The following is a 69,924-nucleotide window of genomic DNA, read 5'->3' as shown; positions in this document are numbered from 1 at the left end:
AACGTACCGTAGAAAGACTTTAATATCTTTGGGGCCCCTACTGCAGATGACGTACCGTTCAAGATTTTGAATATCTCACTTTCTTGAAATGAGAATATTCATCTCCCAGATTGTCCAGTATCCAGATATTGATGACTGAACCAAATCAAGCCAAAATGAGTAAATGTAAATATATCAAAAAGTTAACGATCAACCCAAAGAGAAGCTGTTCAATAGTGTTAGGGCTATATCTGACCTTGTGTTCTGTTTCACTTCTTTTCATTCACTTAAAATTAATTTTCCTACCTCTTGAAATACGTAATGATTGTGGTCTTTCTTGGAGGAAGTGTTGATATAAACATAAATTTTTCTTTTGTTAACAAAAAAGGAGTATGTAATATTGGCTGCCCCACGATGTTTCACTTTCGTAATCCAAAATGCTTAAGCCAATAACACCTGCATTTTAAGGGATAGTTGAGTGCTTTTTTCAATTATGGTAAATTATTTATGTGAAAATATTCCTATAAATTACTTCAAATATGTCAATTTAAAAATGATTTATCTTTAGTACAATGTCGTAAATCAACAGACGTTTCACAATTACAACCCATACTTAACTCTGTGCAATTCTGGTCACTATCAAACAATATGTCACTCAATCCTTTAGAGTGTTTTACCCTGCAGGTTACTTTTATGAAAAAATCCTGCTTCTCCTGAAGTTCTTTCCATTAATTACTCTACTATATGCAATGTACAAACTAACATTTGTGTTGGTATTTTATACAGGAAACCCTCCTGCCCAGGTTCATTTTTACCATCCTTCAAGGGAATATTGCGAAAGTAATGTTATTGTCAAACAATATCGTTTTGCTGGGTGATATCAACTGTAATATGAGAAATGATAATACAATGTCTAAACATATTAAGGATATTTGTCGTATTTGCCAGCTTAATCAGTTAATCAATGAGCCTACATGAGTTACACCTCATAGTAGTACACTCATTGATCTAATACTTACCTCAAATTCTATTGCTAACTTGAAGTCTGGTGTGATGTCCATTGGTTTTTTAGTGACCACTGTTTAATATTTCTTGTCGTAAAAGGCAAAAACCCAATGCTTCATTCGAAAATATGTTAATTTTGATCTTTTCGAAACTTTAACGAAAGCAAATTTTAAGAGGACTTGAGAAATCAAAATTGGGCTGACTTTAATGAAGAAAATGTTGAAGTTGATAAAATGTGGTCTCATATCAAATCTGTGTTTACAATATTTAGTGATAAATATGCACCTTTTATTTCTGTCAGAAGAAAACGAAATGGGGTGCCTTGGATTACAGATGAATATATTACGTTGGCACGTGACCGTGATTACTATACTAAGAAAAGGTATAAAAAGACGAAGTGTGATTTTAGCTGTGAAAAGTTCAAGTATTATAGAAACAAAGCAAATAACCTAAACAACAATCTTGGAAAAGAGTATTACCAAAACGAGTTTTTGGGGTTTTGAGGATTTTGAAAAGACTCTTGCCTTCAAGGCAAAAAGAGGTTAACAACACAATCTTAATTGATGATGAAATACTAACTGACAAAGTAAAGGTGGCAAGTTTACTAAATGAAACTGAGTAATGTGAGTTCAAATCTACAAACTGGTTCATTTCCTAGCATAGTGGATGGCAATTTCAATTCTTTACAAACTTTATTTCAAACCGATTGTTCTTTAGAATTTCAAGAAATTAAATCAGAATTTGTTAGAAATGAACTACGCAATATTGATTGTAAAAAGGCTATAGGAAGGTCTACATCCCAAGTTACTAAAATTATCTGCAGATATCATTGCAAAACCACTCACTATATTATTTAATCAATCATTAAAAGCTTCATGATTTCCATTTAATTTCAAGGTTGCAAAAATCACTCTAATACACAAGGGAGGTACGTTTAGTGTTGATAATTTCAGACCCATTTCAATACTACCCTCTTTGTCAAAAATTCTAGAGAAAGCCGTACATAAACAATTGTATTCTTACCTTAACCAAAATAATTTATAATCAGAACGTCAGTCTTGATTTAGACTACTTCATTCCACAATTACATGTCTTACCGAATTTACTGATTACCTTCTTGATAATATGATTTCGGTTCAGATTACTGGAACTATATTTTACAATCTTAGGAAATCGTTTGACGTTGTTCCACATAAAATAAAACTTGATAAACTAATTTTCTATGGCATAAGTAACAAGCTGTATGAATGGTTTAAATCTTACTTAATTGGTAGACAAAATTGTTTTACAATAACCAATCTTTGTAGTGAGTATTTAACTGTTAAATATGGGGTGCCACAAGGGTCAATTCGTGGCCCCTTGATTTTTCGTCTGTATATTAATATCAATAATTAAAAATTTTATAATAATTCCAATATATCACTCTATGCTGACGATACTGTCATTTTTAATAATTCTAATAATTTTTCTGAAGTACAAGAAAATTTACAGAATGACTTTGATTGAATATGTAAGTGGTTTGATATAACTAAAATGAATATACAACCTCAGAAAAAACTTTGGTACTTTCCATTGGATCAAAAAGAAAGGTGGAGAACAATCGTCTCTCAATTAAATTAATTGGTAAAACTTACAGTGTGTCGAAACAATAAAATACCTATAGGAGTTTTACTTGACTCACAATTGACGTGGTCTGAACATATATAAGTACTAAAAATCGTTCTATTGGATGTGTTCGTCGTATAAAACGCCTAATACCCCCACAAAACTTTTGTAAACCTCTTGTACCCTCTAAATTGGCAATCGGTCGAACAAAGATTAAAATATCACTACTGTTTGTTAGTTTTAAAAATTATAAATGTCATGGCCCCAACTTATTTAAAATCACTTATCGATTATCGCACCTTCAACTACTGTACCCGCTATTCATTGAATTCTCTTCTTGACATCCCATAACCCAAAACCGAATTCAAAAAAATATAATTTTCGTATAAAGCAAGCACCCTGTTTAACAAACTTTCTTTCTCAATTCAATCAACCAAATCAATTGAAACATTTAAGCGCAGATACCGATTGGCTAAGCATTTATTATAGTATTCAAGTATGTAATTACAAACTCTTGAGGAGAGGAGATTAGCACTTTGTAGAAAATTCGCAAAATCCGTTTCAAATCACTCTATTTGTCAGACCTGGTTACCTCACAAAACACACTAATATACAGTATCTCTTTGCCGTATTCCTATTTATCAGCATTTTTAATTCAAAACAAAAAGGTTTAAAAATAGCCCACTTTCATTTTTAGTTGATATACTCAACAAAAGTTGAAATACTCAACAAAAGATGAAAAAACTTTTTTTAAAAACTTTTTATCGTTATCGCATGTATACTGAGTGCTTGTCCCCCCCCCCAAGTCGGCTGTTTTAAATGTATATACCTAGTTTATTCCTTTTACCATGCTTGATTGACTTTTATGACATAATAGGAAATTTGTAAACAATAACAGCTCATGTTTTTGTTATATTTATGAATTTGGGAGTTCCCCTACATAACAAGAATTGGATTGTACAGCCGTTTTGGGCTGATACAGAGTGACAGAACGAGGTGCAATTTAAGCATTGTCATTGATACTTTTGTCTCAAGGAATTGAACATATTTCGTATATTGATTTTAATGCAGATATTGTAGATTACAAAATTCCGCTATATATATTAATTTAAAACACCATTAGATAAACTGAAATCAGATTGATTAACCTTTGGTTGACCTACAACGATAAGGCACTAAAGCATTCACCACATTTCTTCCTACAGGTACTCATGTACCTCACCTGGGATTAGAGTGGCAATGTAGATTAAATGCCTTGCCAAAGGACAATAGTGATGTGGCAAGGATAAGGAGTTATCATCATCATCAATATTATCATTAACATCATCATCATCATTTTCATCATCTTTTTCTTCATCATCATCAGCATCAGCATAATTTTCATTATCATTATCATTATTATTATCATTATTATAATTATCATCATCAGTATCTTCATTATCATCAGCATCATTATCATTGTTTATCATTATTATTATTATTATCATCATTACCATTATCATCAGTACTACTATTATCATTATTGTTTTTCTCATTGGACAGTGGGTGGAGACTGGTTTTCTCAACTCAATGGTGCTTTGAGAACTTCATCCAGCATCGATCGATGAGACGGGCGCGAGATGTTCGTGATCAGCTCCAGGGACTCATGGAGAGAGTTGAGATGGAGATTGTGAGCTGCGGTATGGATAGCGTTGTTATTAGAAAGGTAGGATAAAAAGACATTCTTATATCAAAGGGAGTCACTCGTCAGTTTCCATGTACAGAAGGCCCTAATTCGCTGACACCAGACTTGGGGGATAAAAATCATGAACGTGTGTACAGGTATTAGGTCTGCACACAGTGAACCCGTAGGCCAATCGAGAAATACCCCTCGTACTTCGATCGGAGATCTCCGGGTGAGTGAAAATTGAGATAATGACTTTACCATGTGCGAGAATGGGTGGAAACAGCACTACGTTACATAAGGCCTGATGGTCATGAAACAGAAGGCTAATTATGGTGGTTGACAGCACCTCTTATTGGGTAAACACCTGAACGGTGTTGAATTCCCCACGAGAGCTAACTACTGAGTGTCTTTAATAGTTGTAATTTGTCCCCCCCTCCCTCCTCCAAGGCAAATTAGAAGATTGCAATGAAATGTACTAGTCTGATTTATAGTGGCAATGAAAAGATGGTGATGATGATGGTGATATAATAACATGTATGATGAAGACGATTTAAATTTCAATTCAATTTCATTTATTTCCACAGATTAATAAAAGACAACATAAATTACAATCAAATATAAAAGCATTAAAAAAAGATGAACCTGCAGAGGGGGTGATCAAAAACCACAAATGTTTATCGGGGATCATCCGCTGCTTAAAATTACAATATTAAAATACAATAATTTGTTTAAAGTAAACAATAAACATACATGCTAATCTATGTGTGGGCTGAGTAGTGGGGTGGAATAAACTCCTTGCAATTCTATGATTTAATGATGATGATGATGAGGAGGAGGAGGAGGAGGTTGGTGGTGAATGATGTTAATGGTGCTAGTGGTAATGATACTAATCATAATGATGATCATGATATTAATGACGATATTAATGATGATGATGATGATATTGATGATGACATTGATGAAGACAATGATTATTATGATGACAATGATGGTGCTGATGATGATAATTTCAATCTTTATAATGAGGAAACATTACTATTGAATGCAATAGTAATACCTATCTTCCCTATCTTTGAATGAATATTCCAGGCAGTAACTGCTGGTTTCTTCTACCATACTGCACGCTTCAGTAAGGGAGGTAACTACAAGACGGTCAAGCACCAACAGACAGTCATGGTTCGTCCAAATAGCGGTCTGTTTGAAGAACAACCTAGGTGGCTCATCTACCATGAACTTGTTTTTACAACCAAGGAGTTCATGAGACAGGTATAACAATTAAGATGTTTTTTCTTCTTTCGTCTATTTTCATTTCTGCTGTGCCTTCTGAAGGTTTCTGGGTGGAAACAAAATGAATGTGAATTTCTTACAACCCTGGGGCCTTTCGCAAGACTATAGGAAATGCAGTAGGGGTGCCAAGAACTTAAAGTAACATGTATGTGAACAAAAATGAGTAAGTCTGAAATATGCATTAAGTACAATAGCATGATAGACAGTTGCGCTAGAAGTCTTGGCCATTTGCAGAGGCACTTGATCTTGTATATTAAAGTTGCTCAAGCGTGAGTATATAGAGGGCAGTACACGGACGTATGACGGGAGCGTAATACCCAATGGCTCAGTGTTATGTAGTGAACGGGAGTGATCCCCAAGTTGCCTACTTCACAAACGACTTTGTACCCACGCTTGAGCAACTTTAAACATTTATTTTTCTTTAGTCAGCATCTGATATACATTTTCTGATCATATCCTCATATTCCACGATGTAGGTGATAGAGATAGAGAATGGTTGGTTGCTAGAGGCTGCTCCACACTACTACAAGGCCAAGGAACTAGAGGACGCATCAAGCAAGAAGATGCCTAAGGGCGTCGGCAAATCAGCCGGTAGCTGGTCGGAGTTACAGAAGACCGGTATCATCGGAGGACCAGTTATGGGGGACGAGTGCCGGTCATCATCTGGTATCGTTGAGATCGCACTCACTCAGAACAAACTAAAGGACAAACTTATTCCAGATTGTGTGCCTTTTATCTTGTCTCTCTTTGAGATGAGCATCGTCTGAGGATCAATCATGTATGTATGGGGGTACCTTCCATCACCCATCCGCTAGACCTCACTTAGATCAAGCTAAAGAATATCTCTTACTTCAAATATAGAGAGTATACATCTTTGTATGGTCTCTTTCTGTCAAGCATATTTTGAAAATCGATATTGCTTGATGAGTGCCGGCCATCACACAATAGGGATGCACTAGACCTCACTGAAAACAAGGAAATCTCTTATTGCAGATCTGGAGGGAATTTGTCTCTGTATTGTCTCTTTTTGTCAGTCATGATCTTCTGATCAATTATGAGTAACTAGTGCTGGCCATCCTGTGGTAGAAATGAGCTAAACATCGCTAAGAACAAGCAAAAGGACATCTTTGATTCCAGACAAGGAGAGAATATGGGGCTCCCTTAGGTCTTGCCATCAATCATTGTTTGATGATCAATTGTGAGTAATGAGTCCTGGCCCTCAACTTGTAAGACCGGACCTCCCTTTAGAACAAACAGTGGGACATCTGCTATTTCAAAACTAGAGAGAATACGCCTTTGTCTTGTCGTATGAGGATCATTATGAGCGATGTGTGCTGCCCCCAGTTGGTAGGAATGCACCAGATTTTACTGCAGAACAGGGGGGCGTTTCACAAAACTTGTCATCAGTGACAAATGACAGTTTTTGTTATAAGCTACTGAAATCCTTGTTTCTGATTGGTTATCAGCAGATTTGTCACTGATTTTTGTCATGTTTCATTGAAAAAATGCTTTGTGAAACGGGTCCCAGGTTTCACCTTCTGGTAAAATACCTTTGTGAAGGATTGTCAAAGCAGTTTCACATTGTGTAGAAAGTGATAGGCTTGTGATGGTTGCCTAGATGACAGGAAGCTCATTTAAGGTGCATTCCTGCATCTACTGCTGGTCATCACTTATCAAGGATGTGCTAGTCCTTTTTTATAACAAATAGCAGGAAAATTCTTCCAGTTCTGGACAGACAATTCTTTTTTTCTTTTTTTATTGTAGAGAATATGCCAGGAAAGGTTGCCTTGGTAATCCGAAGCTGATCTATGATGTGTATCTCCATTTGGTAGGGATGCCCTGAAACCCATTCCACCAGTGAATTATTCGCAGTTCTAGAATGACTTGTGTTTACGTGGCAAATAATAGTCGGTATAGAAGATACATGTGTCAGAGACGAGGTTTCCGAGGTAATCAGAAGCTGTCCGAAGATGCATGACACCTTCTGGTAAGGTTGCAAGAAAATTCAAACTCCAACAAACATCAGGACATCATTAATCCCAGTTTTTGAAGAATTACCTTGTATGTGAGCTTTAAAAATTGGCAAGAGGATAGATATGACAGAAAATGTGCATGAGACAGTTGGCTCGGTTACTAGAAGCTCATCTCAAACGTACCCCTTGAGTCCAGTACAGTCAACAAGACGCTGGCGAATAGTGATTGAATTTATAACAGATTCTGTGCATTCAATATTATTGAAAAAGCCAGTTGTTCTTGTAAGGTTTAATTACTTCAGACTTAAGTGGACCAGGCATTGCAATTTATATGTAAATTCATGTACTGTTATACAAATGAAATAAAACTATTTAAAACTATATTCTGTTCACTTTGTCATATTTGAATATATATATATATTTTTTCTTCAAAATACATGTACACTGCAAATTATGATGAGTTGAATGGCACAATACTTGCAGGCGCAGATCCAGGATTTCTTAGGGGGGGGGGGGGGCCCAAATTTGAAATTATGCGAGCCAAATATTGGTGACCTAATGGTGACCAGCAGTGGCGTAATAAGCAAAAACGTTTGGGAGGGGGGCAGACAAAAAAAATCTGCATCACCCCACTCTTACATGCAGGCCCCGCTGAACGTTTTTCAAATTGGGTGGGGGGAGGCTAAAGTATTTACGATCAGGTAGAGCGTAGAGTAAATTGGCGTAGGGTCTAGGGGCAAACCCCCGGCAGGGTCAAGTGGCATAGCCTTAATCATGACACTGGTAGGTCACTAATTGGCATGGGGTCAAGGGGGCTGAGCCCCCTAAAACTCAGAGATTTGAGGCATTTTATAATGGTCAGATAAGCATTCAAAGGCACGCCTTAGGCCCCCTGTTGGGGTCGAGGCGGCAGAACCCCCGGGAGCTCGGGGTTTTAGGCATTTAATTATGGTCAGATGAGCATATTTTGATACCTTATTTGTGACACGTACTGGCAGGTCACCAATTGGCGTGGGGTCTAGCGGGCAGAGCCCCTGGAAGCTAAGGGGTTTTAGGCAATAAATTACCGTCAGATGAGCATCCAGGCCCCCCCCCCCCCCTTAGGGCCCTAGGTGGAATCAACCCCTGGAGGCCCAGGGGTTTAAGGCATTTAATCACGGTCAGATGAGCATATTTTGATACCTCATTATTTTGTGACACTGGCAGGTCTTTCTTACTTTCCCTCTTTCTTTCTATTTGTCTTTAATACATTGGATGTGGGGACATGGCACATTGATTGTGTTTGTATTGCATTTGATAGCTGATGACTAGGAACATTGAATGTGGGGACATTGCACAGTGAATGTGTTTGTATTTGAATTTAATAGCTGATAACCGTGAATTGAATTGAATTTCTTTATTGTCATGCACAAAATAAAATGAAGGCATAAAAATCGTCTATAAAAATATAACAATATGATACAACTTGATACATTGGATGTGGGGATATGGCACATTGATTGTGTTTTTATTGCATTTCATATGTGATGACTTGGTACATTGAATGTGGGGACATGGCATATTGAATATCTTTGTATTGCATTCAATAGCAAATGACTTTGTAGATTGGATGTGGGACATGGCACATCAATGTGTTTTTATAGCATTTGATAGCTGATGACGTGATACATTGGATGTGGGGACATGATATCTTGAATGTGTATTGTATTTGATATAGCTTATGACTTGGTACTTTGGATTTGGAGACATGACATCTTGAATGTGTATTGTATTTGATAGCTGATGACTTGGTACATGTGATGTGGGGACATTGCATAGTGACTGTGTTTCTATTGCATTTGATAGCTGGTGACTCGGTAGATACTAGATTGGATTGGGGGACATGGCACATTGATTGTGTTTTTATTGCATTTGATAGCTGAAGACTTGGTACTTTGGATTTGGGGACATGGCATATTGGATGTGTTCGTATTGCATTCAATAGCTGATGACTTGATACATTGTTGTGGGGACATGACATCTTGAATGTGTATTTGATAGCTGATGACCTGGTACATTGGATGTGGGAAAATGGCATATTGGATGTGCTTGTATTGCATTTAATAGCGGATGACTTGAAACATTGGATGTGGGGATATGGCATCTTGAATGTATATTGCATTTGATAGCTGATGACTTGATACATTGGGGGTGGGGATATCGCACATTGAATGTGTTTATATTGATGACTTGGTAGTTTTGATGTGGGGACAATGCATATTGAATGTGTTTGTATTTAATTTGATAGCTGATGACTCGGTAGATTGGATGTGGGGACATGACACAGTGATCGTGTTTGTATTGCATTCGATAGGTAGTTACTTAATTGGTAGATTGAATGTAGGGACACGACTATGTATTTAATTGCTGAAGACTTGGTACTTTGGATGTGGGGGGAACTGTGGGTACATCAATAGTGATTTTGCAAATAGAATGTGGGGTCATGTCTTTTGATATGTGTGTATCCCTATATCCCCATATCAAATGTGATGCGTCTATTGTTTATCTATTGCATTCTCCCATTACAATCTTTTTTTAAATGACACTCTTATATATATATATAGCTTCTATAATATAGCTTCTACATGTTTTTCGATACAAATAGTATGAGTTTACAATTAATGCTAGTTGGTGATATCTCACTTCCCTGTATAAAATCCATATCCCCACTTTGGATGTTGTGTGTGTGTGTGTGTTCGTGTAGAGAGGTGGTTGTGCTCCCCCTCCCCCCAATCCACCACTGGACATGAGGGTGTGTATAATAGGATTTTGAGTCACTTTATCACTTGGCTGCCGGCCTGGCTTGTCTTGTCTATTTTTGTCAAGCTCTCTCTCCTTAATTCTTTCTCAGCCCCCCCCCCTCCGTCCCCCCATTAATACCTTCATTTCATTCAATGTTCAGAAGAGATTCTCAGCATCGCCACTTTGCTGTTGGTCAATAATTGCCGTCTTCTACCGACCTAAAGATAGGATAGTCCACGCCAGTAACGCAAGGGTGAACTTCTTTACTCCAGGCGGTGATCATCTCACATTATGCTCAATGTCTACAACCAGGTTGGGGAATGATATGCTTCTCTATTCTTATAATGTTTAGAACAACCATATGAATATGAAAAGTTGGTTCAAAGGTTAAAGGCCAAAGGTACATTGAAATCACTAGATTAGTCCATAAAAAGGAGTGAATAGAATTTGTTGGGTGATTGTAAACAAAATCTGAAAATGTGTGTGGTGAGAGTATTTTCCCAAGGAATGATGCACACCATATTCATTTTTTTAATATTTATAATGAATGAAAGAAATTACAACAAATTCGGGATCATTCTTGCACGGAAAATTATATCAAAAATACTTTCTCAATTTTTATTTATGTTCACCCCATTTTTTGTAATTACCATGTGTTGCAGTACTTTGGTTAACATAATTTTCAATGAATCATTTAATTAAACAGTAAACAGAATTTGAGTATTGTATGCATCATCGTAGGGAGATGAAATTGGATTTTTGACTCATAAGGTCAATGGCCAAAGACCTCGATTTACCACAAAACTGATGGTTATCATGATATAGCGTTTAATCTGATTTTGTTTTCTTAAATTAATGTCCCAGATTACATAGTGAAACACTTTCGCAAACACGACGGAAGGCAAAGACAACGGTAACGCGAGCGAAAAAATCAATCTGCGCATGCGCGAACCAGAATTTTCTACGTCTTGTTGATTTTCATGACCGCGTTCTCGGCCATAATAGCGTTCGTTCCCTAAACACGACGGAAGAGCTCTATCACCGTGCAATCATGATATAGATATCGTATGGTATGGAAGTAAGAAACCATACACAAATTGTGCTTCGATCCAATTTATTGATATTGATATAAACCAATCCGATAATAATTACATTTTACATGAGTAATGATGCAAATGTGACATCAAGTTTTTCAGGACTGTATTGATTGTAGATTTAAAATTATAATGAAGTGTACCAAGTAGTACTTTCTTATCTTAGTACACGCTTATATGTTATCCCCATTAAACGTAGGGCAAATGTGTCGATCATAATATATATACACATACACTGACAAAAATGAATTAAAAGGATTTTTAAAGATCGACCTGCTCATATTGGGCACCCTCTAGATGATTATTAACTTTGCCAAAGTACTCAAGTGGGTCAAGATTCACAAGATGCTGTAAGAGGTGACCTGACCATTTGCTACAGCGACGGTTGCTCCGAGCTTTATTTTGCCAAAGATCTAGGTTTAAGGTTACAATTGGGATTCACCGTAGCATGTATCGTACAGCCACCATAAGAAATATCAACCGAATGATATAACCAGTAAAAGCAATAAAAGCATTTGCTAATCATCTATAAGACATTAAGAATTAAATTCAATCATAACGCATTCATTCTACACATTCTCAAATACTAAAAAACAGCTCATCTATTGTTAAAATATACACAGTACGGGTAATATTATTTTTTAAAAGAATTAATTATTCCTTAATTGCAACCAAAACTTGGGATACAATTTCAGATACAAATAAAATCACAAACAGATAGATAACAATGGTAGAAATAATGTACAAAAAGTTTTTAAACAAATGGCATAATCTGATACATAAATATACAAACAACAATGTGCTACAGTCATTTCATTACATATCAAATAATTTTATGTTAGCTCATAAGTACAACATTTCATAATAATTGTATTTAACATCTGAAGTAATTAGGGTAGGGTTGTCTATAAATTGAGCAGTTTGTAATGAAATTGATAATAATAATGGATACAAAAGAAATAGCAGGTCACCAACATTACACAGATTCAGAATGGAGTTGTGAATGATGGTACCATGTATCGTCTGACTCTGTTGAGAGACAGAAGGGCGTTAACTCATATTCATTACACAGACCCAACACCCTCCCACCTCTCAACGGACGATATGTCATATCAAGCGTATTGAAATCAAATTAAAAAATAAAACAAACTGAGCCTAGAGTAAGGAGTGAGTCAAACTTAACTCTAAGTTTGATTTGAGAATTATGGAGAGCCATTTGTAGCCTTAAAATAAAATATATTCAAAAGCAAAAATTTCAACTTTTATAGACTTTTCATAAACTCCACATCAAGAACATGAAATCTCCCATGATAATAGAAATTATGAATTATTTGAATCAACATTTCATGCCTTTTAAAATTACTTTTACAAAATATTTTCAAAGTTGCTAACGACTTTCCATAATTGTTAAGTCCAACTTAGAGATATGTTCAACTTAAGATTTTTGTGAAACACCACCTGGTATACAAGTAATAGTACTTAAAGGAAGTGAAAACTTTAGGAAATATCTAATTGCAGCAATCTACATATACATTCTTTACTTTCCATAACATAGTCTAAAAATGCACTGTATTACATTTCCACTACATAGTACAGTTGTATGCATTATTATGACAAATTTAAACATACTTGGTAAGACATTGATGCTACAAAATTAAAAAAACAACTCTTATATCGTTAAAATATGTATATATTTACAATCTTCATCTACATTCTGTGTATCACTATTATGCCTCCTTTATTACATGTAGTAGTTGTAAAATTAAAAATACAGGTATTTAGTAACACATTCATTCTCCAAATTCAAAAAGGTTATCAAAAATCCCTTCAGTTGTTAAAACATTCATAATTCATGATTCATAGTTTATTTCACATCCCCAAAAAGGAGAGAAATGTAAATTTGACAAGATACAGAGAATAAATAATATATGTGCAGTTAATAACTAAATTATTCATACGCTTACCAAGTTTTGTAAGTTTTTCAAGTGTGTAAAAATATATTTGTCCCAAATTATTTTACTTTAGAATGTGACATATTAAATCTAAAAGTATTCAACAAAGGCCCTAGTTCAACCAGTCCACCTCTCATTCTTGAGTTATGAAGAAGAAGAAAAAAAACATCAAATTTTCAAGGGGTATGAATAATTTAGTTGTTAAATGTACATTGAAACCATTACAAAAAAACAATTAAGTACAGTTACAAATTGCAGCAGCTTTACTTTACATTTTTCACTATCCGTATGACATTCAAAATGTGTACATTTAACATGCATAGCTGTCGATCATTCCTCTTTTCCAAGACTTGTTCCTATTTATTTAACTTCATAAAAGTGTTAGTAACCGTTGATTCCTCTGTAGTTGTTTTTGATATATGGAAAACCTCTCTGTAAAAGCTAACTGAATACCAGTACACCGATGACCGATACCGGTAATGCAAGCCGTTTTAGGAAAATGGGGTGCAGCAAAGCAAAATAAACAAAAAAGTCACATTATAAGTGTAATTTTCCTTGCTATCTGGTCTGATCAAAGCTATAGTAGGGGTATCGGTAAACAAATTTGCCGAAATTGTTTTGGAGGATTTTACTGTTTATTGGATGATTATTTTCACAATTAGTTTGCCTTTTTGTGAATGAAAGCAGTCGGGTTAAACAGGAATAACACTATTGATCACCCTGTTTGCTCTCATGCTCTTTTCAAACTGGGCCCAGAAGAGCTCCTGGCCATCTTCATCCTCCGTCCACAGCATGTAGGGTTTGTTCTTACTCATGAACAACCGGACCAGGTACGGGAGATCATCATCCTGGATGTCCTCAAGGAAAATTAGGATGACCTTGTCCAGTCTGGTGTCATTGAGGTGCTCTAGGGCTATGCGTAGCTTGGTCAGAAACCAGGCTTCATCCACAGAGTTGTTGCTTATTAAGAGGACAGTCTTGAAGCTGTTCTCAACAACGTAGTGGAGAGCTGGGATGTAGAACATCTCGATGTTGAGGTTGTTATCGCCGAAGGCCACTTTCTGGAGATGTGGAAACCTCTCCTGCAGGACTGGCTTCATGATCTGGTCCACCCATTCCTGGTCATCCTCATCGTACATCAGGTTGAGCTGGTACTCGTAGTCCTCGGTATCAAAGTCTTGGTTGATTTCCTCGTAGCCAAAAATGGCTAGTTTTAGGAGGAAGAGCTTGTAGTTGAGCCACCAACGTTTTCGATATGCCACCAAGCACAGGATGGCCACCATAACAACGGAGAAGGACACACCTGTGATGATGAGGATATTAATGCCACAGTATTGATCAGGATGGAATGCAAGGATTGGCGATTGCACCATGTCTTTGATGGAAGAGAGTGAGCAAAGTGTGTCATCAGGATGGATGAGTTCGACATTGCCTGAACGTAGCCACTCCACAAACCAACTCAAGTCGCATGTACAGGAGAAAGGGTTTCCTGATGCGTGTATTCTCATCGTCTCGTTGGTAGGAAACACTGTTCCATGTACTATTGTGATGATTCTGTTGCGTTCCATGTACAGGTAGTGCAGAGATGGGGTTCTATTGAATAGGGTCTTGGGAATCGTATCAAGTTTGTTATTGGTTATGTAGAAGACTCCAAGCCTGGGCTGACTTTGAAGTAAATCTCCAGGAATTGTTGAGATCTCATTGTCACGAAGATCCAAACTTGTGAGAGAAGTCAGACTGTCAAAAACATTGGGAATTAGGACTTTAATAGAAGACTGTGAGAGGAGCAGTATTTCAAGTCTCTTCAGAGGGTTGAAAGTTCCTGGTGCCAAAATATCTAGGTGATTCCCTTTTAAGTCCAGCCTGACCAACGATGCAAGTCCCAAAAAGAGTGATTTGGAGGTCATGGTATCAAATAAATCTGTGCTCATCAAACCATTTTCACGCATAGCCAGTTTCACGAGAGATGTAGTATTTGTAAATTGGAGTTTCGAATGAATAACCACCTCTGCAACTGATAAATCTAATATGCAAAGAGCATCCATGTAACGGAAAGCTCCATCAATGAATTGTTGAGGTTCATTGGTGAGGTATAGCTCTTTGAGATTCTTCAGATTCACGAAGGCATGTGCAGAATAGTAATTTTGAATTTCATTGTGAGACATGTTGAGTATTTTAAGATTAGTGAAACCCCATAAAAAATACTTCTTGATACTTGTGAATTTGTTGAAAGAAAGATCCAGATATGCTAGGGAAGGAAATGTTATGGTGGTGCTTCTCTCAATATCCTTGATATTGTTATGAGCCAGGTCTAGGTGATTTAAAGAGGTTAGATTAGATAATATACCAATGGACCAGCTTGCAATCCTATTTCCAACAAGGATTAATCGCTGTAACATGTTATTGCAGGAAAACATGCCTAGGGGTAAGGATGTTAAAAGATTATCGGATAGATCTAATTCAACCAGCTGGTCTAATCCACAAAAAGTCCTGTTTGATAAAATATTTATGTGATTCTGCTTAAGTATCAAAATACTTGTCTGATTCAAACCCCAAAACACAAAATCTGGGAAGGAGCTCACCAAGTTATCTTTGAGATTGATGATATATATCTTGGGGCAACCACAAGGATGGTTATGAGTTTGGTTCAATGGAATTATATGTTGTATTTTGCATGCTGCCAAAATCTGTTCATTAATTTCATTGTTTGCTAGAATAGAAGAGATATGGAATTCCTGAAAAGTATTCTTTGAAAGAATCAACTTGTTGACTTTATTCAAAGCTGAGAAAGCATTTGATGGAAGATTTGTTAATGCATTGTTGACAAGATATAGTCGTATTGATGGACAGTTCTGAAGGGGTGCGAAGTCTAAGGGTTTTATGAAGGAGATGTTATTGTAGGACAGATCAAACAGAGTGATATTATCAGACCAAGGCAAAGCATCTGTTGGAATAGAATTAAGCTTGTTGCTACCGAGGTGGAGCACCGAGAGAAGTCTATTTGAACTAAGTAAACCTGCTGGAAGAGACATTAGGCGGTTTCTCTCTAGGATTAATTGTTTGAGATTACCCAAATGCCCAAAGGCACCGTCTTCTATCACCAAGAGTTGATTTCTTCGGAGTACAAGTGTGATGATGTCTGGGAGATAGGTGAAAGACTCATTGTACAGACTTGTTATCAGGTTGATGGAGAGATCAAGTAATGTTGTGTTGCGTGGAAGATCCTGAGGAACAGACCGAAGACCCAGACGAGTACAGATAGCTCTGGTACCGAGGCTGGTAGTCGTAAGCTGGCATCCACTGGGGGAGACAGAGCTCCAGTTTCCATCCTTTTCCGCTATGTCATTCCCAGGCAAAGCTCCAGTTAGCAAGGATAAAACACATGCAATCCACAAGCAGAGAGGAATCCTTGAGGTTGTACAAGTCATCCTTGACTTGAACATTGTGATCTTTTGGTTGTCACTACTGCAGAATAAATTCCTTTGGAGATTTTTAAAGTCTTACTATCCAAAATATCTCTTTCACTCCTTTCACAAAAGTGAAATATTTCTGTGAATTTTGAACCTTATGGCCAGTATGTTTCTATGAATGAGTGATTTGCACAAGATTACGTACCGTAGAAAGATTGTAATATCTTTGGGGCCCCTACTGCAGATGACGTACCCTTCAAGATTTTAAATATCTCGCCTTCTTGAAATGAGAATATTCATATCCCAGATTGTCCAGTCTCCAGATAGTGATGACTGAACCAAATCAAGCCAAAATGAGTATATGTAAATATATCAAAAAGTAAACGATCAACCCAAAGAGAAGCTGTTCAATAGTATTAGGGCTATATCTGACCTTGTGTTCTGTTTCACTTCTTTTCATTCACTTGAAATTAATTTTCCTACCTCCTGAAATACATAATGATTGTGGTCTTTGTTGGAGGAAGTGTTGATATAAACATCAATTTTTCTTTTGTTAACAAAAAAGGAATATGTAATATTGGCTGCCCCACGATGTTTCACTTTCGTAATCCAAAATGCTTAAGCCAATAACACCTGCAGTTTAAGGGATAGTTGAGTGCTTTTTTTCAATTATGGTAAATGATTTATGTGAAAATATTCCTATAAATTACTTCAAATATGTCGATTTAAAAATGATTTATCTTTAGTACAATGTCGTAAATCAACAGACGTTTCACAATTACAGCCCATACTTAACTCTGTGCAATTCTGGTCACAACCAAACAATATGTCACTCAATCCTTCGAAGTGTTTTACCCTGCAGGTTACTTTTATGAAAAAGTCCTGCTTCTCCTGAAGTTCTTTCCATTAATGACTCTACTATATGCAATGTACAAACTAACATTTGAGTTGAACTGAGTTGAACTGTAATATGAGAAATGAAAATACTTTGTCTAAAAATATTAAGGATATTTGTCGTATTTGCCACCTTAATCAGTTAATCAATGAGCCTACAAGAGTTACACCTCATAGTAGTACACTCATTGATCTAATACTTACCTCAAATTCTATTGCTAACTTGAAGTCTGGTGTGATGTCCATTGGTTTTTTAGTGACCACTGTTTAATATTTCTTGTCGTAAAAGGCAAAAACCCAATGCTTCATTCGAAAATATTTTAATTTTGATCTTTTCGAAACTTTAACGAAAGCAAATTTTAAGAGGACTTGAGAAATCAAAATTGGGCTGACTTTAATGAAGAAAATGTTGAAGTTGATAAAATGTGGTCTCATATCAAATCTGTGTTTACGATATCAAGTGATAAACATGCACCTTTTATTTGTGTCAGAAGAAAACGAAATGGGGTGCTTTGGATTACAGATGAATATATTACGTTGGCACGTGACCGTGATTACTATAAGAAAAGGTATAAAAAGACGAAGTGTGATTTGCTGTGAAAAGTTCAAGTATTATAGAAACAATGCAAATAACCTAAACAACAATCTTAGAAAAGACTATTACCAAAACGAGTTCTCCGAATGCAGAAATGATTTGAGCAAAAATTTGAAGGTTTTGAAAAGAGTCTTGCCTTCAAGGCAAAAGGAGGTAAACAACACAATCTTAATTGATGGTGAAATTATAACTGACGAAGTAAAGGTGGCAAGTTTATTAAATGAAACTGAGTAATGTGAGTTCAAATCTACAAACTGGTTCATGTCCTAGCATAGTGGATGGCAATTTCAATTCTTTACAAACTTTATTTCAAACCGATTGTTCTTTCAAATATTGATTGTAAAAAGGCTATAGGAAGGTCTACATCCCAAGTTACTCAAATTATCTGAAGATATCATTGCAAAAATGTAATCAATCATTAAAAACTTAATGATTTCCATTTAATTTCAAGGTTGCAAAAATCACTCCGATACACAAGGGAGGTACGTTTAGTGTTGATAATTTCAGACCCATTTCAATACTACCCTCTTTGTCAAAAATTCTAGAAAAAGCCGTACATAAACACATGTATTCTTACCTCAACCAAAATAATTTATTATCAGAACGTCAGTCTTGACTTAGACCACTTCGTTCCACAGTTACATGTCTTACCGAATTTACTGATTACCTTCTTGATAATATGATTTCGGTTCAGATTACTGGAACTATATTTTACGATCATAGGAAATCGTTTGACGTTATTCCACATAAAATAATACTTGATAAACTAATTTTCTATGGCATAAGTAACAGGCTGTATGAATGGTTTAAATCTTACTTAATTGGTAGACAACATTGTGTTACTATAAACAATCATTGTAGTGAGTATTTAAGTGTTAAATTTGGGGTACCACAAGGGTCAATTCTTGGCCCCTTGATTTTTTGTCTGTATATTAAAGGTACTACAAAGTTTTGGGAAATTTTGAAAATTGGCTCGATAGTGATTCTTTACAATTTTGATATATTTGGATGCCTCTGTGGATGTTTTTATAAGCACTAGAAAATTTAGCCCCTAAAACACTTCTGCTTTCTAGAAAAAATGAGCATAAAAATTTACCGGTACTCCCGGTAAATTTCGATAAATTTCAAATAGCTCCTACGGCTATACAATGGTAGGTGCGACCGTGAAAATCTCAGAATATGTAGATGTGATATATAATTTCCAAACGGGAATAGCGAATCGGTCGATTGTTTTATAGCTAAATTGATATCTTCACCTTGAGAGGGAGCTATACAACATAAAAAGTTTATTATTTACAATTTCATAACTTTAGACTCGATTTCAACCGCGACAATGATCACAGAATATTGTAGGATTGCATATCTTTATAACTTTATTACCTTTAATAATATCAATAATTTAAAATTTCATAATAATTCCAAGATATCACTCTATGCTGACGATATTGTCATTTTTAATAATTCTAATAATTTTTCTGAAGTTCAAGAAAATTTACAGAATAACTTTGATTGAATATGTAAGTGGTTTGATATAACTAAGATGTATATACACCCTCAGAAAACTTTGGTACTGTCCTTTGGATCAAAAAGAAAGGTGGAGAACAATCGTCTCTCAATTAAATTAAATGGTAAAAACTTACAGTGTGTCGAAACAATAAAATACCTAGGAGTTTTACTTTACTCACAATTGATGTGGTCTGAACATATATAAGTACTAAAAAATCGTTCTATTGGATGTGTTCGTCGTATAAAACGCCTAATACCCCCACAAAACTTTAGTAAACCTCTTGTACCCTCTAAATTGGCAATCGGTCGAACAAAGATTAAAATATCACTACTGTTTGTTAGTTTTTAAAATTATAAATGTCATGGCCACAACTTATTTAAAATCACTCTTCGATTATCGCACTTTCAACTACTGTACCCGCTATTCATTGAATTCTCTTTTTGACATCACATCCCATACCCCAAAACCGAATTCAAAAAAATATAATTCTCGTATAAAGCAAGCACCCTGTTTAACAAACTTTCTTTCTGAATTCAATCAACCATATCAATTGAAACATTTAAGCGCAGATGCCGATTGGCTAAGCATTTGTTATAGTATTCAAGTATGTAATTTACCAACTCTTGAGGAGAGGAGATTAGCACTTTGTAGAAAATTCGCAAAATCCGTTTCAAATCACTCTATTTGTCAGACCTGGTTACCTCACAAAACACACTAATATACAGTATCTCTTAGCCGTATTCCTATTTATCAGCAATTTTAATTCAAAACAAAAAGGTTAAAAAACAGCCCACTGTCATTTTTAATTGATATACTCAACAAAAGTTGAAATACTCAACAAAAGTTGGAAATTTACAAAAAAAAAACTTTTTATCGTTATCGCAGGTATACTGAGTGCTTGTCTTCTCCCCCAAGTCGACTATTTTTAATGTATATACCTATTTTTATTCCTTTTACCATGCTTGTATTGACTTTTATGACATAATAGGAAATTTGTAAACAATAACAGCTCATGTTTTTGTTATATTTATGAATTTGGGAATTCCCCTACATAACAAGAATTGGATTGTACAGCCGTTTTGGGCTGATACAGAGTGACAGAACGAGGTGCAATTTAAGCATTGTCATTGATACCTTTGTCTCAAGGAGTTGAATCATATTTCATAAATTGATTTTAATGCAGATACTGTAGATTACAAAATTCCGCTTAATTATATTAATTTAAAACACCATTGGATAAACTGAAATCAGATTTATTTCCCACCTTTGGTTGACCTACAACGATAAGGCACTCACTATGAACACGACTGACAAAGAAAGCGGACAAAATATACAGTTCCTCAGGTAGACAAAGGAACATCCCTTCACTGCTATTATGTAAAAATTGAATATGCATGTGACACCTGATCTACACATTTTTACATAAAAGCAGTGAAGGGATGTTCCTTTGTCTACCTGACGAACTGTATATTTTGTCCGCTTTCTTTGTCAGTCATGTTCATAGTGACTAAAGCATACACCACATTTCTTCCTACAGGTACTCATGTACCTCACCTGGGTTTAGAGTGGCAATGTAGATTAAATGCCTTGCCAAATGACAATAGTGATGTGGCAGGGATTAGGAGTTATCATCAATTCACCATCATTAGGCCATACAAAATATTTTTTTTGGTTGTCCTCGATTGCTTTTCTGGAGTAGGGGCGGGCGGGTGGATTTTTTTTTTTTTTTTTTTTTTTAAACTTCATTTTTTGTGTGTCTTTTTTTTTTTTTTTTCCAATTTTCTTTTTTTTTAAATATTTTTTTTTCCATAAAAAAAAATAATTGGGATTGTCAAGCATTTAAACAAACAAAGTCTATAAAACACTCTAATATGGTAAAAGACTACTTTAATGTACAATGAATATCAAGACCAACACAGAAAGTATTTTGGGCTTTGAAATACAGCACCTTTTAAATCTCCATAGTACTATTTATAGCTACTTGCGCCCTCTATGTAGCAAACAATGCCTAATCGGTGACCATTGGTCCCCCATGCAGATCCTCTTTATCTTATATTAACTAAGAGCTGATTTGATGAGATAACCACCGTTCCATTGACTTTGTAGGGTGGTCTAATCCCTCCTGTAAACTAGAACAGATGGGCTTAAAATGAGTTTAAGAATGGTCAAAACCTGATCTGAATGAACGGCAATTTGATATTTTTACCTAATTGCGTACTGAAAAGACAAAGCATTTTGATCCTTGCAAATGCATAAAATGGTATGTTTGGCATTTAAAATTGCTCCCCCCAAAAAAAAAAATTGAAAAAAAAAAAAAAAAAAAAATGCGAGCGGCCCGAAAATGACGAGCGGGCGGTCGGGGACAACCAAATGATTTTTTTTTTTTGGCCTTATCTTCATCATTTTCTTCATCATCATCATCAGCATCATTATCATTATCATAATTATCATTATTATAATTATCATCAGTATCTTCATCATTAGCATCATCAGCATCATTATCCTTATTTATCATCATTGTTATTATTATAATTATTATCATCATCATTATTATTATTATCATTATTGTTTTTCTCATTGGGCAGTGGGTGGAGACTGGTTTCTCAACTCAATGGAGCTTTGAGAACTTCATCCAGCATCGATCGATGAGACGGGCGCGGGATGTTCGTGATCAGCTCCAGGGACTCATGGGGAGAGTTGAGATGGAGATTGTGAGCTGTGGTATGGATAGTGTTGTTATTAGAAAGGTAAGCTAAAAAGACATTCTTATGTCAATAGTTGAAATTTGTCCCCCACCCCCTCCCCTCCAAAGAAAATTAGAATATTGCAATGAAATGTACTAGTCTGATTTATAGTGGCAATGATAAGATGGTGATGATGATGATGATGATGGTGATAACACCATGTATGATAAGGATGATTTGATGATGATAATGATGAGAAGGAGGAATATGTTGATGATAATGGTGGTGAAAATGATGATGTTAATGGTGCTTGTAGTGATAGTAATAATGATAATGATAGTGATAATGATAGTGATGACGATGGTAATGATGATGACATTGATGAAGACAATGATTATCATGATGACAGTGATGGCGATGATGATGATAATTACATCTTAATAATCATTCAAATGAAAATAAAACAATTCATGTAGATATCGTAATAATGAGGAAATATTCCTATTGAATGCAAAAGTAATAACTATCTTCCCTACCTTTGAATGAATAATTCAGGCTGTAACTGCTGGTTTCTTCTACCATACTGCACGCTTCAGTAAGGGAGGTAACTACAAGACAGTCAAGCACCAGCAGACAGTCATGGTTCATCCCAATAGCGGTCTGTTTGAAGAACAACCAAGATGGCTCATCTACCATAAACTTGTCTTTACAACCAAGGAGTTCATGAGACAGGTATAACAATTTAAATTAATTTTTCCCCTTCTACTTTCATTTCTGCTGCGCCTCCTGAAGGTTTCTGGGTGAAAAAAAGGAATGTGGAATTCTTACAACCCTTGGGCCTTTCCCAAGACTACTAGTATACGAAATGTAGTATGGGTGCCTAGAACATAACGTAACATGTATGTGAATAAAAATGAGTAAGTCTGAAATATGCATTAAGTACAAAGGCATGATAGACAGTTGCGCTAGAAGTCTTGGCCATTTGCAGAGGCACTTGATCTTGTATATTAAAGTTGCTCAAGCGTGGGTATATAGAGGGCAGTACACGGACGTATGACGGGAGCGTAATACCCAATGGCTCAGTGTTAAGTAGTGAACGGGAGTGATCTCCCAGTTGCCTACTTCACGACCGACTTTGTACCCTCGCTTGAGCAACTTTAAACATTTATTTTTCTTTAGTCAGGATCTGATATACTTTTTCTAATCCTCCCCTCATATTCCACGATGTAGGTGATAGAGATAGAGAACGGTTGGTTGCTAGAGGCTGCTCCACACTACTACAAGGCCAAGGAACTGGAGGACGCATCAAGCAAGAAGATGCCGAAGGGTGTAGACAAGTCGGCCGGTAGCGTTGAGATGGGACTCACTTGGAACAAACTATAAGGACAAACTTATTCCAGATTATGTGCCTTTCTCTTGACTCTCTTTGAGTCAAACATCGTCTTAGGATCAATTGTGAGTAATGAGTCCTGGCCCTCAACTTTTGAGACTAGACCTTCCTTTAGAACTAATAGCAGGACATCTGCTATTCCAAAATCTAGAGAGAATCCGCCTTTGTCTTGTCATCTTGAGGATCATAACGAGTGATTTGCGCTGCCCTCATTTTGTAGGAATGCACCAGATTTTACCCCAGAACAGGTTTCCCCTTCTGGTAAGAATACTTTTGTGAAGGATTATCAAAGCAGTTTCACATTGTATTGAAGGTGTAACTGCAGCCAATCAATAACGACAAGTTAACAAGGTTTTTACGGGAGTGTTCTTTTATTCTTTGGTAGGAGCGTAGCTTCCTTTCTTTGACTCCTTTCTTTTAACTCTGTTCTTTTCACTCCGTGAAAACTGTGAGAAAACAAACAACAAAAATGGGCATTAATTAAAATGCAATAATAATTACAGGTTCCTTATCCATGTAATAATTACAGGTTTCTTAATACAAATTTGGGCGTGACCCATAGGCATTATACCAAACCTTGCCATTTACTTAACCTTACTATTTCTTTGTGTTTCCTGAATAGTCTTCACACTTCTTTAAATTAATACAACTTAAGTTCTTATACACAGATTCATCAACATAAATTCCTATACATGGGCACCTGCCTCAAAGTTATGGCATAAATATCATAATTATACACATATTTCCCACAACCGAAACACTGCAAGCTTAAGTACTGACCTTCTTGCCTCCTTTTAGTCAATTAACTTGTCTGCAGCTAAGAATATGTTGCAATTAATCATCAATTTCTCATTGTTCTTCATTGATCATTGTTTGACTTTGAAACTCTGTCTATAAAAGTCTGTCGCCGAAGATGGCGCTCTAACCTTTTGGTCGACTAAATCAAATACACTTACATGGCTCCTTTAAATTAGTACAACTAATTTACCATAATAAACTATTTGACATACCTGCGATAATTCTTACTTGTTCTACAGAACTAACATTTCTAACTTTGTATATATACCAAGCACATCTAGAAGTAAATGTAATGCATCTAGCTGTACTCACTAGCTGCATGTACTAGCTTCAATCTATAAGTTTAACTGGTTTTACAACTTATAATGTTCAATTCTAATCCCTTTATAACAGACGTTCAGAGATCAAGAATCTAAACTAATGCATAAATTTGTCTCTGTAACCAAAACACCATCCATGTATAGTAATACATGACTTCAAATTTTGTTTCAAATTAGTCTTAGCCCTTAATCTTAAAAATTATTTTATGCATGTATAATTTTTGTTAAATAACATTAACTGCTTAGTCTTGCATCAGACACATAGATATGGTTTAATGAGCATCAACCTTATGTCTACAATTCAATTTGCAAACAAATGAAATGTCACAAAGTTACAAGTCTGACTTCAGACCCTAGTAAGTTTACACTGAAATGAATAATCTTAAATAGTCTCACTTGACTCTTAGATGTAGTTTTCATCTCAGACACAGATATACCTTTACTAACGAGGGAATAGTTTTATATTCCAAGTTGACCCTTTTCAGAAAATAAAGCATGTTTAACCTTAAACATTTCAATTTAGTCTTACATCCAGACTCTAGCATTATGATCAAACCAGTATACATATACATAAAACAAAGCGGCATTTAGAAAATTGAAGGTATTCTCCCTTTCAGACTTTAGAATTTTGGTTGAAATCACATTTATCAAACACAATGTCTGCGAAAATTCAAATTATTTTCAAGTTCAGACACAATAAACAATATCAAATGATAACATAAATTAGTCTTAATTCAGACCCCTTGGCTCCTTGTTATCCAATGCCAGGCTCAATCTCTAGACATGGCGATTTGGACATAACAATTATTACTTTAGGTTAATTAAGTTAAACCCCCTAGCCTCGTGGCTCCTTGTCAACCAAGTTCAACCCCCTAGCCTTGTGGCTCCTTGTCAACCAAGTTCAACCCCCTAGCCTTGTGGCTCCTTGTCAGGGAATTTCCCCTGGTCTTCATGCGCGACTAACAAGATAAGCTTATGTATTGGTCGTTCAAAATAACGTTGTTGGAAGATTCGCTTCCCGCGACTGTTTATCTTGGGGTCACCCATCACCAATTTAACCTTACGCACATGATTGTCCGAGGATGGGTAAACATCAACTACTCTGGCTAGCGTCCATTGGTTTCTTGGATTGTCGTCTTTCATTATTACGACATCACCTATACGGGTTTCACGCTGTGGGCAAGTCCATTTCTGACGTGATTGGAGACTCTGGAGAAACTCTCGCTTCCAACGCTTCCAGAATTCGTTCGCGAGATGCTGAACTCTCCTCCATCTTTTCCTAGAGTACAAGTCCTCTCGTTGGAAGTGTCCTGGAGGCGGCAACAGCACGTTGGTTTTCATCGTCAGAAGATGATTCGGTGTCAGGGGCTCAGGATGTGTAGGGTCATCCAAATTGTCATACAGCAATGTTTCTAGCACACGACGTATACTGCGTATTTGTCTTTCCCATACACCTCCCATGTGACTAGCCGAAGGGACATTGAATTTGAAGTGAATATAATCACAGTCTTTCCTCAGAAGAAATTCCTGAATCTTGTCCTGGTGTGTATTACTACCTTCTCCTAGCTCAGCTTCAGCCCCGATGAAGTTAGTGCCTCTATCTGAACGAAGCTGGCGCACAGGACCTCTAATGGATAGGAATCGTCGAAGAGCGTTGATGAAAGATTCGGTTGTCATCGAATTTAGTGTCTCAATGTGCACAGCCCTAGAAACCATACAACTGAAGAGGAGGCCGTACCTTTTCAGTTCCTTTCGGCCTTCTTTGATTACCCATGGACCAAACACGTCCATACAGCTGTATGTGAAGGGTGGTGTAGGCTCAACTCTGTCCTTAGGCAGGTTTGACATCTTCTGCCATTGAGATTCGCCACGTAGCCTACGACATGTGACACACTTCCTTATGAGTCTAGAGACTGTTGAGCTCCCAGATAAGACCCAGAAGCCGCTGGACCTCAGTTGGTTGGTGGTCATACCTCGTCCCTGGTGAGCTGTCTGAATGTGACAATGTCGTATTATCAACTCTGTAATATGGTGGTCCTGAGGTAGAATAGCTGGATGCTTACTTTCATAGGAACCTTCAGCACAACTTAGGCGTCCACCTACTCTCAGTATCCCATCAGCGTCGATGAAAGGGTCAAGACGATGAAAGCGACTATACCCTTGCTGCTTACGCCTGTGTCTCTTGTTTGCATTCATCTCACTACCTTTACCAGACTGGTTCTGTATAGCTGTCAGTTCATTACTGAATGCATCTCTCTGTACGGTCTTCAGGATTTCACATTGTGCTATGTTGAGTTCCTTTGTAGTAAGCTTCTGTAGCTCACCATGGAATGAAGTCTTTCCAGTGGTGGAGGACTTGCTCAGACCTCGCTCTTGACATCGCCTTCTCAAATGCGCCTTCAGTCTCATGCAGTTTGCTACTGCCCTTTTAGCTCTGTGCCAAGAGGAAAACCTGTCCAAACGATCGATCTCAAAGGTACAAGGCTTAGAGTGACCATGTACAACGTTTGCATGAGCTTTCTTCACTTCTGGATCATCCAACTTCACGTCAAACTTATCACCTTGAATGAACTTCTCTGCGTTGCTCTCCCACAGGAACTTTGGGCCAGTAAACCAAAAGGAAGACAGGAGTTGGTTGACTGTAGCTCCTCGAGAAGCAATATCAGCTGGGTTATCCTGTGTACCCACATGTCTCCATTGTGAGGGGGAAGAGTGTTGTCTAATCTGATGCACACGGTTGGCAACAAAGACATGAAAGCGCTTCGAGTCGTTACTAACGTAGCCCATTACTACATTGCTGTCCGTCCAGTAGAACTCTTCAGTGTCTGAGGGTACAAACTCTCTCTGAAGAAATGCACTGACTCTAACTGAAACAACTGCAGCTGTCAGCTCCAGACGTGGTACAGTGATTGGTTTGAGAGGTACAACTCTGGCCTTCCCCATCAGGAGTGTACAATGCACCTTTCCTTCATCACTAGTCAGCCTTAGATATGTGCACTCGCCATAACCAGTAGTACTGGCATCAGAAAAGTGATGAAGTTGCGTTGTCTTTACTTCTCCGAAATGTGCAGGCTTGTAGCATCTTTGTATGGAGATTGAGTCCAGATTATTCAAATCAGCTCTCCATTTCTCCCAGCTGCTTCTCTGTTCATCAGGCAGTTGATCATCCCAGTCTACTGCTTTCCTGCATAGTTCTTGCAAGATCTGTTTTCCTCGCAGTACAACTGGCGCCAGCAGGCCCAATGGATCGTAGATTGACATAACTGTGGCTAAGACTCCTCTTCTCGTCAGGGGTTTGTCATGTAGAGTGAGCCTGAACTTAAGTGTGTCGGACTCAACACACCATAGAACTCCCAGAGCCTTTTCCATGGGTGAATCAACTCCCAGAAGATCTGTCTTGGAGACTCCCTTCGCTCTATCAGGCTCCGGAACAGATTCCATTACTTCTCTGCGGTTAGATATGAACTTGTGTAGATGCAATCCGCTTTTCTTACACAGTTGTCTTGTTCTCGAAACTAGGTCGATAGCGCCCTTTGTAGAAGGAACGGATTTCAATCCATCGTCCACATAGAAATCCCGATGGATGAAGTCCTTCACATCATTTCCAAATTCGGCTGCGTGATCAGTAGCTGTCTGCTTCAAGCAAAAATTGGAGCAGCCTGGGGAGGAAGATGCGCCAAACAAATGGACAGTCATACGCAGCTCAATGGGTTCTCGAAGAATATCTCCGTCTTTCCACCACAAATATCTCAAGTAGTCACGGTGGTCTTCTCTCACCTTGAATTGGTGAAACATTTCCTTTATGTCGCAACTGAATGCAATCTCGTCTCTCCTGAATCTGCAGAGTACGCCTACGAGAGCATTTGTCAGGTCTGGTCCAGTGAGAAGATAATCGTTAAGGGATTCCCCCTTGTACTGTGCACTGCAGTCGTATACGACCCGAAGTTTGTTGGGCTGTATAACACCATGGTGGGGAATATACCAGACTGGACTATCAGCTGTCTTGATTTCTGGTGCTAATTCTGCGTACCCTTTCTCTAAGAGTGCTTCCATCTTCTCTGTGTATCTACGGTGGTAGTTTGAATCTCTTTCAAACTTTCGTTTGAGATGTTGTAGTCTCTTGTCTGCCATACACCTGTTGTTTGGCAGATCTGGTTCCTTTTCCCTGAAGGGAAGTGGAGTTTCGTAATGTCCATCTTCTGTTAAGCGAACATTATTCTTCATGATGTTCATGAATCTGACATCATTATGTGAGGAAGGTTCGCTGTTGTCTCTTAGGTCCGAGAAGTCTGCTTCCATTATCCTCAGCACCGATGAAGGACTTATCTCTTCCTTGATGGTGACGTTGTGTGAGAACATCACCTTTTCCTTGGTTGCAGTTTTGCTTTCAGTCAGCTCAGGGAGTATCTCACAGGTGATTAATCGATGACTGAACCCTATTCTGTCGTCAGGGCTGACAGCAAACTCCTTCTGACTTGATATACCCACAACACACCAACCTAGATCTGTCTTCATCCCAAAGGGTCCATCATCATCATCAGGAGAAAGAATTATGCTGCGAGGAATTAGAGCACGTGCACAATCATATCCGATCAGCAATCCTACCTCACAGTCTTGTAGTGGTAGCAGTTCTTCTGCAATTTCAGTCAGGTGAGGAAAGGACATAGCCACTTCAGGCACTGGAATATACTCCCTATTTGCAGGCATGATGTCTCGTGTATAGACTGCAGGGAGATCAATCGTCTTCATACTGTTGTGAGCACGAACCGTGAGTCCTTGAATTTTCTCACTAGGGATCCTCTCATCCTTCTTGGACATAGTAGAAAGAAGAAGATTCACCCTTGAACCTTGTAGGTTCATGGCTTCCTTGGTAGATTCCAGCAAGAATGTGGTGTCCGACTGAGTGTCCAATAATGCATATATCAGCCTTTCATCAATTCTGCCCTTCTGTGATATCCAGACTGGAACAACTGCTGAACACTTTACAGCCTGTTTCTTCAAGGTCATGTGGTTTACTGTTGTGTGAGAACTCGTTGACCGGAGTTCTTCTGTTGCGTTAGAACTTTCATGATCAGAAGATTGGAACTCCATTCTCACATCAACTCTCTCTTGTGGCTTACTCCGATTCCAGTCTTCATGAAGAGAAGTGGGATGTCGCCGTTTGCAGACACTGCATGTGTCTCTCCTTTTGCAATCTCTTGATGTGTGTCCTTTTATGAGACAACCATAACACAATCCATTGTCTCGTACGTAGGTCTTTCGCTCCTTCAAAGTCATTGAAAGGAACCTTTTACAAACTCCTAGTTGGTGGTGTTCCTTACAGAGCACACATACATACTCCTGCTTCTTTCCCGTTCTTGGATGCTGAGGGCGTTGATCTGTCGAGGCATACATGGATGTTGCACCCGGAATCGTCCGCTGCTTGTCTACCTTCAGCTCCTTTACACTATACAAAGAGGTAATTGGGTCGCATGCGATATTGGCCTCCTCCTCAATGAAGTCACTGAACTCATGAAATGATGGGAAATTTCCATGAGTTTTCTTCCAATGAGCAACTTTCCTACCCCAACTCACAATCAGGTGGTCTGGGAGTTTAGCCAAGATCTTCCTATTTTCCCTCTCATCATTCAATTGAGCCAGATTTCCGATGGTTGTCATTGCTGTACAGCACTGTTTCACGAAGTCAGACAGCATTCGAAGACCTTGGCCATCTCTGTTGCTGATTCTGGGCCAAGAGTCCAATTTATCCCTGTAGGCGCTAGATAGGACAAAGGGATCTCCGTACCTCCTTTCTAGGGCCATCTTCGCTGCAGCATAAGAGTTGGTATCACCTAGCAATGCGTATCCTTGTACCAGTTGCAAGGGTTGGCCCTTTATGTACTTCAGAAGATAATAGAACTTATCTGCTGCGTTTATCTCTCTTCTTTCTATTAGGAGGTCGTAGCTTCTTTTCCAAGTTGGATATTGGAGGGGACTTCCATCGAACTGAGTGGGCTCTGGAGGGGGCAGGTGACTTATTCTCATCTGGTCCACTAAACTCGCTGCTAACGAGTTTCCTGTTTCAATGTCCTGAGCTCTTGGGTTAATCTTCTCCATCGTAGGTGGGTCATCTTTTGGTTCGGCGTTGACCCACTCTTCACAATCATTCTGTCGTTTTGGAGAAGGTTTAGAGGAGTGTCTGGATGACGTCGATTGGGTTACAGAGCCTCCTTGTAGAACCTTCACTCTTTCGTGGGTTTGTTTCATCAGCTCTGCATGCTGCTCCTCCACCTCTTCAATCTTGTCGAAGCTGTCATCATGCAATTTTAAGGACACCTTAATCTTGCTGAGAGAATCCTGAACTACCGTTGCCTTGTCCATAGCAGCTTGGACTTCATCTCTCTGTTGCTTGATAACCAATACGAGTTCTTCATCACTTAAAGCAGCTCTCAACTTATTGGCCGCTTGACGCCAACCTCTTAATGAATAACGAAACTCCAGTTCACGTTGGTCGTTTTGGTGCTTGAGTCCAAGTTCGGTTGGCTTCGGGTCGGATCTCGTTCGCTTAGCCTCTTCTTCCTCTGGCATCTTGTCGACAGTGAACAGTAACCAATCTTAGAGCCAGAAGTTTTCACTGTAACTGCAGCCAATCAATAACGACAAGTTAACAAGGTTTTTACGGGAGTGTTCTTTTATTCTTTGGTAGGAGCGTAGCTTCCTTTCTTTGACTCCTTTCTTTTAACTCTGTTCTTTTCACTCCGTGAAAACTGTGAGAAAACAAACAACAAAAATGGGCATTAATTAAAATGCAATAATAATTACAGGTTCCTTATCCATGTAATAATTACAGGTTTCTTAATACAAATTTGGGCGTGACCCATAGGCATTATACCAAACCTTGCCATTTACTTAACCTTACTATTTCTTTGTGTTTCCTGAATAGTCTTCACACTTCTTTAAATTAATACAACTTAAGTTCTTATACACAGATTCATCAACATAAATTCTTATACATGGGCACCTGCCTCAAAGTTATGGCATAAATATCATAATTATACACATATTTCCCACAACCGAAACACTGCAAGCTTAAGTACTGACCTTCTTGCCTCCTTTTAGTCAATTAACTTGTCTGCAGCTAAGAATATGTTGCAATTAATCATCAATTTCTCATTGTTCTTCATTGATCATTGTTTGACTTTGAAACTCTGTCTATAAAAGTCTGTCGCCGAAGATGGCGCTCTAACCTTTTGGTCGACTAAATCAAATACACTTACAGAAGGTGATAGCTCACTATAAAGCTCATGTATAGTGCATTCCTGCATCTACTGCTTGCCGTCACTTCTTGAGGATGTGCTATACAGTCCTCTTTTAGAACAAATAGCAGAATTCTTCCAGTTCTTACCAGATCATTACTTTCTTTTAAAGAATGGTAAAGAATATTCCAGGAATGGTTGCCTTGGTAACCTGAAGCTGATCTACGATGTGTATCTCCATTTGGCAGGGATGTACTGAAACCCATTCCACCAGGGAATTATTCCCAGTTCTAGAATGACTAGTGTTTATGTGATGGATAATAGTCGGTATAGAAGAAACATGTGTCAAAGAAGATGCTTGGGACAGTCTCCAAGGTAACCAGAAGCTGTCCAAAGATGCATGCCACCTTCTGGTAAGGTTCCAAGAAAAACTCAAACTCCAACAAACATCAGAACATCATAAATCCCAGTTCTTGACGAATTACCTTGTATGTGAACTTTCAAAATTGGCACGGAGGATAGATATGACAGAAAATGTGCATGAGACAGTTGGCTCGGTTACTAGAAGCTCATCTCAAACATGCCCCTTGAGTCCAGTACAGTCAACAAGACCCTGGCGAATAGTGATTGAATTTATACCAGATTCTGTGACAACTCCCAACCTTTTCAGTTATATTCATTTGATACCTATGCATTCAATATTATTGAAAAAGCCAGTTGTTCTTGTGAGGGTTAATACTTCAGACTTAAGTGGATCAGGCATTGCCGTTTATATGTACATTTATGTACTGTTATATAAATGAAATAAAACTATTTAAAACTTTATTCTGTTCACTTTGTCATATTTGAATATATATTTGTTTTCTTCTTCAAAATACATTTACACTGCAAATTATGATGACCTGAATGGCACGATACATGCAGGCGCGGATCCAGGATTTTTTAGGGGGGGGGGGGCCGAATCTGAAATAATGCGAGGTAAATATTGGTACGTAATGGTGACCATGCAGCAGTTGCGTAATGAGCAATAACGTTTGGGGGGGGGGGCAGACAAAAAAAAATCAGCATCACCCCACTCTTACATGCAGGCCCATATGAACTTTTTTCAAAGTGGTAGGGGGAGCATAAAGTATTTACGATCGTAGAGCGTAGCCTAAATTGGCGTAAGGTCTAGGGGCATAGCCCCCAGAAGCTCAGGAGGTATGGGCATTTAATTACGGCCAGATCTTGATAACTTAATCATGACACTGGCATATCTTGATAACTTAATCATGACACTGGCAGGTCACTATTATGGTCAGATAAGCATTCAGGGGCCCGCCTTAGGCCCCCTGTTGGGGTCGAGGCGGTGGAGCCCCCGGAAGCTCAGGGGTTTTAGGCATTTAATTAAGGTCAGATAAGCATATTTTGATACCTTATTTGTAACACTGGTAGGTCACTAACTAGTGTGGGGTCCAGGGGCCTGAGCTCCCGGACGCTTGGGTTTTTTAGGCATAACATTACAGGCAGATGAGCATCTAGGGACCAGCCTTGGGGCTCTAAGTGAGGTCCAGGGGGTAGAGCCCCCGGAAGCTTGGGGTTTTTGGTGTTTAATTACGGTCAGAAGAACATTTTTTTTGTTATACCTTAATTATTTGTGAAACTGGCAAGACAGACATTGGCGTAGGGTTCATGGGGCGGAGCCTGCAGAAGCTCAGGGGTTTTAGGCATTTAATTAAGGTCAGATAAGCATAGTTTGATACCTTATTTGTAACACTGGTAGGTCACTAACTAGCGTGGGGTCCAGGGGCCTGTGCCCCCGGACGCTTGGGGTTTTTAGGCATAACATTACAGTCAGTTGAGCATCTAGGGACCAGCCTTGGGGCTCTAGGTGAGGTCCAGGGGGTAGAGCACCCGGAAGCTCGGGGTTTTTGGTGTTTAATTACGGTCGGAAGAACATTTTTTTTGTTATACCTTAATTATTTGTGACACGGGCAAGACACTCATTGGCGTGGAGCCCCCAGAAGCTCAGGGGTTTTAGGCAATAAATCGCCGTCAGATGAGCATCCACAGGCCCGCCTTTGGGCCCTAGGTTGGAATCAAGGGGGCAGAGCCCCCAGAAGCTCAGGTTTTTTTCTTACTTTCCCTCTTTCTTTCTATTTCTCTTTAATACATTGAATATGGGGACATTGCATATTGTATTGTTAATTGTATTGCATTTGGTAGCTGATGACGTAATACATTGGATGTGGGGACATGACATCTTGAACGTGTATCGTATCTGATAGCTGATGACTTGGTACATGTGATATGGGGACATTGCATATTGAATGTGTTTGTATTGCATTTGATAGCTGATTACTCGGTAGATTGGATGCGGGGACATGGCATATTGAATGTGTTTGTATTGCATTTAATAGCGGATGACTTGAAACATTGGATGTGGGGATATGGCATCTTGAATGTGTATTGTATTTGATACCTGATGACTTGGTACATTGGATGTGGGGACATGGTACATTGGATGTGTTTGTATTGCATTTAAACGCTGATGACTTGATACATTGGATCTGGGGACATGGCATATTGAATGTGTTTGTATTGCATTTAATAGCGGATGACTTGAAACATTGGATGTGGGGATATGGCATCTTGAATGTGTATTGCATGTAATAGCTGATGACTTGATACATTAGGGTTGGGGATATCGCATATTGAATGTGTCTGTATTGATGACTTGGTAGTTTGGATGTGGGGACATGGCATATTGAATGTGTACTTTTTATTTAATTTAAGTGGCTGATGACTCGGTAGATTGGAAATGGCACAGTGATCGTGTTTATATTACATTCGATAGGTAGTGACTTGGTAGCTTGAATGTGGGGACATGTAATGTGGGGACATTGCACATCAATGCGTTTTTATTGCATTTGATAGCTGATGACTTATTGATACAGTGGATGTGGGGACATGACACCTTGAATGTGTATTGTATTTGATAGCTGTTGACTACCACTGGACATGTAATGTGTGTGTAATAGGATTTGAGTCACTTTATCACTTGGCTGCCGGCCTAGCTTGTCTTGTCTACTTTTGTCAAGCTCTCTCTCCTTAATTCTTTCTCTCCCCGCCCCCCCCATTAATACCTTCATTTTATTCAGGTACAAGTGTTCAAAAGAGATTATCAGCATCGCCACTGTGCTGTTGGACAACAATTGCCGTCTTCTACCGACCGAAAGACAAGATAGTCCACGCCGATAACGCAAGGGTGAACTCCTTTACTCGACCAGGCGGTGATCATCTCACATTATGCTCAATATCTACATTGAGGTTAGAGAATGATATGCTTCTCTATTCTTATAATGTTGAGAACAACCATATGAATATGAAAAGGTGGTTCAAAGGTTAAAGGCCAATGGTACATTGAAATCACTAGATTAGTCCATATATGGAGTGAATAGAATTTTGGGGGTGATTGTAAACAAAATCTGAAAATGTGCGTGGTGAGAGTGTTTTCCCAAGGAATGATGCAGACCATATTCATTTTATATTTATAATGAATGAAAGAAATTACCCAAAATTCTGGATCATTTTTGCACGGAAAATTATATCAAAAACACTTTCTCAACTTTTATTTATGTTCACCCCATATTTTTGTATTTACCATGTGTTACAGTAGTTTGGTTAACACAATTTTTTAATGAATCATTTAAACAGTAAACTGAATTTGAGTCTTGTACGCACCATTGTAAGGAGATGAAATTAAGTTTTTGCACAAAGGTTCAAAGGTCACAGTTTAAAGACCTTAATTTAACACAAAAATGATGAGTATCATGATAGAGCATTTGATCTGATTTTTTTCCCTTAAAATGTTGTCCCAGATTGCATAGAAGAGCGCTTTCGCAAACACGACGGAAAGCAAAGACGATGGTAACGCGAGCGAAAAAAATCAATTTGTGCATGCGTGAACCAGAATTTTCTCCATCACGTTGATTTTCACGACCATTCTTTGCCATAATAGCGTTCGTTCCCTAAACACGACGGAAGAGCTGTATCGCCATGCAATCATGATATAGATATCATATGATCGTATATATCAACTCTACTTTGTGTTCGACTATCCAATTTTTAACGTATTAATTATTGCCTACACTTTTTCTGACACATCTTCAACGTTCCCGTCCCCGGTACCGAAACAGGTTACAATGAAGACAGGAGCATAGTACAGGACGATCTCGGTTGAGTGAATTCTCCCGTCGTCTTTGTTTCCGTCGTCTTTGCGAAGCGCTCTAGTAACAGAGAGTTGAGTTGTACTACCCTTATACAAAAGTACCAGGGTACCCATGGTAAAACCATGGTAAAACCATGGTTAATAGATGGTACCTATGGTACTTGTTGTTTCTTCTTGTGTTACCATGATAGTACCATGATAGAACCATAGTTATACTCTCCAACTAGTCATATTAATAGTGTACCAATTTACAGATTGTGCAACAGCTAATTGACAAGCGACAGAACGTCTGCAATATCGATCAAGACTATACAAGCCCCCAACCTGGCTATACAATTCATAACACAGCTCAAAATGCAGATTTGCATTTTAATGACTAAACTTAATGAATAAACTGTAATGACTAAACTGTACTAGGGGTTAAGGTCAATATGTCAAAGGTCATGGAAGCATAAAAAAAACCATACATAAACTGTGCTTCGATCCAATTTATTGATATATAAAAAACAGATAATTACATTTTACACAAGTAATGATGCAATGTGACATCAAGTTTTTTAGGAATGAATTTATTGTAGATTTAAAATTCTAATAAAGTGTACCAATAGAACTTTCTTATCTTAGTACAAGCTTAAATGTTATTCCCATAAAACTTGGTGCAAATGTGCCGATCATAATAGTATATATACATACATTGAGAAAAATGAATGAAAACAATTTTTTTTAAGAACTGCTCATATGACCTTGCCAAAGTACTCAAGTGGGTCGAGATTCACAAAGATGACCTGACCATTGCTACAGCGACAGTTGCTCCGAGCTTTCTTTTGCCAAAGATCTAGGTTTAAGGTTACAATTGGGATTCACCAGAGCATGTATCATACAGCCTCCATAAGAAATATCAACTGAATGATATAACCAGTAAAATCGATAAAAGCGTTTGCTAATCATCTATAAAAAATTAAGAATGATATTTAATCATAACACATTCATTCTACATATTCAAAAATACTTAGACAGCTCTTCTTTTGTTAAGATTTGCACAGTAATAACTTTTTTCAAAGAACTAAGTATTTCTTTATTGCAACCAAAACTTGGGGTATTAATGATTGTTCATGAGTACAACATGTCAATAATTGTATTTAACATCCAAAGTAATTATGGTAGGTATGTCTATGAATTGAGCAGTTTAAAATGGAATTGATAATAATAATAAGGGACAACATAGAAATCACAGGTCACCAACATTAAATAGATTCAGAATGGAGTTGTGAGTGACGGCATCATGTATCGTATGTTGAGAGGCAGAAGAGCGTTAACTCTTATTCATTACATAGACCCAACACCCTCCCAGCTAACAGACTATGTCATATGTCCTTTGGCAAGACATTGATCTACATTTGCCACTCTCCACCCAGGTGTTAAAATGGGTACCCGGTAGGATGCGAAAGCTAATGTGGTTTGATTAGCAAGTGGCGCTTGTAAAATGGCGACTGGCTGGAATGCTCCCCAGGGAGTGGAGAATGTGCATACCTTGTGTGCGGGTAAGCCTGGATCCGATGACCAGGGTAATAATATGTTCCGCGCCTAGAAACGTAGTATTAGGCGCATTATAAATGTGAGCTATTATTATTATAGAAATCTTAATGAAATCAAATTAAAAAATAAAACAAACTGAGCCTAGAGTACGTAGTATGATTCCGGATCTGGGCCCTGTTGCACAAAACTTACCATTGATGGTAACTTTGACATCAATGGCAACTACCATGGTAACCTTGATTTTGATTGGCTGTTAATAAGCCCTGTTACCGTTTTAGTTGCCATTTATGGCAAAAATACCATCAATGGTAAGTTTTATGCAACAAAGCCCAGGTTTACAAGTAATAGTACTTAAGGGAAGTGAAAACTTTAGGAAATATTCAATTATAGCAATCTACATATACATCCTTTACATTCCATAACATCCTTTACATTCCATAACATAGTCTAAAAATGCACTGTATTACATTTCCACTACTTAGTAGTTGTAGATATTATGATAAATTTAAAGATACTAGGTAAGACATTGATGCTACAATATTTAAAAAAATGCTTGACAGCTCTTATATTGTTAAAATATGTATATATTTACAATCTTTACCATTTGTACAGTATTCTGTGTGCTCTATCATGCCTCCATTATGACATGTTGTAGTTGTACAAATTCTCCAAATTCTAAAAGGCTATCAAACACCTCTCCGGTTGTTTAAACATTCAGAATCCATGAGTTATAGTTTATTTGACATCCCAACACAAAGACAGAAATGTAAATTTGACAAGATACAGAGAATGAATAATATATGTACAGTTTAATGACTAAGTGTGTGAAAATTGATTTGTCCTAAATATCCTAATTTAGGTTACTTGAGAATATGACATATGAAAGCTTACATCTATAAGCATTCAACAAAGGCCCTAATTCAACTAGTCCAGTTCTATTCTTGATTTTCAATAAAAATATTTATAAAAAAAAAAAATTATGTACAGTTACAAATTGCAGCAGCTTTAATTGTTTACATTTTTCAGAATCCATATGACATTCTAAATGTGTACATTTAACATACATCATTTCATAAAGAATATAGATCCTCATTTTTTCTTCTAAAGTTTGGTAGGTATGTGCAATGTAGCACTATGCCTCTATTACAAAATCCGTGTAGTCATTATTGTGACCTTTCTGCTATTTTGAAAGTTAGTTTTCTTCTTGCACTCATCGGAAGTAAATCGCAAGAATGACCAGAAAGCCCAAATCGGACAATAGAAACAGAAGCTAATGGAAAAGAGCGTGCACAAAAATACCAAGCTAAGACTGGGTGCCGGGAATCATAAGAAAGTAGAGGTAATTAATGCCAGCCATTCAATGGAAATGGGCAGCAGCAAAGAAAAATAAACAAAAAAGTCACATCGCAAGTGCAACTTTCCTTGTTTTCTGGTCTGATTCAAGCTGAAGTAGGGGGTATCACCTTGATAGAATCATCTGATGTACTGCAAATGTTGATGTTATGGGTTACGTAAGGGACAAAATACCTTGGACTTCAATACATATAAAGGACAAGGGAACTGCAAATGTGGATTGTAGAGGCACACACATTGACTGTAACACATGTAGTTCTCGGCCCTTTGCCGGTTATCATATTTGCCAATATTATTTTGGAGGTTTTTAATGTTTGTTGGATGACAATTAGTTTGCCTTGCTGTGAATGGTAACGGTCGGTCAAACAGGAATAACACTATTGATCACCCTGTTGGCTCTCATGCTCTTTTCAAACTGGGCCCAGAAGAGTTCCTGACCATCTTCATCCTCCGTCCACAGCATGTAGGGTTTGTTCTTACTCATGAACAACCGGACCAGGTACGGAAGGTCATCATCATCGATGTCCTCAAGGAAAACCAGTATGACCTTGTCCAGTCTGGTGTCATTGAGGTGCTCTAGGGCTATGCGTAGCTTGGTCATAAACCAGGCCTCATCCACAGAGTTGTTGCTTATTAAGAGGACAGTCTTGAAGCTGTTCTCAACGACGTAGTGGAGAGCTGGGATGTAGAACATCTCGATGTTGAGGTTGTCATCGCCAAAGGCCACTTTCTGGAGATGTGGAAACCTCTCCTGCAGAACTGGCTTCATGATCTGGTCCACCCATTCCTGGTCATCCTCATCGTACATCAGGTTGAGCTGGTACTCGTAGTCCTCGGCATCAAAGTCTTGGTTGATTTCCTCGTAGCCAAATATGGCTAGTTTTAGGAGGAAGAGCTTGTAGTTGAGCCACCAACGTTTCCGATATGCCACCAAGCACAGGATGGCTACTAGAACAGCAGAGAGGGACACACCTGTGGTGATGAGGATATTAATGCCACAGTATTGATCAGGATGGAATGAAAGGATTGGCGATTGCACCATGTCTTTGATGGAAGAGAGTGAGCAAAGTGTGTCATCAGGATGGATGAGTTCGACATTGCCTGAACGTAGCCACCCCACAAACCAACTCAAGTCGCATGTACAGGAGAAAGGGTTCCCTGATGCGTGTATTCTCATCGTCTTGTTTGTAGGAAACACTGTTCCAGGTTCTATCGTGATGATTCTGTTGCGTTCCATGTATAGGTGGTGCAGAGATATGGTTCTATTGAATAGAGTCTTAGGAATCGAATCAAGTCTGTTATTGGTTATGTAGAGGAATCCAAGCCTGGACTGACTTTGAAATAAGTCTCCAGGAAGTGCCGAGATCTCATTGTCATAAAGATCCAATTTTGTGAGAGAAGTCAGACTGTCAAATACACTGGGAATTAGGACTTTAATAGATGACTGAGAGAGGAGCAGTATTTCGAGACTCTTCAGGGGGTTGAAAGTTCCTGGTGCTAACATATCTAGGTGATTTTCTTTTAAGTCCAGTCTGACCAACGATCGAAGTCCCCAAAAGGATGATTTAGAGGTCATATTATTAAATAAATCTGTGCTCGTCAATCGGTTTTCACGCATAACCAGTTTGACAAGAGATGTAGCATTTGTAAATTGGGGTTTGGCTTGAATTGCCAACCCTGAAAATGATAGATCCAATATGCAAAGAACATCCATGTTGCGAAAAGCTCCGTTCATGACTTGGTGAGGTTCATTGGTGAGGTAAAGCTCTTTGAGGTTCTTTAGATTCGTGAAGGCATTTGCAGAATACCCACCTTGAATATCATTGTGAGACATGTTTAGTATTTTGAGATTCGGGAAACCCCATAGAAGATACCTCTTGATCTTTGTGAATTTGTTGAAAGAAAGATCCAGATATTCTAGGGAAGGAAATATTATGGTGGTGCCTTTCTCGATGTCAATGATATTGTTACGAGCTAGGTCTAGGTGATTTATAGAGGACAGATTAGATAATATACCAATGGACAAGCTTGCAATTTTATTTCCAACAAGCATCAATCGCTGTAACATTTTATTGCAGGAGAACATGTCTAAGGGTAAGGCTAGTAAGCGATTATATGATAGATCTAATTCAACCAGCTGGTCTAATCCACAAAAAGTCCTGTTTGGTAAAACATTTATGCGATTGTATTGAAGTAATAAAATACTTGTCTGATTCAAACCCCAAAACACAAAGTCTTGGAAGGAGCTCACCAAGTTATCTTTTAGATTTATGATATATATCTTAGGGGAACCATCAAATTGGTTATGAGTTTGGTTCAGTGGAATTACACGATGTATTTTGCATTTTTGCAAGACCAGTGTATCAATTTCATTGAGTCCCAAAATAGAAGAGATATGAAATTCCTGAAAAGCATTCTTTGAAAGAGTCAGCTCCCTGACCTTATTCAAAGCTGAGAAAGCGTTTGATGGAAGATTTTGTAGTGCATTAAATCCTAGATTTAGTCGTATCGATGAGCAGTTCTGAAGGGGTGTGAAGTCTGAGGGTTTTATGAAGGAGATGTTATTGTTGGTCAGATCAAATAAAGTGATATTATCAGACCACGGCAAAGCATCTGTTGGAATAGAATTCAACTTGTTGCTACCAAGAAGGAACACTGAGAGAAGTCTATTTGAACTAAGTAAACCTGCTGGAAGAGACATTAGGCGGTTTCTCTCTAGGATTAATTGTTTGAGATTACCCAAATGCCCAAAGGCACCGTCTTCTATCACTGAGAGTTGATTGCTTCTGATTGCAAGTGTGATGATGTCTGGGAGATAGGAGAAAGACTCATTGTACAGGGTTACTATCCCATTGATGGAGAGATCAAGTACTGTTGTGTTGCTTGGAAGATCTTGTGGAACGGACCGAAGACCCAGATTAGTACAGATAGCTCTGGTACCGAGGCTGGTATTCTTTAGCTGGCAGCCACTGGGGGAGACAGAGCTCCAGTTTCCATCCTTTTCAGCTATGTCATTCCTAGGCAATGCTCCAGAAAACAAGGATAAAACACATGCAATCCACAAGCAGAGAGGAATCCTTGAGGTAGAACAAGTCAACCTTGACTTGAACATTGTGATCTCTTGGATGTCACTGCTGCAGAAGAAATTCCTTGGAGATTTTTAAAGTATCACTAACCAAAATATCTCTTCAGTTCTGTTCACGTTATGGCCAGTATGTTTCTGTGAATGAGTGATTTACACAAGATCACCATAGTAAGATTGTAATCTCTTTGAGACCCCAACTGTAGAGGACGTACCCTTCAAGATTATGAAGATTTCACCTTCTTGCAATGAGAATATTGATATCCCAGATGAATTTGCATTGTCAGTATCCAGATAGTGATGACTGAACCAAGATAAAGCCAAAAGACATTTGATGAGTATATGTAAAAATATCATAAAGTTAACCACCAACCCAAAGAGAAGCTGATCAATAGTGTACTCAGTCACTAGATCAGAGCCATACATGCAGAAACTTTGTTTCATCCACTTGAAATTTATGATCCTACCTCTTGAAATACAAAATGATTGCGGTCTTTGTTGGAGGAAGTGTTCATATAAAAATTAATTTTTACTTTTGTTAGCAAAAAAGGAAAATATAATATTGGCTGCCCCACAATGTTTCACTTTCGTAATCCAAAATGCTTAAGACATTAACACCTGCAGTTTAAGGGATAGTTGAGTTCTTTTTTCAACTACGGTTAATGATTTATGTGAAGATATTCCTATACATTACTTCAAATATGTCGATGATTTATCTTTAGTAAAATGTCGTAAATCAACAGACGTTTCACAATTACAACCCATACTTTAACTCTGTGCAATACTGTTCGCAATCAAACAATATGTCACTCAATCCTTCAAAGTGTTTTACCCTGCAAGATACTTTTATGAAAAAATCCTGCTTCTCCTGAAGTTCGTTCCATTAATGACTCTACTATATGCAATGTACAAACTAACATATTTGTTGGTATTTTATACAGGAAACTTTCCTGCCCAGGTACATTTTTTTACCATCCTTGAAGGGAATATTGAGAAAGTAATTTCATTGTCAAATAATATCGTTTTGCTGGGTGATATCAACTGTAATATGAGAAATGATGATACATTGTCTAAAAATATTAAGGATATTTGTCGTATTTGCCAGCTTAATCAGTTAATCAATGAGCCTTCAAGAGTTACACCTCATAGTAGTACACTCATTGATTTAATACTTACCTCGAATTCTATTGCTAACTTGAAGTCCGGCGTAATGTCCATTGGTTTTAGTGACCACTATTTAATATTTCTAGTCGTAAAAGGCAAAAATCCAATGCTTCATTCGAAAATATGTAAATTTTGATCTTTTCGAAACTTTAACGAAAGCAAATTTTAAGAGGACTTGAGAAATCAAAATTGGGCTGACTTCAATGAAGAAAATGTTGAAGTTGATAAAATGTGATCTCATATCAAATCTGTGTTTACAATATTAAATGATAAACATGCACCTTTTATTTCTGTCGAAAGAAAACGAAATGGGGTGCCTTGGATAACAGATGAATATATATTACGTTGGCACGTGACCGTGATTACTATAAGAAAAGGTATAAAAAGACGAAGTGTGATTGTTGCTGTGAAAAGTTCAAGTATTAAAGAAACAAAGCAAATAACCTAAACAACAATCTTAGAAAAGAGTATTACCAAAACGAGTTCTCCGAATGCAGAAATGATTTGAGCAAAAATTTGAAGATTTTGAAAAGACTCTTGCCTTCAAGGCAAAAGGAGGTAAACAACACAATCTTAATTGATGATGAAATAATAACTGACAAAGTAAAGGTGGCAAGTTTATTAAATGAAACTGAGTAATTTGAGTTCAAATCTACAAACTGGTTCATGTCCTAGCATAGTGGATGGCAATTTCAATTCTTTACAAACTTTATTTCAAACCGATTGTTCTTTCGAATTTCAAGAAATCAAATCAGAATTTGTTAGAAATGAACTACGCAATATTGATTGTAAAAAAGCTACTCAAGTTACTCAAATTATCTGCAGATATCATTACAAAAATTTAATAAATCATTAAAAATTTCATGATTTCCATTTAATTTCAAGGTTGCAAAAAGCACTCCGATACACAAGGGAGGTACGTTTAGTGTTGATAATTTCAGACCCATTTCAATACTACCCTCTTTGTCAAAAATTCTAGAGAAAGCCATACATAAACAAATGCATTCTTACCTTAACCAAAATAATTTATTATCAGAACGTCTGTCTTGATTTAGACCACTTCATTCCACAATTACATGCCTTACCAAAATTACTGATTACCTTCTTGATAATATGAATTCGGATCAGATTACTTTAACTATATTTTATGATCTTAGGAAATCGTTTGACGTTATTCCACATAAAATAATACTTGATAAACTAATTTTCTATGGCATAAGTAACAAGCTGTATGGATGGTTCAAATCTTACTTAATTGGTAGACAACATTGTGTTAATATAAACAATCATTGTAGTGAGTATTTAACTGTTAAATCCGGGGTGCCACAAGGGTCAATTCTTGGCCCCTTGATTTTTTGTCTGTATATTAATAATATCAATAATTTAAAATTTCATAATAATTCCAAGATATCACTCTATGCTGACGATACTGTCATTTTTAATCATTCTAATAATTTTTCTGAAGTTCAAGAAAATTTACAGAATGACTTTGATTGAATATGTAAGTGGTTTGATAACCAAGATGTATATACACCCTCAGAAAACTATGGTACTGTCCTCTGGATCAAGGTGGAGAACAATTGTCTATCAATTAAATTAAATGGTAATAACTTACAGTATGTCGAAACAATAAAATAAGTAGGAGTTTTACTTGAATCACAAGTGACGTGGTCTGAACATATGAAATATATAAGTACTAAAATATCTCGTTCTTTTAGATGTATTCGTTGTATAAAACGCCTAATACCCCCACAAAACTCTTGTAAACCTCTATTTTGCATTGATTTTAAATAAGGATTACAACACACCACAATGTACGCTTCTTACAACTTTAAATTGGCAATGGGTCGAACAAAGATTAATATATCACTACTGTTTGTTAGTTTTTAAAAATTATAAATGTCATATGGCCCCAACATATTTAAAATAATTTATCGATTATCCCACCTTCAACTACTGTATCCGCTATTCAATAAATTCTCTTCTTGACATCCCATACATGAATTCTGAATTCAAAAAGGTAATTCTCGTATAAAGCAAGCACCCTGTTTAACAAACTTTCTTTCTCAATTCAATCAACCAAATCAATTGAAACATTTAAGCGCAGATGCCGATTGGTTAAGCATTTATTATAGTATTCAAGTATGTAATTTACCAACTCTTGGGGAGAGGAGACTAGCACTTTGTAGAAAATTCGCAAAACCCCTTTCAAATCACTTTATTTGTCAGACCTGGTTACCTCACAAAAACACACTAATATATCTCTTCGCCGTATTCCCATTTATCAGCAATTTCAATTAAAAACAAAAAGGTTTAAAAATAGCCCACTGTCATTTTTAGTTGATATACTAAACAAAAGTTGAAAACCATTATTTTTTACTTTTTATCGTTATTGCAGGTATACTGAGTGCTTGTCTCCTCCCCCTCCCCGCGAAGTCGGCTGTTTTAGATGTATCTACCGACTTTAATCCTTTTGCCATGTTTGTATTGACTTTTATGACATAATAGGAAATTTGTAAACAATAGCAGCTCATGTTTTTGTTGTATTTCTAATAACTTGTGCAATATGTTTATGGTTTTTAGTTACAGAATCAAAGTCCTATTTTGTATGTTGCTAGTTTTTTTTACATGTATATCTTTAAAAGTGTTATCTATTTTGCCTAACATGTAAACATGAATATTCCAGCCACTGTCTTTCATGTAAAATTGTATTTGTATAAACCATGTTTGTGCTGTAATAAAACCATTTTTGAATTTATTTGAATTGAATTGTTAAAGACTGAAAATGCCTTCAAAGTGTATGGTTATTGCTCTTATTTTTATTTATGACATTTCTAGTGCCTTTTTAGAACCTAAAATAGCTTTAAAGGTTTTTTTAGACCGTTTTTTAAGGCTGGTTCAAAATTGCTGAATATTTGTGGGGCACCACAAAATTAATATCAGACATGGTTATATTTAGGGATATTTCAGCCGTCTCTGAACCGATTTTGATCAAACAAAGATGATTTGTATTAATATTATACTCAAGTCAGGAATCATATCACATCTGGGAATTCCCCTACATAACACGAATTGATTTGTACAGCCGTTTTTGGCTGATGCAGAGTGACAGAATGAGGTGCAATTTAAGCATTGTCTTTGATACTTTTGTCTTAAGGAGTTGAATCATATGTCGTAAATTGATTTTAATGCATATATTGTAGTTTACAAAATTCAGCTTCATTATATTAATTTAAAACACCATTGAATAAACTGAAATCAGATTGATTAACCTTTGGTTGACCTACAACGATAAGGCACTAAATCATACACCACATTTCTTCCTACAGGTACTCATGTACATGTACCTCACCTGGGTTTAGAGTGGCAATGTAGACTAAATGCCTTGTCAAAGGACAACAGTGATGAGGCAGGGATTAGGAGTTATCATCATCATCATTATCATTATTATTATCATTATCATCATCATTTTCATCATCATCATCATTTTCTTCATTTTCATCATCAGCATCAGCATCATTATCATTATCATTATTATTATCATTATTATAATTATCATCATCAATATCTTCATTATCATCAGCATCATTATCATGATCTATCATTATTATCATCATCATCTTTATCATTATCATTATTACTATTATCATTAATGTTTTTCTCATTGGGCAGTGGGTGGAGATTGGCTTCTCAACTCAATGGTGCTTTGAGAACTTCATCCAGCATCGATCGATGAGACGGGCACGGGATGTTCGTGATCAGCTCCAGGGACTCATGGAGAGAGTTGAGATGGAGATTGTGAGCTGTGGTATGGATAGCGTTGTTATTAGAAAGGTAGGATAAAGAGACATTCTTATATCAATAGTTGTAATTTGTCCCCCCCCCCCTCCCTCCCTCCTCCAAGGCAAATTAGAAGATTGCAATGAAATGTACTAGTCTGATTTATAGTTGCAATGATACGATAGTGATGTTGATGGTCAAAAAAATATGTATGATGAAGACGATTTAAATTTCAATTCAATTTCATTTATTTCCACAGATTAATAAAAGACAATATAAATTACAATCAAATATAAAAGCATTAAAAAAAGATGAACCTGCAGAGGGGGTGATCAAAAACCACAAAGGTTTATCAGGGATCATCCCCTGCTTAAAATTACAATATTAAAATACAATAATTTTTTTAAAGTAAACAATAAACATACATGCTAATCTACATGTATGTGTGGGCTGAGTAGTGGGGTGGAATAAACTCCTTGCAATTCTATGATTTAATGATGATGACGATAGGGAGGAGGAGGAGGAGGTTGGTGGTGAATGATGTTAATGGTGCTAGTGGTAATGATACTAATCATAATGATGATCATGATATTAATGACGATATTAATGATGATGATGGTATTGATGATGACATTGATGAAGACAATGGTTATTATGATGACAATGATGGTGATGATGATGATAATTTCAATCTTTATAATGAGGAAACATTACTATTGAATGCAATAGTAATACCTATCTTCCCTATCTTTGAATGAATATTCCAGGCTGTAACTGCTGGTTTCTTCTACCATACTGCACGCTTCAGTAAGGGAGGTAACTACAAGACAGTCAAGCACCAGCAGACAGTCATGGTTCATCCCAATAGCGGTCTGTTTGAAGAACAACCAAGATGGCTCATCTATCATGAACTTGTCTTTACAACCAAGGAGTTCATGAGACAGGTATAACAATTTTAATTATTTTTTCCCTTCTATTTTCTTTTCTGCTGTGCCTCCTGAAGGTTTCTGGGAGAAAAAAAAAGGACTGTGGAATTCTTACAACCCTTGGGTCTTTTCCAAGACTATAGGAAATGCAGTAGGGGTGCCAAGAACATAAAGTAACATTGATATGAAAGCTAATTTTAAGTCTCAAACATGCATTAAGTACAAAAGCATGATAGACATTTGCAAAAGACAAAGTATTTACTAGAGATAAGTTAAGATGGTTGCACTAGAAGTCTCAGCCATTTGCAGAAGCACTTGATCTTGTATATGTACATGGAAACGTAACAGAATTAAACATTTATCTTTCTTTAGTCAGCATCTAATATACTTTTTATAATCCTACCCTCATATTCCATGATGTAGGTGATAGAGATAGAGAACGGTTGGTTGCTAGAGGCTGCTCCACACTACTACAAGGGCAAGGAACTAGAGGACGCATCAAGCAAGAAGATGCCTAAGGGTGTCGGCAAGTCGGCCGGTAGCTGATCGGAGTTACAGAAGACCGCTATCATAAGAGGACCAGTTATGTGGAATGAGTGCTGGCCATCATCTGGTATCGTTGAGATGGGACTCACTTAGAACAAACTAAAGGACAAACTTATTCCAGAGAATGAGCCTTTCTCTTGTCTCTCTTGGAGTCAAGCGTCGTCTGAGGATCAATTGTGTATGTATGGGGGTACCTGCCATCACCCCCCCGCTAGACCTCACTTAGATCAAGCAAAAGAATATCTCTTACTTCAGATATAGAGAGTATACATCTTTGTATCATCTCTTTCTGTCAAGCGTCTTTTGAAAATCAATTATTGCTTGATGTGTGCCGGCCATCATACAATAGGGATGCATTAGACCTCACTGAAAACAAGGACATCTCTTATTGCAAATCTTGAGAGAATTTATGTCTGTATAGTCTCTTACTGTCAGTCATGATCTTCAATTATGAGTAAATGGTGTTGGCCATCCTATGGTACATAATTATAAGCTTAACATCCCTTAGAACAAGCAAAAGAACATCTTTGATTCCAGATAAGGAGAGAATGTGGCGCTCCGTTGGATCTTGCCATCAAGCATCGTTTGATGATCAATTGTGAGTAATGAGTGTTGGCCCTCGACTTGTAAGACTAGACCTCACTCTAGAACAAACAGCGGGACATATGCTATTTCAAAACTAGAGAGAAGACGCCTTAGTCTTGTCGTCTGAGGATCATTATGAGTGATGTGCGCTGTCCCTCAATTGGTAGGAATGCACCAGATTTTTACCCCTAGACAGGTTTTCCCTTTTGGTAACACTAACTTTGTGAAGGATTGTCAAAGCAGTTTCACATTGTATCGAATGTGATAATTTGCTGATAGTTGCCTAGGTGACAGGAAGTTTATTTAAGGTGCATTCCTGCATCTGCTGCTGGCCATCACTTATTAAGGATGTGCTCGTCCTCTTTTAAAACAAATAGCAGTATAATTCTCCCATTTCTGTCCAGACCATTTTTTTAAAGAATGGTAAAGAATATGCCAGGAATGGTTGCCATGGTAATCTTGAGCTGATCTACGGTGTGTATCTCCATTTGGTAGGGATGCACTGAAACCTTTTCCACGAAGGAATTATTCTGAATGACTAGTGTTTACGTAGCGAATAACAGTCGGTATAGAAGATACATGTGTCAGAGACGATGCTTGGGACAGTTTTCTAGGTAATCAGAAGCTGTCCGAAGATGCATGCCACCTTCTGGTAAGGTTGCAAGAAAATTCAAACTCCAACAAACATCAGGACATCATAAATCCCAGTTCTTGAAGGATTACCTTGTATGTGAGCTTTAAAAATTGGCACGGAGTATAGATATGACAGAAAATGTGCATGAGACAGTTGCCTCGGTTACTAGAAGCTCATCTCAAACGTGCCCCTTGAGTCCAGTACAGTCAACAAGACCCTGGCGAATAGTGATTGAATTCATACCAGATTCTGTGACAACTCCCAACCTTTTCAGTTATATTCATTTGATACCTGTGAATTCAATATTATTGAAAAAGCCAGTTGTTCTTGTGAGGTCTAATTACTTTAGACTTAAGTGGAAATGTAAATTCATGTACTGTTATATAAATGAAATAAAACTATTAAAAAACTTTATTCCGTTCACTTTGTCAAATTTGAATATATTTTTTTCTTCAAAATACATGTACACTGCAAATTATGATGACTTGGATGGCACGATACATGCAGGCGCGGATCCAGGATTTCTTGGGGGGGGGGGCCAAATCTGAAATTATGCGAGCTAAATATTGGTACGTAATGGTGACCGTGCAGCAGTGGCGTAATGAGCAATAACGTTTGGGGAGGGGGGGGGGGGCAGACAAACAAAATCAGCATCACCCACTCTTACATGCAGGCCCCGCTTAACTTTTTTAAAAGTGGTAGGGCGAGCTTAAAGTATTTACGATCAACTAGAGCGTAGCCTAAATTGCATAGGGTCTAGGGGCAGAGCCCCCAGAAGCTCAGGGGATATGGGCATTTAATTACGGCCAGATGAGCATATTTTGATAACTTAATCATGCCACTGGCAGGTCACTAATTGGCATGTGGTCAAGGGGGCAGAGATTTGAGGCATTTTATAACGGTCAGATAAGCATTTAGGGGCCCGTCTTAGGCCCCCTGTTGGGGTCGAGGCGCAGAGATGCCAACCCTCCCGATTTCATCTGGAGGCTCCCGATAATTCACCCCAACTCCCGACCTTACGATTACCATCCTTATCCTCCCGATTTAAAAAAAAACAAAAAAAAAAAACTTTTTTTTTTTTTTTTTTTTTTTTTTTTTCCTTCTTCTTTTTTTTCTTCTTTTCTGGCGCTTATCAGTACCGGTATATATATCTGTGAATTGAATGAGAAATATCGTCTGCTAACTTACGCTAACTTACGCATGTAGTAATTCCACTATGTTAAAAGACAAATTAAGAGTAGCAACCAAGAAAACTGGTCTCAGAAGTATAAGACCGAATACAGTTTCAAGTACCCGTGTATTCGGAAGTCTGATAGGAATTCATCATGCATTTTGTACAATTTGTATGTTATTTTTTTTTAAAAGTTGGAATTATTTAACTAAATACACATGTAAAATGCTCCAAAATAAGACTCTGACTGCACCAGAGAGCATCTAGAACCCCAGAGCTTCCAGGGCCCTAAGGCGGGCCCTGGACCCCGGCCGCATGGGTCAGGCGCTACGCGCTCGAGATGTGCGCTATGCGCACATTATTTGGTGTCGGTTACAAATCCTCCCTATTTCTGTTTTCCAAAAGTTGGCATCTCTGGAGGCGTATGAGGCCCGGAAGCTCAGGGGTTTTCGGCATTTAATTACGGTCAGATGAGCATATTTTGATAACTTATTATTTTTGTGAGACTGGCAGGACAGTCATGGGCATAGGGTCCAGGGGGCGGAGCCCTCAGAAGCTCAGTGGTTTTAGGCATAAAATTACCCTCAGATGAGCCACTAGGATCCAGCCTTGGGGCCCTAGGTGAGGTCCAGGGGGCAGAAGTTCAGGGGATTTAGGCATTTAATTAAGGTCAGTTGAGCATATTTTGATACCTTATTTGTGACAGTGGTAGGTCACTAACTGGCATGAGGTCCAGGGGGAAAACCCCTACGGAAGCTCAGGGGTTTTAGGTGTTTAATTACGGTCAGATGAACATTTTTTTTTATACCTTATTTTTGACACTGGCAAGACACTAATCAGATGAGCATCCAGAGGCCCGCCTTAGGGCCCTAGGTTGGAATCAAGGGCGGAAGCTCAGTTTTTTTTATTTTTTTTACTTTCCCTCTTTCTTTCTATTTCTCTTTAATACATTGTGTTTCTATTGCATTTCATATGTGATGACTTGGTACATTGAATGTGGGGACATGGCATATTGAATGTGTTAATTGTATTGCATTTGGTAGCTGATAACGTAAGACATTGGATGTGGGGATGTGAGATCTTGAATGTGTATTGTATTTGATAGCTGGTGACTTGGTACATGTGATGTGGGGACATTGCATAGTGACTGTGTTTCTATTACATTTGATAGCTGATGACTTGGTACATGTGATGTGGGGACATCACACATTGATTGTGTTTTTATTGCATTTGATAGCTGATGACTTGGTTCATTGGATGTGGGGACATGGCATATTGAATGTGTTTGTATTGCATTTGATAGCTGATAACTTGACACATTTGGATGTGGGGACATGACATCTTGAATGTGTATTGCATTTGATAGCTGATGACTTGGTACATTGGATGTGGGGACATGACACCTTGAATGTGTATTGTATTTTATATAGCTAATGACTTGGTACATTGGATGTGGGGACATCACACATTGATTGTGTTTTTATTGCATTTGATAGCTGATGACTTGGTTCATTGGATGTGGGAACATGGCATATTGAATGTCTTTGTATTGCATTCGATAGCTGATGACTTGACACATTTGGATGTGGGGACATGACATCTTGAATGTGTATTGCATTTGATAGCTGATGACTTGGTACATTGGATGTGGGGACATGACACCTTGAATGTGTATTGTATTTGATATAGCTGATGACTTGGTACATTGGATGTGGGGACATGGCACATTGATTGTGTTTGTATTGCAATTCATATGTGATGACTTAATACATGTGATGTGGGGACATTGTGTCTTGGTACTTGGATGTGGGGATATGGCATATTGAATGTGTTTGTATTTAGTTTGATATCTGATGACTCGGTAGATTGGATGTGGAGACATGGCTCATTGATTTTGTTTATCCTGCATTCGATAGGTAGTGACTTGGTGGATTGAATGTGTGGACACTAGTGGCGGATCCAAGATTTGCCGATAGAGAGGGGGTGGGGGGGGGGGCCTAAAATTTGAACAACGTGCCGACCAACTGAAAATTGCGAATAGAATGTAGGATCATGTCTGTTGATATGTGTGTATCCCTATCTCCCCACATCTAATGTGATTGATGCGTCAATTTTTTTAAATCTATTTTATTCTCCCATTAATTATTTTTTTAATGACACTCTTGATATAGCCTTTACATTTATTTCGATAAAAATATGAGTTTAAAATTAATGCTAGTTGGTGATATCCCACTTCCCTGTAAAAAAAATCCATATCCCCACTTTGGACGTTTTGTCTGTGTGTGTGTGTGTGTGTGTTAGTGTTCGTGTAGAGAGGGCGGGGGGGGGGGGTATGAATTCGGATGGATCCTAATGAAGGGGGCAATTTCGTACATACTTAAGGTATGCCAATAGGGAATTTAAAAAGGGGCAAGGGGTGGTTGTTCTCCCCCAAATCCACCACTGGACATGACCGGTGTGTGTAAGTGGAGGAGAAACATGCGTGTTAATGGTGTAAACACTGATTATGCCTGGGACTTAATGGCCCGAATTCACATTTGTGAATTCGGCCCTGTATACGTAGGTCCACGTAAAAGAAGACTTTTAATTAGGATTTTGAGGCACTTTATCACTTGGCTGCCGGCCTATTTTAAGACTATTTTAAGACGATCCAAATCCACCACTGGACATGACCGGTGTGTGTAAGTGGAGGAGAAACATGCGTGTTAATGGTGTAAACACTGATTATGCCTGGGACTTAATGGCCCGAATTCACATTTGTGAATTCGGCCCTGTATACGTAGGTCCACGTAAAAGAAGACTTTTAATTAGGATTTTGAGGCACTTTATCACTTGGCTGCCGGCCTATTTTAAGACTATTTTAAGACGATCCAAATCCACCACTGGACATGACCGGTGTGTGTAAGTGGAGGAGAAACATGCGTGTTAATGGTGTAAACACTGATTATGCCTGGGACTTAATGGCCCGAATTCACATTTGTGAATTCGGCCCTGTATACGTAGGTCCACGTAAAAGAAGACTTTTAATTTATAGGATTTTGAGGCACTTTATCACTTGGCTGCCGGCCTATTTTAAGACTATTTTAAGACGATCCAAATCCACCACTGGACATGACCGGTGTGTGTAAGTGGAGGAGAAACATGCGTGTTAATGGTGTAAACACTGATTATGCCTGGGACTTAATGGCCCGAATTCACATTTGTGAATTCGGCCCTGTATACGTAGGTCCACGTAAAAGAAGACTTTTAATTTATAGGATTTTGAGGCACTTTATCACTTGGCTGCCGGCCTATTTTAAGACTATTTTAAGACGATCCAAATCCACCACTGGACATGACCGGTGTGTGTAAGTGGAGGAGAAACATGCGTGTTAATGGTGTAAACACTGATTATGCCTGGGACTTAATGGCCCGAATTCACATTTGTGAATTCGGCCCTGTATACGTAGGTCCACGTAAAAGAAGACTTTTAATTAGGATTTTGAGGCACTTTATCACTTGGCTGCCGGCCTATTTTAAGACTGAGAAGAAAAAAAAAAGTGGATAAAAAGAGCATTCATATCTTGTCTATTTCTGTCAAGCTCTCTCTCCTTAATTATTTTTCAGCCCCCCCCCCCCCACGGCCCCCGCCCCCCCCCCCCCATTAATACCTTCATTTCATTCAGGTACAAGTGTTCAAAAGAGATTCTCAGCATCGCCACTGTGCTTTTGGTTAACAATTGCCGTTTTCTACCGACCTAAAGATAGTCCACGCCGATAACGCTAGGGTAAACCTCTTTACTCCAGGCGGTGATCATCTCACATTATGCTCAATGTCTACAACCAGGTTAGAGAATGATATGCTTCCTCTATTCTTATAATGTTAAGAACAACCATATGAATATGAAAAGGTGGTTCAAAGGTTAAAGGCCAAAGGTCACTGTACATTGAAATCACAGATTAGTCCATGAAATGGAGTGAATAGAATTTTGGGGGTGATTGTAAACAAAATCTGAAAATGTGTGTGGTGAGAGTATTTTCCAAAGGAATGATGCAGACCATATTCATTTTTTTTATTTATAATGAATGAAAGAAATTACAACAAAATCTGGATTTATGTTTACCCCATTTTTTGTATTTACCGTGTGTTGCAGTACTTTGGTTAACATAATTTTTAATGAATCATTTAATTAAACACAGAATTTGAGCCTTGTATGCATCATCGTAAAGAGATGAAATTGGATTTCTGACTTACCACAAAACTGATGGTTATCATGATGATCGTTTCATCTCATTTTGGTTTCTTAAATTAATGTCCAAGGCTACAAAGTGAAGCATTTTCGCAAACACGACGGAAGGCAAAGACAACGGTAATGCGAGCGAAAATTAATCAATCTGCGCATGCGCAAACCAGAATTGTCTACGTCTTGTTGATTTTCATGACCGTTCTCGGCCATAATACTAATAGCGTTCGTTCCCTAAACACGACGGAAGAGCTCTATCACCGTGCAATCATGATATAGATATCGTATGATATGGAAGTAAGAAACCATACATAAATTGTGCTTCGATCCAATTTATTGATACTGATATAAACCAATCCGATAATAATTACATTTTTCACGAGTAATGATCCAAATGTGACATCAAGTTTTTCAGGAATGAATTGATTGTAGATTTAAAATTCTAATAAAGTGTACCAATAGAACTTTCTTATCTTAGTACAAGCCTAAATGTTATTCCCATAAAACTTGGTGCAAATGTGCCGATCAGAATATATACACACATACATTGAGAAAAAAAAAGGAATAGGAAAGATTTTCTTAAAGACCTGCACATATTGGGCAACCTCTAGATGATTGTTGACCTTGCCAAAGTACTCAAGTGGGTCAAGGTTCACAAGATGCTGTAAGAGGTGACCTGACCATTTGCTACAGGATTTATTATGCCAAAGATTTAAGATTAGCGTAACGGTTACAATCGGGATTCACTGGAGCAGTTATCATACAGCCACCATAGGAAATATCACCTAATTGACGAAACCATTAAAAACGATAAAAGCATTTGCTAATCATCTATAAGAAATTAAATTTAATAATAACAAATTTATTCTACACATTCACAAATACTAAAAAAAAAGCTCATCTATTGTTAAAATATACACAGTACGGGTAATAATATTTTTTTAAAGAATTAATTATTCCTTAATTGCAATCAAAACTTGGGATAAAATTTCAGATACAAATAAAATCACAAACAGATAGATAACAATGGTAGAAATGATGTACAAAAAGTTTTTTTTAAAACGGTATAATCTGATACATTAATATACAAACAACAATGTGCTACAGTCATTTATTACATATTATCAAATAATTTAATGTTAGCTCATGAGTTAGACATTTCATAATAATTATATTTAACATCTGAAGTAATTAGGGTAGGTTTGTCTATAAATTGAGGAGTTTGTAATGAAATTGGTAATAATAATAGATTCAGAATGGAGTTGTGAGTGATGGTAATGTGTATCTTCTGTTGAGAGACAGAAGGGCGTTACACATAGACCCAACACCGTAGCAGTGGCGTATTAAATGAGCACAAAGTTCTTTGTTGTTGAGGGGGGGGGGGGCTCTCAACAAACGATATGTCATATAAATCGTATTGAAATCAATTTAAGAAATTAAAATATTGACATGAGTATAAATTCGGATCTGGTATACAAACAATAATTTTTAAAGACAGTGAAAACTTTAGTAAATATTTGATAGCAGCAATCTACATATACATCCTTTACATTCCACAACGTAGTCTAAACATGCACGGTATTACATTTCCACTACCTAGTAGTTATAGGCATTATTATGAAAAATGTAAACGTGCTTGTTAAGACATTTAAGCTCCAAATAAAAAAATGCTTGACAACTCTTATATTGTTAAAATATGTATATATTTACAATCTTTACCATTCGTACAGTATTCTGTGTACTGTTATGCCTCCTTTATTACATGAAGTAGTTGTACAAATTCTCCAAATTCGAAAAGGCTATCAAACACCTCTTCAGTTGTTGAAACATTCAGAATTCATGAGTTATAGTTTATTTGACATCCCAACAAAAAGACAGAAATGTAAATTTGACAAGATACAGAGAATGAATAATATATGTACAGTTTAATAACTAAGTGTGTGAAAATTGATTTGTCCTAAATATCCTAATTTATGTTACTTGAGAATATGACATATGAAAGCTTACATCTATAAGCATTCAACAAAGGCCCTAATTCAACTAGTCCAGTTCTATTCTTGATTTGCAATAAAAATATTTATATAAAAAAATAATTATGTACAGTTACAAATTGCAGCAGCTTTAATTGTTTACATTTTTCAGAATCCATATGACATTCTAAATGTGTACATTTAACATACATCATTTCATAAAGAATATAGATCCTCATTTTTTCTTCTAAAGTTTGGTAGGTATGTGAAATGTAGCACTATGCCTCCATTAAGAAGTCCTCGTAAGCATTATTGTGACATTTCTGCTATTTTTTAAATCAGTTTTCTTCTTGCATTCATCAGAAGTAAATCGCAAGAATGATCAGAAAGCCCAAATCGGACAATAGAAACAGAAGCTAATGGAAAAGAGCGTGCACAAAAATACCAAGCTAAGACTGGTGCCGGGAATCATAAGAAAGTAGAGGTAATTAATGCCAGCCGTTCAATGGAAATGGGCAGCAGCAAAGAAAAATAAACAAAAAAGTCACATCGCAAGTGCAACTTTCCTTGTTTTCTGGTCTGATTCAAGCTGAAGTAGGGGGTATCACCTTGATAGAATCATCTGATGTACTGCAAATGTTGATGTTATGGGTTACGTAAGGGACAAAATACCTTGGACTTCAATACATATAAAGGACAAGGGAACTGCAAATGTGGATTGTAGAGGCACACATATTGACTGTTACACATGTAGTACGTTCTCAGCTCTTTGCTGGTAAGCAAATGTGTCGATATTGTTATGGAGGTTCTTAATGTCTGTTGGATGACAATTAGTTTGCCTTGTTGTAAATGGTAACGGTCGGGTTAAACAGGAATAACACTATTGATCACCCTGTTGGCTCTCATGCTCTTTTCAAACTGGGCCCAGAAGAGTTCCTGGCCATCTTCATCCTCTGTCCACAGCATGTAGGGTTTGTTCTTACTCATGAACAACCGGACCAGGTACGGAAGATCATCATCCTGGATGTCCTCAAGGAAAATCAGTATGACCTTGTCCAGTCTGGTGTCATTGAGGTGTTCTAGGGCTATACGTAGCTTGGTCAGAAACCAGGCTTCATCCACAGAGTTGTTGCTTATTAAGAGGACAGTCTTGAAGCTGTTCTCAACGACGTAGTGGAGAGCTGGGATGTAGAACATCTCGATGTTGAGGTTGTCATCGCCAAAGGCCACTTTCTGGAGATGTGGAAACCTCTCCTGCAGAACTGGCTTCATGATCTGGTCCACCCATTCCTGGTCATCCTCATCGTACATCAGGTTGAGCTGGTACTCGTAGTCCTGGGCATCAAAGTCTTGGTTGATTTCCTCGTAGCCAAATATGGCTAGTTTTAGGAGGAAGAGCTTGTAGTTGAGCCACCAACGTTTCCGATATGCCACCAAGCACAGGATGGCTACTAGAACAGCAGAGAGGGACACACCTGTGGTGATGAGGATATTAATGCCACAGTATTGATCAGGATGGAATGAAAGGATTGGCGATTGCACCATGTCTTTGATGGAAGAGAGTGAGCAAAGTGTGTCATCAGGATGGATGAGTTCGACATTGCCTGAACGTAGCCACCCCACAAACCAACTCAAGTCGCATGTACAGGAGAAAGGGTTCCCTGATGCGTGTAATCTCATCGTCTTGTTTGTAGGAAACACTATTCCAGGTTCTATCGTGATGATTCTGTTGCGTTCCATGTATAGGTGGTGCAGAGATATGGTTCTATTGAATAGAGTCTTAGGAATCGAATCAAGTCTGTTATTGGTTATGTAGAGGAATCCAAGCCTGGACTGACTTTGAAATAAGTCTCCAGGAAGTGCTGAGATCTCATTGTCATAAAGATCCAATTTTGTGAGAGAAGTCAGACTGTCAAATACACTGGGAATTAGGACTTTAATAGATGACTGAGAGAGGAGCAGTATTTCGAGACGCTTCAGGGGGTTGAAAGTTCCTGGTGCTAACATATCTAGGTGATTTCCTTTTAAGTCCAGTCTGACCAACGATCGAAGTCCCCAAAAGGATGATTTAGAGGTCATATTATTAAATAAATCTGTGCTCGTCAATCGGTTTTCACGCATAACCAGTTTGACAAGAGATGTAGCATTTGTAAATTGGGGTTTGGCTTGAATTGCCAACCCTGAAAATGATAGATCCAATATGCAAAGAACATCCATGTTGCGAAAAGCTCCGTTCATGACTTGGTGAGGTTCATTGGTGAGGTAAAGCTCTTTGAGGTTCTTTAGATTCATGAAGGCATTTGCAGAATACCCACCTTGAATATCATTGTGAGACATGTTTAGTATTTTGAGATTAGGGAAACCCCAAAGAAGATACCTCTTGATCTTTGTGAATTTGTTGAAAGAAAGATCCAGATATTCTAGGGAAGGAAATATTATGGTGGTGCCTTTCTCGATGTCAATGATATTGTTACGAGCTAGGTCTAGGTGATTTATAGAGGACAGATTAGATAATATACCAATGGACAAGCTTGCAATTTTATTTCCAACAAGCATCAATCGCTGTAACATTTTATTGCAGGAGAACATGTCTAAGGGTAAGGCTAGTAAGCGATTATATGATAGATCTAATTCAACCAGCTGGTCTAATCCACAAAAAGTCCTGTTTGGTAAAACATTTATGCGATTGTATTGAAGTAATAAAATACTTGTCTGATTCAAACCCCAAAACACAAAGTCTTGGAAGGAGCTCACCAAGTTATCTTTTAGATTTATGATATATATCTTAGGGGAACCATCAAATTGGTTATGAGTTTGGTTCAGTGGAATTACACGATGTATTTTGCATTTTTGCAAGACCAGTGTATCAATTTCATTGAGTCCCAAAATAGAAGAGATATAAAATTCCTGAAAAGCATTCTTTGAAAGAGTCAGCTCCCTGACCTTATTCAAAGCTGAGAAAGCGTTTGATGGAAGATTTTGTAGTGCATTAAATCCTAGATTTAGTCGTATCGATGAGCAGTTCTGAAGGGGTGTGAAGTCTGAGGGTTTTATGAAGGAGATGTTATTGTTGGTCAGATCAAATAAAGTGATATTATCAGACCCCGGCAAAGCATCTGTTGGAATAGAATTCAACTTGTTGCTACCAAGAAGGAACACTGAGAGAAGTCTATTTGAACTAAGTAAACCTGCTGGAAGAGACATTAGGCGGTTTCTCTCTAGGATTAATTGTTTGAGATTACCCAAATGCCCAAAGGCACCGTCTTCTATCACTGAGAGTTGATTGCTTCTGATTGCAAGTGTGATGATGTCTGGGAGATAGGAGAAAGACTCATTGTACAGGGTTACTATCCCATTGATGGAGAGATCAAGTACTGTTGTGTTGCTTGGAAGATCTTGTGGAACGGACCGAAGACCCAGATTAGTACAGATAGCTGTGGTACCGAGGCTGGTATTCTTTAGCTGGCAGCCACTGGGGGAGACAGAGCTCCAGTTTCCATCCTTTTCAGCTATGTCATTCCTAGGCAATGCTCCAGAAAACAAGGATAAAACACATGCAATCCACAAGCAGAGAGGAATCCTTGAGGTAGAACAAGTCAACCTTGACTTGAACATTGTGATCTCTTGGATGTCACTGCTGCAGAAGAAATTCCTTGGAGATTTTTAAAGTATCACTAACCAAAATATCTCTTCAGTTCTGTTCACGTTATGGCCAGTATGTTTCTGTGAATGAGTGATTTACACAAGATCACCATAGTAAGATTGTAATCTCTTTGAGGCCCCAACTGCAGATGAGGTACCCTTCAAGATTTTGAAGATTTCACCTTCTTGCAATGAGAATATTGATATCCCAGACGAATTTGCAATGTCAGTATCCAGATAGTGATGACTGAACCAAGATAAAGCCAAAAGATATTTGATGAGTATATGTAAAAATATCATAAAGTTAACCACCAACCCAAAGAGAAGCTGATCAATTGTGTACTGAGTCACTAGATCAGAGCCATCCATGCAGCAACTTTGTTTCATCCACTTGAAATTTATTATCCTACCTCTTGAAATACAAAATGATTGTCTTTGTTGGAGGAAGTGTTCATATAAAAAATAATTTTTACTTTTGTTAGCAAAAAAGGAAAATGTAATATTGGCTGCCCCACGATGTTTCACTTTCGTAATCCAAAATGCTTAAGACATTAACACCTGCAGTTTAAGGGATAGTTGAGTTCTTTTTTCAACTACGGTTAATGATTTATGTGAAGATATTCCTATACATTACTTCAAATATGTCGATGATTTATCTTTAGTAAAATGTCGTAAATCAACAGACGTTTCACAATTACAACCCATACTTTAACTCTGTGCAATACTGTTCGCAATCAAACAATATGTCACTCAATCCTTCAAAGTGTTTTACCCTGCAAGATACTTTTATGAAAAAATCCTGCTTCTCCTGAAGTTCGTTCCATTAATGACTCTACTATATGCAATGTACAAACTAACATATTTGTTGGTATTTTATACAGGAAACTTTCCTGCCCAGGTACATTTTTTTACCATCCTTGAAGGGAATATTGAGAAAGTAATTTCATTGTCAAATAATATCGTTTTGCTGGGTGATATCAACTGTAATATGAGAAATGATGATACATTGTCTAATAATATTAAGGATATTGGTCGTATTTGCCAGCTTAATCAGTTAATCAATGAGCCTTCAAGAGTTACACCTCATAGTAGTACACTCATTGATTTAATACTTACCTCGAATTCTATTGCTAACTTGAAGTCCGGCGTAATGTCCATTGGTTTTAGTGACCACTATTTAATATTTCTAGTCGTAAAAGGCAAAAATCCAATGCTTCATTCGAAAATATGTAAATTTTGATCTTTTCGAAACTTTAACGAAAGCAAATTTTAAGAGGACTTGAGAAATCAAAATTGGGCTGACTTCAATGAAGAAAATGTTGAAGTTGATAAAATGTGGTCTCATATCAAATCTGTGTTTACAATATTAAATGATAAACATGCACCTTTTATTTCTGTCGAAAGAAAACGAAATGGGGTGCCTTGGATAACAGATGAATATATATTACGTTGGCACGTGACCGTGATTACTATAAGAAAAGGTATAAAAAGACGAAGTGTGATTGTTGCTGTGAAAAGTTCAAGTATTAAAGAAACAAAGCAAATAACCTAAACAACAATCTTAGAAAAGAGTATTACCAAAACGAGTTCTCCGAATGCAGAAATGATTTGAGCAAAAATTTGAAGATTTTGAAAAGACTCTTGCCTTCAAGGCAAAAGGAGGTAAACAACACAATCTTAATTGATGATGAAATAATAACTGACAAAGTAAAGGTGGCAAGTTTATTAAATGAAACTGAGTAATTTGAGTTCAAATCTACAAACTGGTTCACGTCCTAGCATAGTGGATGGCAATTTCAATTCTTTACAAACTTTATTTCAAACCGATTGTTCTTTCGAATTTCAAGAAATCAAATCAGAGTTTGTTAGAAATGAACTACGCAATATTGATTGTAAAAAAGCTACTCAAGTTACTCAAATTATCTGCAGATATCATTACAAAAATTTAATAAATCATTAAAAATTTCATGATTTCCATTTAATTTCAAGGTTGCAAAAAGCACTCCGATACACAAGGGAGGTACGTTTAGTGTTGATAATTTCAGACCCATTTCAATACTACCCTCTTTGTCAAAAATTCTAGAGAAAGCCATACATAAACAAATGCATTCTTACCTTAACCAAAATAATTTATTATCAGAACGTCTGTCTTGATTTAGACCACTTCATTCCACAATTACATGCCTTACCAAAATTACTGATTACCTTCTTGATAATATGAATTCGGATCAGATTACTTTAACTATATTTTACGATCTTAGGAAATCGTTTGACGTTATTCCACATAAAATAATACTTGATAAACTAATTTTCTATGGCATAAGTAACAAGCTGTATGGATGGTTCAAATCTTACTTGATTGGTAGACAACATTGTGTTAATATAAACAATCATTGTAGTGAGTATTTAACTGTTAAATCCGGGGTGCCACAAGGGTCAATTTTTGGCCCCTTGATTTTTTGTCTGTATATTAATAATATCAATAATTTAAAATTTCATAATAATTCCAAGATATCACTCTATGCTGACGATACTGTCATTTTTAATCATTCTAATAATTTTTCTGAAGTTCAAGAAAATTTACAGAATGACTTTGATTGAATATGTAAGTGGTTTGATAACTAAGATGTATATACACCCTCAGAAAACTATGGTACTGTCCTCTGGATCAAGGTGGAGAACAATTGTCTATCAATTAAATTAAATGGTAATAACTTACAGTATGTCGAAACAATAAAATAAGTAGGAGTTTTACTTGAATCACAAGTGACGTGGTCTGAACATATGAAATATATAAGTACTAAAATATCTCGTTCTTTTGGATGTATTCGTTGTATAAAACGCCTAATACCCCCACAAAACTCTTGTAAACCTCTATTTTGCATTGATTTTAAATAAGGATTACAACACACCACAATGTACGCTTCTTACAACTTTAAATTGGCAATGGGTCGAACAAAGATTAATATATCACTACTGTTTGTTAGTTTTTAAAAATTATAAATGTCATATGGCCCCAACATATTTAAAATAACTTATCGATTATCCCACCTTCAAATACTGTATCCGCTATTCAATTAATTCTCTTCTTGACATCCCATATATGGATTCTGAATTCAAAAAGGTAATTCTCGTATAAAGCAAGCACCCTGTTTAACAAACTTTCTTTCTCAATTCAATCAACCAAATCAATTGAAACATTTAAGCGCAGATGCCGATTGGCTAAGCATTTATTATAGTATTCAAGTATGTAATTTACCAACTCTTGGGGAGAGGAGACTAGCACTTTGTAGAAAATTCGCAAAACCCCTTTCAAATCACTTTTTTTGTCAGACCTGGTTACCTCACAAAAACACACTAATATATTTCTTCGCCGTATTCCCATTTATCAGCAATTTCAATTAAAAACAAAAAGGTTTAAAAATAGCCCACTGTCATTTTTAGTTGATATACTCAACAAAAGTTGAAAACCATTATTTTTTACTTTTTATCGTTATCGCAGGTACACTGAGTGCTTGTCTCCTCCCCCTTCCCCCGAAGTCGGCTGTTTTTAGATGTATATACCGATTTTAATCCTTTTACCATGTTTGTATTGACTTTTATGACATAATAGGAAATTTGTAAACAATAACAGCTCATGTTTTTGTTGTATTTCTAATAACTTGTGCAATGTGTTTATGGTTTTTAGTTACAGAATCAAAGTCCTATTTTGTATATTGCTAGTTGTTTTTACATGTATATCTTTAAAAGTGTCATCTATTTTGCCTAACATGTAAACATGAATATTCCAGCCACTGTCTTTCATGTAAAATTGTATTTGTATAAACCATGTTTGTGCTGTAATAAAACCATTTTTGAATTTATTTGAATTGAATTGTTAAAGACTGAAAATGCCTTCAAAGTGTATGGTTATTGCTCTTATTTTTATTTATGACATTTCTAGTGCCTTTTTAGAACCTAAAATAGCTTTGAAGGTTTTTTTAGACCGTTTTTTTAAGGCTGGTTCAAAATTGCTGAATATTTGTGGGGCACCACAAAATTGATGTCAGACATGGTTATATTTATGGATATTTCAGCCGTCTCTGAACCGATTTTGATCAAACAAAGATGATTTGTATTATTATTATACTCAAGTCAGGAATCATATCATATTTGGGAATTCCCCTACATAACAAGAATTGGATTGTACAGCCGTTTTTGGCTGATGCAGAATGACAGAACGAGGTGCTATTTAAGCATTGTCGTTGATACTTTTGTCTCAAGGAGTTGAATCATATTTCGTAAATTGATTGTAATGCAGATAATGTAGATTACAAAATTCAGCTTCATTATATTTCTCTAAAGCACCATTGGATAAACTGAAATCAGATTTATTAACCTTTGGTTGACCTACAACGATAAGGCACTAAAGCATACACCACATTTCTTCCTACAGGTACTCATGTACCTCACCTGGGTTTAGAGTGGCAATGTAGATTAAATGCCTTGCCAAAGGACAATAGGGATGAGGCAGGGATTAGGAGTTACCATCATCATCATTATCATTATTATTATCATTATCATCATCATTTTCATCATCATCATTTTCTTCATCATCATCAGCATCAGCATCATTATCATTATCATTATCATTATTATTATCATTATTATAATTATCATCATCAATATCTTCATTATCATCAGCATCATTATCATTATCTATCATTATTATCATCATCATCTTTATCATTATCATTATTACTATCATCATTAATGTTTTTCTCATTGGGCAGTGGGTGGAGACTGGCTTCTCAACTCAATGGTGCTTTGAGAACTTCATCCAGCATCGATCGATGAGACGGGCACGGGATGTTCGTGATCAGCTCCAGGGACTCATGGAGAGAGTTGAGATGGAGATTGTGAGCTGTGGTATGGATAGTGTCGTTATTAGAAAGGTAGGGTAATAAGACATTCTTATATCAATACTTGTAGTGTGTTCCCCCCTCTCCCCTCCCCCTCCAAGGAAAATTAGAAGACTGAAATGAAATGTACTAGCCTGATTTATAGTGGCAATGATAAGATGGTGATGATGATGGTGATAATAACGTGTATGATGAAGATGATTTAAATTTCAATTCAATTTCATTTCCACAGATTCATAAAAGACAATATAAATTACAATCAAATATAAAATCATTAAAACAAAAGATGAACCTGCAGAGGGGGTGATAAAAAAAACCACAGAGGTTTACCGGGGATCATCCCCTGCTTAAAATAACAATATTAAAATACAATAATTTTTTTTAAAAGAAACAATAAACACATACAAAGCATATATAAATATTACAAGCAAATCTATGTGTGGGGTGAGTAGTGGGGTGAAATAAACTCCCTGCAATTCTATGTTTTGATGATGAGGTGGTGAATGATGTTAATAGTGCTAGTGGTAATGATACTAATCATAATGATGATCATGATATTAATGACGATGTTAATGATGATGATGGTATTGATGATGACATTGATGAAGATAATGATTATTATGTCGACAATGATGGTGATGATGATGATGATAATTTAAATCATAATAATGAGGAAACATTCCTATTGAATGCAATAGTAATAACTATCTTTCCTATCTTTGAATGAATATTGCAGGCTGTAACCGCTGGTTTCTTCTACCATACTGCACGCTTCAGTAAGGGAGGTAACTACAAGACAGTCAAGCACCAACAGACAGTCATGGTTCATCCCAATAGCGGTCTGTTTGAAGAACAACCAAGATGGCTCATCTATCATGAACTTGTCTTTACAACCAAGGAGTTCATGAGACAGGTATAACAATTAAGATTTTTTTTTCTTCTTTCGTCTATTTTCATTTCTGCTGTGCCTTCTGAAGGTTTTTTGGCGAAAAAAAAAAGGAATGTGGAATTCTTACAACCCTTGGGCCTTTTCCAAGACTATAGGAAATTCAGTATGGGTGCCAAGAACATAAAGTAACATGTATGTAAATAAAATTAGTAAGTCTGAAATATGCATTAAGTACAAAAGCATGATAGACATTTGCTATAGACAAAGTATTTACTTTAACACAATTAAGACGGTTGCACTAGAAGTCTCAACCATTTGCAGAGGCACTTGATCTTGTATATGAAAGTTGCTCAAGCGTGGGTATATAGAGGGCATCACACGGGCGTATGCACGGGAGTGTAATAAAAATAATAATATTCCACTTTTATATAGCGCTTAATACAAATGTCTCTAAGCGCTTTACAGATATACTATTACCCCGGTCATTGGATTCAGTGCTTACCCGCACACAATGTGTGCACAATCTCTACTCCCAGGAGAGCATTCCAGCCAGGCGTTACTTGACGCTCAGTGTTATGTAGTGATCGGGAGTGATCGCTTCGTTGCCTATAGAGTACTTCACGAATGAGTATATAGCCACGCTTGAGCAACTTAAAACATTTATTTTTCTTTAGTCAGCATCTATATAACATACATTTTCTAATCCTACCCTTATATTCTACGATGTAGGTGATAGAGATAGAGAACGGTTGGTTGCTAGAGGCTGCTCCACACTACTACAAGGCCAAAGAACTAGAGGACGCATCGAGCAAGAAGATGCCGAAGGGCGTCGGCAAGTCAGCCGGTAGCTGATTGGAGTTACAGAAGACCGGTATCATCGGAGGACCAGTTATGGGGGATGAGTGCCGGCCATCATCCGGTATCGTTGAGATGAGACTTATTTAGAACAAACTAAAGGACAAACTTATTCCAGAGAATGTGCCTTTCTCTTGTCACTCTTTGAGTCAAGCATCATCTAAGGATCAATTGTGTATGTATAGGTGTACCTGCCACCACCCATTTTGGATCCGCTAGGCGTCATTTAGATCAAGCAAAAGAATATCTCCTATTCCAGATATAGAGAATATACATCTTTGTATCATCTCTTTCTGTCTGTCAGGCATCTTTTGAAAATCAATTATGATTGACAAGTGCCGGCTATAACGCAATAGGGATGCATTAGACCTTACTGAAAATGGAGACATCTCTTCTTGCAGATCTGGAGAGCATTTATCTCTGTATTGTCTCTCTTTCTGTCAGTCATGATCTTCCAATCAATTATGGGTAAATGGTGTTGGCCCTCCTGTAGTAGAAATGAACTCAACATCACTTAGAACAAGCAGAAGGACATCTTTGATTCCAGACAAGGAGAGCATGTGGTGCTCCCTTAGATCTTGCAATCAAGCATCGTTTGAGGATCAATTGTGAGTAATGAGTCCTGACCCTCAACTTGTAAGGCTGGATCTCCCTTTAAAACAAACAGCGGGACATCTGCTACTCGAAAATCTGGGGAGAACATGCCTTTGTCTTGTCGTCTGAGAATCATTACGAGTGATATGCGCTGTCCCTCAATTGGTAGGTATGCACCAGATTTTACTGCAGAATAGGGGGGCGTTTCACAAAACTTGTCATCAGTGACAAATGACAGTTTTGGTTATAAGCTACTGAAATCCTTGCTTCTGATTGGTTATCAACAGAGTTGTCACTGATTTTTGTCTTTTGTCATTGAAAAAAGGCTTTGTGAAACGGGTCCCAGGTTTCCCCTTCTGGTAAGACTACCTTGTGAAGGATTGTCAAAGCAGTTTCACATTGTATAGAATGTGATAGGTTAGTGATGGTTGCCTAGGTGACAAGGAAGCTCATTTATAGTGCATTCCTGCATCTACTGCTGGCAGTCACTTATTAAGGATGTGCTATATAGTCCTCTTTTAGAACAAATAGCAGGATAATTCTTCCAGTTCTGGATAGACAACTCTATCGTGAAGAAGAGTGGTAGAGAATATGCCAGGAATGGTTGCCTTGGTAATCCGAAGCTGATCCGCTAGGTGTATCTCCATTTGGTAGGGATGCACTGAAACCCTTTCCACCAGAGAATTATTCCCAGTTCTAGAATGACTAGTGTTTACGTGGTGGATAATAGTCGGTACAGAAGATACATGAATCAGAGGAGATGCTTAAGACAGTTTCCTAGGTAATCAGAAAGCTGTCCAAAGATGCATGCCACCTTCCGGTAGGGTTGCAAGAAAAATCAAACTCCAACAATCATCAGGACATCATTAATCCCAGTTCTTGAAGAATTACCTTGTTTGTGAGCTTTAAAAATTGGCACAGGGGATAGATAAGACAGAAAATGTGCATGAGACAGTTGGCTAAGTTACTAGAAGCTCATCTCAAACATGCCCCTTGAGTCCAGTACAGTCAACAAGACCCTGGCGAATAGTGATTGAATTTATACCAGATTCTGTGACAACTCCCAACCTTTTCAGTTATATTCATTTGATACCTATGCATTCAATATTATTGAAAAAGCCAGTTGTTCTTGTGAGGTTTAATTACTTCAGACTTAAGTGGATCAGGCATTGCCGTTGATATGTAAATTCATGAACTGTTATATAAATGAAATAAAACTATTTAAAAACTTAATTCCGTTCACTTTGTCATATTTGAATATATTTTTAATTTTTTTTTCTTCTTCAAAATACATGTACACTGCAAATTATGATGACTTGGATGGCACGATACATGCAGGCGCGGATCCAGGATTTCTTGGGGGGGGGGGGGGAGACCCAAATCTGAAATTATGCGAGCTATTACATAATGGTGACCATGCAGCAGTGGCGTAATGAGCAATAACGTTTGGGGAGGGGGGCAGACGAAAAAAAATCAGCATCATCCACTCTTACATGCAGGCCCCACTAAACCTTTTTAAAAGTGGTAGGGCGAGCTTAAAGTATTTACGATCAAGTAGAGCGTGGCCTAAATTGCATAGGGTCTAGGGGCAGAGCCCCCAGAAGCTCAGGGGATATGGGCATTTAATTACGGCCAAATGAGCATATTTTGATAACTTAATCATGCCACTGGCAGGTAACTAATTGGCA

General features: G+C 37.4%; 6 protein-coding genes and 2 long non-coding RNA genes across 8 annotated transcripts; 3 read left to right on the top strand and 5 right to left on the bottom strand.

Moving 5' to 3' along the window:
* Positions 1–14,034: 14,034 nt before the first annotated feature.
* LOC115929088 (toll-like receptor 2) lies at positions 14,035–16,670 on the bottom strand. Its single transcript, XM_030997248.1, has 2 exons — positions 16,576–16,670; positions 14,035–15,079 (listed from the first exon to the last, which is right to left on the bottom strand). Exons 1-2 carry the CDS (start codon positions 16,668–16,670, stop codon positions 14,035–14,037), a joined length of 1,140 nt encoding a protein of 379 aa, XP_030853108.1.
* An 11-nt stretch (positions 16,671–16,681) lies between these two features.
* LOC115929087 (pre-mRNA-splicing factor ATP-dependent RNA helicase DHX16-like) lies at positions 16,682–23,815 on the top strand. The gene is made up of 4 exons (XM_030997247.1): positions 16,682–16,756; positions 22,334–22,495; positions 22,988–23,164; positions 23,663–23,815. Exons 1-4 carry the CDS (start codon positions 16,682–16,684, stop codon positions 23,813–23,815), a joined length of 567 nt encoding a protein of 188 aa, XP_030853107.1.
* A 359-nt stretch (positions 23,816–24,174) lies between these two features.
* On the bottom strand, positions 24,175–26,322 carry LOC115929196. Its single transcript, XR_004066368.1, has 2 exons — positions 24,603–26,322; positions 24,175–24,268 (listed from the first exon to the last, which is right to left on the bottom strand). It is a non-coding gene; the product is annotated as an uncharacterized LOC115929196 (long non-coding RNA).
* Positions 26,323–26,352: 30 nt separating this feature from the next.
* LOC115929086 lies at positions 26,353–31,507 on the bottom strand. The gene is made up of 2 exons (XM_030997246.1): positions 26,497–31,507; positions 26,353–26,405 (listed from the first exon to the last, which is right to left on the bottom strand). Exons 1-2 carry the CDS (start codon positions 31,505–31,507, stop codon positions 26,353–26,355), a joined length of 5,064 nt encoding a protein of 1,687 aa, XP_030853106.1.
* Positions 31,508–31,592: 85 nt separating this feature from the next.
* Positions 31,593–32,088, bottom strand: LOC115929197. Its single transcript, XR_004066369.1, has 2 exons — positions 32,021–32,088; positions 31,593–31,686 (listed from the first exon to the last, which is right to left on the bottom strand). It is a non-coding gene; the product is annotated as an uncharacterized LOC115929197 (long non-coding RNA).
* Positions 32,089–39,635: 7,547 nt separating this feature from the next.
* On the bottom strand, positions 39,636–40,511 carry LOC115929085 (toll-like receptor 2). Its single transcript, XM_030997245.1, has one exon. It carries the CDS (start codon positions 40,509–40,511, stop codon positions 39,636–39,638), a length of 876 nt encoding a protein of 291 aa, XP_030853105.1.
* Positions 40,512–47,213: 6,702 nt separating this feature from the next.
* On the top strand, positions 47,214–48,820 carry LOC105442574 (pre-mRNA-splicing factor ATP-dependent RNA helicase DHX16-like). The gene is made up of 3 exons (XM_030998055.1): positions 47,214–47,354; positions 48,068–48,244; positions 48,650–48,820. Exons 1-3 carry the CDS (start codon positions 47,253–47,255, stop codon positions 48,770–48,772), a joined length of 402 nt encoding a protein of 133 aa, XP_030853915.1. The 5' UTR covers positions 47,214–47,252; the 3' UTR covers positions 48,773–48,820.
* Positions 48,821–54,961: 6,141 nt separating this feature from the next.
* Positions 54,962–69,469, top strand: LOC115929349 (pre-mRNA-splicing factor ATP-dependent RNA helicase DHX16-like). The gene is made up of 4 exons (XM_030998182.1): positions 54,962–54,988; positions 65,770–65,931; positions 66,635–66,811; positions 67,517–69,469. Exons 1-4 carry the CDS (start codon positions 54,968–54,970, stop codon positions 67,637–67,639), a joined length of 483 nt encoding a protein of 160 aa, XP_030854042.1. The 5' UTR covers positions 54,962–54,967; the 3' UTR covers positions 67,640–69,469.
* Positions 69,470–69,924: the final 455 nt, after the last annotated feature.

The sequence above is a fragment of the Strongylocentrotus purpuratus genome, unplaced genomic scaffold (genome assembly GCF_000002235.5).
Source record: "Strongylocentrotus purpuratus isolate Spur 01 unplaced genomic scaffold, Spur_5.0 spur5_scaffold_4, whole genome shotgun sequence".
Classification (NCBI taxonomy): Eukaryota; Metazoa; Echinodermata; class Echinoidea; order Camarodonta; family Strongylocentrotidae; genus Strongylocentrotus; species Strongylocentrotus purpuratus.
The sequence above is the reverse complement of the archived record's forward strand: the minus strand, read 5'-3'. Positions and strand labels throughout refer to the sequence as shown.

Coding starts and splice junctions, on each gene's coding strand:
- LOC115929086 (XM_030997246.1), bottom strand. CDS start 31,507: ATGCCAGAGGAAGAAGAGGCTAAGCGAACGAGATCCGACCCGAAGCCA. Junction 26,406..26,496: donor TGAAGCTGAGCTAGGAGAAG/GTAGTAATACAC, acceptor CCCTTCGGCTAG/TCACATGGGAGGTGTATGGG.
- LOC115929085 (XM_030997245.1), bottom strand. CDS start 40,511: ATGGAACGCAACAGAATCATCACGATAGAACCTGGAACAGTGTTTCCT.
- LOC115929088 (XM_030997248.1), bottom strand. CDS start 16,670: ATGGAAACTGGAGCTCTGTCTCCCCCAGTGGATGCCAGCTTACGACTA. Junction 15,080..16,575: donor CTCGTCTGGGTCTTCGGTCT/GTTCCTCAGGAT, acceptor TGTTTTTGACAG/TCTGACTTCTCTCACAAGTT.
- LOC105442574 (XM_030998055.1), top strand. CDS start 47,253: ATGAGACGGGCACGGGATGTTCGTGATCAGCTCCAGGGACTCATGGAG. Junction 47,355..48,067: donor ATAGCGTTGTTATTAGAAAG/GTAGGATAAAGA, acceptor TGAATATTCCAG/GCTGTAACTGCTGGTTTCTT. Junction 48,245..48,649: donor CCAAGGAGTTCATGAGACAG/GTATAACAATTT, acceptor TCCATGATGTAG/GTGATAGAGATAGAGAACGG.
- LOC115929087 (XM_030997247.1), top strand. CDS start 16,682: ATGTCATTCCCAGGCAAAGCTCCAGTTAGCAAGGATAAAACACATGCA. Junction 16,757..22,333: donor AGCAGAGAGGAATCCTTGAG/GTTGTACAAGTC, acceptor CTCATTGGGCAG/TGGGTGGAGACTGGTTTCTC. Junction 22,496..22,987: donor ATAGTGTTGTTATTAGAAAG/GTAAGCTAAAAA, acceptor TGAATAATTCAG/GCTGTAACTGCTGGTTTCTT.
- LOC115929349 (XM_030998182.1), top strand. CDS start 54,968: ATGCTCAATGTCTACAACCAG. Junction 54,989..65,769: donor TGCTCAATGTCTACAACCAG/GTTAGAGAATGA, acceptor CTCATTGGGCAG/TGGGTGGAGACTGGCTTCTC. Junction 66,812..67,516: donor CCAAGGAGTTCATGAGACAG/GTATAACAATTA, acceptor TCTACGATGTAG/GTGATAGAGATAGAGAACGG.